We start from the raw sequence: 72,089 nt of genomic DNA on the forward strand, positions 1-72,089 counted from the left end.
ACATTAGACAATGTTTCCACCACTGAGAAAAAGCTATTGAAATAACAAGATCCAGATGTTAGACCACAAAGAAGTTTATCATCCTCAGAAACCCCCAAATTGTGTCTGATGTTCCATACAAAGATTGACTAATTTGCTAATGTGCATTTTCTTGCTATGTGATAGAAAAAAGCACACCTGTCAGGAAACCTGTTTTCCACAAGCATTGGAATGACATCTGTAGCAGCTAAGCATCAGGGAAATCCAGATACCATTAAATTATTTTGAATGTCTTGCTTTTTGTAAAACTTTCTCTGGAAATCATCAAGGTTCACAGAATAAATATGCCTAATTTATTTACTTTTTTACAGCATCTATAGTGAAGGGAAGAAATTGCTGAGGAAGCTTTTTGAATAATAGATTGGTTTACATACTTAAAATTTTCACCTCGGAGTTTAGAATCATAGAATGGCATAGGCTGGAAGGGACTTTAGAGATCATCTAATCCAACTTTTCCCCAATGAGTTTGTATAATCTTTTTCTATTTTTTTTTTTCCACAAATTCAGAACTTAAATGATCTTAAATGACATACGTTTTCCCTATTTTGGAAGAAATACTATAAAACAGTTGAGGTGAACATTCAGAATCAAGGCATAAGAAAATGATGCATGAAGTGAAATACATTTTTAAGTTAACCTAAGATCTGTTCAACTGGTGTTGACAACTTTTCAAAGAGGGAGCGTAGGTCCTGATGATGTAACATAGGTGATAAGATGTTGCAGTCTATCTATATTGGTTTTCTGGGAGTATTGTGCACATACATTGCCCTTGGCCTGAATCCAGAAATATTTTGTCTGAAACTCAAATTTAGGACTAATATATGTAAAAATACATAATATTTTTGAAAGTGATTTACCTCATAACTACTGTAATGAACATGAATTAGTTATGGAGAAGACAAGGAAATGCAGCCATGCATTTTGCATGACTGAATTGAGCCTGGCTAAGAGAAAGAAAACACCGAGTCCTTCGGTTGAGTTATCTACAAAACTCAAGCTCCCTTGCTCACATGAACTGCTTGGCTTTTGTTAGCTAACAGCTTGATGGTGGAGCTCAGATACAGAGAGCAAGGAACAGAGTAAAAGAATTCAAGAATAATATGCGATGAAGCAATAAGAGGCCTGAAGTGTTATAGCTCCTTTTGTAAAGAATACATGTAGGCTCTATGGTGTGATGGATCAGGCAATTTCATATAACAATTTCCTGTTGTTGTGAACATTCACTGTAAAAAACTGAATCAACCTGTAGCTTTTCTTCATCATTTCTTGACCAATCAAAGATCACCCTAACAAAGACATCGAGTCACAAGGAATTCACTGGTGTGAACGCATTACCATTTTGTGCGTAAGAAGTCAACCACCGAGCTATCCACGACCTTCCTGCTTTTTATGGCAATGGCATCCATCTTCAGATTTCCTCCTCAGAGCTAACCTACCACTTCAACGATATTACTGAGATGAATTCTGCTGTTTCCAGAACTCAAACGCAGTACATCTTTACACAGCTGTGGCACATAGTACAAAGATGCCACGAGCACCAGAGGTCTAGCAGAGATACAGGATAAGAGATCAGGGTGAGGACCTGTGGACAGCATCCTTGATACGCTTCACATTCCCTCCAAACAAGATGTGGGAGGTGCTTCACTTCCCGCTTTAAAGTTTGAATATAGCTGAGGTTGTGTTAAAAACTGTAAGACTTCCCCTCACTGACTTAATACTACATTATCAAAGTTTTAGGGGATCTAATTTGTGCAGGAGTCTTTTTTAACATCTTTTAATACTCTGCACAATATAGATCAACAACCAATTAGAAAGCAAAATATCACCAGAAAGAATTCTTACACATTTACACATAATTATAGCAGTGCAATAATAAAGACCTCAGTGACACAAAAACTGACAATTCCCAGATAACTATGAGGAGAGTCAAGACTCCATTGCAAGGTCAAGACAAAGTGGTGTCTTTAATACGCCGCTCCGAACTGCTGTGGCTTCACAGAAGCATGCAATCGCTAGTAAATAATTTGCTTGCTCTACTGGTCTTAAATTAAAGCCTTAACACAATTCTAATGTATTTTTGTGATGTGAGAAAAAGAAGTGTCTTATGTTGGAAGAGAAAAAAAATGGTTTAACAAATTGTCTGAGCCAATACTTTATTTGATAAGATTTATCTTGTTTGTAATATCTTATATAGAAATTAAAAAAAAATAAAGAATAGAAAATGCCTTGAAGTTAAAAAGGGATCTGAATAGAGAGCTGCTTTCTATCTTTGTTAATGATGCTATAGTCAATTACAGTTGCTGGATTATTTGTTTTCATACTACAAACCAATTCTGCTTTGTTGGCTTATGGGTCTGTATTGCTCTTTTTAGAAACTTTTTCAAAAGCATCCTGGCATACAATAAACAGTAGGAGTTTTTAAATGGACACTCCTACAGAAAACCATGAAAAGAAAAACTAATTTGCTACAACTATAGGACTGTTTTCATCTTGGCTTTTTTCCTTTATTCTTAAACCACTGAAAACCATTTGAACATATAGCAGATAAGGTGAGACAAAAGGGGATGAAAATAGAGGTAGATTTGCTATTATAAACTAAAACCCCATAACAATTCTACAATATTCTATAATATATTTTTAAATAAATCAATGCCTATACATTAAATCCCTAACCACGAACGAGCACTATTTCTGAAATTCTTGTGTACAGGAATTCAGATTTATCTGTGCAGTTAGACCCTCCCACTCTTTATGGTATTACTGTTTGCTCCATCAGCCAATGCAGTCACATTCATTCACAATTATCTGATAAAGAACTTATAGGTATATATATAAGATAGTGAAACCTTAGGCTTATTAATTTTCTTCCCTTAGTCTTCAGGATTTTTCTTCTATCAGACATCGTAATGTTCAAGAACACAAAATATGAAAACATGAGAACTGCAGGACAGGCTGAAAGAGTTGGGGCTGTTCAGCCTGGAGAAGAGGAGGCTCTGGGGTGACCTTATAGTGGTCTTCCAGTACCTCAAGGGGGCCTACAAGAAAGATGGGGAGAGGCTGTTCAGGAGGGCCTGTTGTGATAGGACAAGGGGTAATGGTTTTAAAATAGAGGGAGGTAGATTCAGGTTGGATATTAGGAAAAAATTTTTTACCATGAGAGCTGTAGAACACCGGAAGAGGTTGCCCAGAGAGGTGGTGGATGCTCCATCCTTGGAGACGTTCAAGGCCAGGTTGGACGAGGCCCTGAGCAACCTGATGTAGTTGGAGATATCCCTGTTCCTTGCAGGGGGATTGGACTAGATGACCTTTGAAGGTCCCTTCCAGCCCTAACCATTCTATGATTCTATGAATGTAGGAACTTAAGAACATAGCTGCACTGGACCAAAGCAGAGATCCTATCCAGGCCAGGGTTGTGTCTTTGCCAATGGACGAAAAAGGCAGTGTTTGTGGAACAGAGCTGATTACTAGAATACTCGCTCTGTCTCCACAAAGATCTACTGAATTATCTCAAGTTAAGCCCAGGTTATCGTTCGGCTGCTTTGGAAACTCGCAAGACTAGTTCAGTATTAGGGACTCCACACATGGTATTTTGCCCTTGCTGTCGGCACAGGCAGTCCCTCAGGATGGTGTTCCATTCTAGGCATCATGCCCTTGGTCCTTCCACAACATGAACCTCAAACATAACAAAGCACTCTACCACATTATCTATCCCCAGTGCCCATGGTGAAACCACTTCTACTTTATTTGCACTTCTTGATACTTCTTTCTGTAACTAGGAGGCAGACATCAGCCTGGTGGGATGCTTTGGGGAGACATAAGCTCCAGGTTCTCAGCAAAACCTAATGGTGCTCTAGATTCTCCTTCGCTGAGACCCATTGGTAATTACTTAGCTAAAAGGTAGTTTGAAAGTTAGAGATGGACATTCCAAGTTTGCAGTTTTATGACTAATGTTTTGAGACATTTTAGGTTTAAACACTCAGATTTTTTTCTTCCAAGATCTACATCTCTACTTCATTAGTTACTGTAATTGTAGATGTATATTCTACAGTTATAGTACTATAACTAACTGGAGGAACTAACTGCTCAGCATCACCCAAGAAAGATGCACAAAATTTGCTTGCTGCTTTTGTTGTCGCCACAGGAAAAAATAAATTGGTGCAATAATTTCAGTGTGATTAAAAATAATTCACAAAATGTGAATTATTAAAGCGGTGTCTTAGTTATGTGACAGTAAAACCATTACTGAGTACTTTTGCATTCCCAAAATCCTAATTTGAAATTTCTAGATCAGATTCTTAGCTCCTATGTACTAATATTGAGCTTCATAAAGATTCACCATTTTATATCATCCAAGAATTTGGAGAAAGAATCCTTCTTCAAGACAGCATAAGATCTCACAGGATTTTATTTCCTTTTCATTTCTACATGAAAATCCATTATTGATGTGATCATCTGCTGCCTTTAGAGCAATTGTATGAGTAAATAATGATTATCTGTCGATGTCTGCATATTATTAAGATAATGACAATTGCAGTATTCTAGTCAAGGGACAGTAATCCAATTGTATTATATACTTTCTTGGTTAACTATTCTACCTGTTTTTGAAAAACAACTAGTTGAAGCATTAAATTACATGCTGCAAGGCAAAAGGTTAAATATTAGAGAGCAAAGGGATGGATGAATTTCTTTACCTCGGCACTTACAAGCAATGAGTGGAGAGGGGGTAAAAAGCATCTTTCATCCTGTTTTGCTGAAATAAGCACTTGATAGTGCTGTTCATTTCTAACAATCACTTAAAAAAATAAAACAGCATGTTTTTATGATTGAATTAAATATGAAGAATTTATTATGGAAAGAATCTATGTAAGACCCAATCTTATGTCTTTATTCGTATAGTTTATTTTCCTATACTGCAAAAAATGGTATGAAAATAGCACTGCAACTGTATCTCATAACTGATGTGGGAAATAAGCAGTAACAATTTGGTATTTTTAGTGGATGCATTGTATTCCATAGCGTGTTCACTTAATTATAAAACAAAAAAACCCAACACAACATTACAATCTTTAAAAGAGATCCTGATATCTAATATTTCTGAACATCTATTGTTAGCTGACCCTCCTCTGAGCAAGAGGTTGGACTAGAGGACCTCTAGAGATCTCTTTCAATCTGATGATCTTATGATTCAGTAGCTATCAGGAAAAAAATGTTTCTCCTAAGAAACTATATAATATCAAATGAATTTGTGAAAGTGAGCAGGAAAATAGAATAAAATACTAATGGCTAGTTCCTGGACGATGAAGTGACAGAAAGAAAGAGAAATAATATAGCATAATGCATTAGGACTGCAGCGACTTTATAACCATTCAGCTGAGAAATGTTCATTTACAGGTTCCACAGCACTACAATAGATCCACAACTCTGCACTTTAATGACCTTGTGAAAGAGGATGATGATTTCTAAAGGTGTTTAAAATAATGGAAACTGACAACAATTATAAATCATTATGATGATTTATAAATTATATTTTATAATGATTTATTATTATATTATTATTATTTAGGTGTGTTCATGTTTATCTTGAGTTCCAGTACTTAAAAGTTGCCTTAGTTTCCCTGTAGACTCTCAATCAGCTAAACGAACTTAACAGCAACTATTTTAAATTATTCAGATGGTTTAATCTTTCATTACTTTGGAGAATAAACCAGAAATAGAAGGCTTCAACTTATGATCATCCTCTAAATGATACACAACATGAATTAATGCCACTGGCAATAAAGCCTTTTTCTCTACCATGAGCACCTTGAGAGGACGAAGAATCAGTAACTCATCTCATAAAAGAAACATGAAGAAATTAGACTAAAAAATGTTTAGTTAAAAAATAAATCATCATCTGTCCCTGCCAGTACTGTAGATACTTTTTTGCTGAAGTCCACTATCTTCTGCTAAAAATGTACGTTTTGCCCTGTAGACTTCAAGTGCATCAGTCATATCTGTGTGGACCAACTCTGGGCTTTTCCACTGAGAGCGCTGGGCAGCTCTCATCACATGAGCACTTCACATCTGTCAAAGCACCAGGGGCCAAGAGGTCATCCTCAAACACACCCGCAACATGAACAGCAGAATCTTTCACAGAAAAGTCAAAGAATTCAAAAATGTGTTATACCTGATGAGTTCCATAAAAATACATTCTTCAAACTTTTTGCCTGCAGGTGAGAACATCAGAGATGTAGAAACTTCATGATGTTGTTTGGATACTCTGCTGAACATGTTTAGGTGTGAAACCAGTACTGTGACGTGAGATGAAACTAATAAACAGAAAGGCTGCCTGTCTGAAAAGTCGGGACTGTTCTACTTTTGCTCAGTCTTTCAGTATGATTTACATCTAAGAGTATCTATTAAAAACCCTGTTGCTTTCCTCTTTGATCTAAAGGTGTCAAAGAATCACCCCTTATAACATACTGCTTATTATTTCAAAAATCTGAATTTCCTTTGAATGGAAAATCAGATAGAATGACATCTTTTTCTAATGTATGACAAAAATGCTGTATATTAGGAATTAAAGAGATCAAGACAATTGACAGTAAGACTACAAAGGACTGATAAATCAACAGAATGAATGAAATATACAAAAAAAAAAGGAAAAAAAAATACCCAGCATTCTGCTTAAACAAACGTGGCAGACAATACAGCAGAACAGAACAAGCCAAAACACAATAAAAAAGTGACTGCACTATTAAGGAATGAAAACCTTTGTGGGTGTCAATTAATGGACTAGGATCATTGTCCAAAACCAAATCACAATGTTTATTTTACTTGTCAGGACTCTAGAGAACAAAAGAAAAGTGAGCATATCTACAGATGAACAGAATAAGTTCTTGTAGAACTAGATTATGGGACTGAGTGAAGGTTTATTGATGAAACTGAGTGAAGAATGGAACACAAGTACACGGACATCACCATCATTTGCAAATATGCAGTGGAGAGGATACATCATTACGAACAGTGAGAGCTTATAAAGCTTAACAATCAAACATAAGAACACTCATTAGACTAAGTTTTAAACAAAAAGCTTAAACTAGACCTCATAAAATACCATCAAAACCAGCTTTGAATTCTTCTTTGACATCCTTCAATGCCCAACAGGTTTTTCCAAAGCACCTTAAATGACTCAAAAGTTTAAATTTCATTAAGAGTCACTGGAGAAAGCCTGTTTCTAACCCACTAAAATTAGTGCATGTTTGTCACCACCGATGCCACCTAGAAACCAAAATAAGCGCTGACGCTGACATTTAAGTTCTTCACAGTGCCTTGCTTGTATATGCTTACACAGGGGTCAGTACTAAAATGATGACAATCAGGATCTGAATATTGAGGTATTCACACCACTCTCTTCACTCAGTGGAGCAAATCTGGCATATTTTCAGATTATTTAAAAAAACCAAAACAAAACAAAACAAAAAAACAACAACCGAAACCCCAGAAATTCACCTTTCTATATTGAAAACAATTTAGTTTGGAGGGTGGAGGGGGAAGACGAGTAGAAATAGCCCAGTTTAAATATTTTTTTCTCATTCCCAAATTTTTCTATTTGTATGTGCAACTATTCAGATGATCCCACTTGAAAACGTGTCTTCATTTCATTGCCATGGCTGCTTGTCATAAACAGCAGGTATGTCTGTTTTCCACTCATTCCTCTTCTACTCGCTTGCTACACATGCTGGCTGTCCTCCATTGCTGATGAGTCATTTGGAATGTGGCCTAAAATTGAACAACCTTCTTTGAAAATAGCCTCCCCTAAAGCACACTCATGTAAGTAAAAGAAGATACGATTTTCTTTCATTACATCAAGATCTGGATAGTTCACCTACAAACTAACCACCATTCTTTCCCATGGTAAAATAAATAAACCTGGAGATACCATGCGGAACATTCCTAGAATAACTGAAGATTTTTTTCACTTCTGAACATTTGTCAACAAGCAGGATTATTGAACAAAATAAGTTTCCTTGACAAAATGATTTCAGCTTTTGAGAAAATGTATTCTGTCAACAAGACAGAGTAAGGACTTGACAAAATAATATGTCTGAATCACTGAAGTGTTTTGAGCTTTCTTCTCAAGCATAACAATGAGAGGTTGTTTGTGTGTGTGTGCACAAAGTCAAAAGTAACTCTTTTGGCATTATATGTGTTTTCTCCTCAGGTGTCAAAGTCAAAGTCTGGTCACCTCTCTAACGTCTGCATATAATGAGCTATGGCCAGAAACCAACGTCATTTACAGAGACTGACCTCGGGACCCTTAGACAAAGTCCTTTCTAAGCCAAACAATTAGCCAAATAATTAAGCAGCAAAACCAAAGGATAGCAACAGCTACAGTATATAAAAAAATAACCCAAAACAAAGCAGAAATATCTGAACATTACCCAGGATAAGTCTTTAGGCTGAGAAAGTTAGAGTTAAGCCCTTGTCCCAAAAATTGTCTGGAAGTAGTGACGCTCTTGTCTTATCCACAACTGCGTGCTCCATATCAGAAGCCCTACTCCTGCAAAACAGCTGGTAAGCTTTCACATCAGTCATAAAATTTGCACCAAAGCTGAATTGCCTTTTATGAAAATATTTGCTGGAAAAGCTATGGGGGAAGAGGGAGAAAGGGGAAGACTCCAAGCATGGGGTTTCTAGTCTTACAGTCTTTTACTGAATTCAGCTTCTCAGTAAGGGAATTCTGGCAGCAAAAACATCCAGTACAAACTCCTAAATCAAAGCTGAGATTTAAATACTTCAGTCTTGTCTTCACTATCAGATCAATGGTAGATGCTGATAATTTATAGATACCAATATAAAAGTGCACTGATAGAGTTAGCACTGGAGAGAAGCTAATAAAGAGGTCGGGGAAAAAAAGGAAGAACATTATTTACAACATGCTTTTCCTGCACTGGATTGCAGTCAGCATCAACATTTTTCATTGGGATTTGTGCTGCTGGATATACTGTATTTCCTCATGAGTTCCAGTGAAGGGAGGAAAAGAATAAATAAATAAAATCAAAAAGCAGGCATTGCATCTGTCAGCTGTAAACAAGATATCCTCCATTTTCCTACTAGTTTTACAAACAGCTTTCCAGGAATTTACCTTTCATGATTAAATTACCCAAAATAATTTTGATACTTACTGCGGAAGTTCTTCATGTTTATTTGTGGTCTACAAGGACCAACAACGTATTACAAGAGCCTCTCTCTAGACTATCAGTTACTTGTCAAAGGTTATTGATTTTCTCCCCTTCTGCCTTTGTTTTGATGTTAACTATGCATTTCCTATTGGCCACACATAAACCTGCCTTTAGATTTTAAAGTCTGACATTTTTTGGCAAGTTCTGTGCCTACTAATGAAACGGTCAAAAGCAAAATGAAACACGTCTTTCCAGAGATGACCTGGCTGTGGTGCAAGGTCCGTTTATGGGGTCCTCTGTATTCTTCATGTCTTTTGTTCTACTGAAATAACTAGATCAAATAATACAATGACGACAGGAACATATGGCATCAAAATCCAGGTACAGCATGTTTTAACACTGGAGGAACAAAGTCTTCATATTAAGTTTTGCTTTCAGCAATCTTAGCAAAGCCTACTGCTCAATAAAATAAGTACTGGGACACAATTTTCAAAGTCAGGCACTGGCATAAGCTTCTCAACTTTAACAGTTGACTCTATTGAAATTAGAAGTTTCTTTCTGGAGTAAATTCATGATAGAGTTAAAAATTCTCCAGTGCAGCTAGTGCTAAAAAAAGAGTTGATAGCAGTAAAAGAAGGACCAAAAATATTGTAGTATGTTGTAATATTGAGAAATTGATGTAAGATGTGTGAAGCTATATCTTTACAATTGCACATACGATACACTGGGGCAAATTCAATATGTGCAACTTGAATGCTTGGCTATATGAAGTGCTAGTGACTGTGCATTAACTAACCTTGTGGAGTAATTAAACAATGAATGATTCTATATTCTAAATCAATTTGCTTTTTCTTGTTTTCCCTCTTTAGCTGTTTCTCTTACAGGGCGACAATTAAGTGGTGTGGGTGTGCACACGTATGAGTTTAATGGTTTTCAGTGTTACTTGTGAGTATCTCTATGCACAGGGTTATTTTTTTGTTCTGCTTTGTGTTTTCCCTTGTCCTGCTGGGGTAACTGGACCAAAACCAATGCTAAAACAAGAATGTTGCACTAGTGCTCATAGAGGTAAAAAGTTATAGTTGTCATATCATAAAAATAAAATATAAACGGCTTCCTGGAATTACTTCTTTTGCACTGGGCTTTCTTTTAAAAAAATGTTGTAGTAGTTAGGGTGGCTTTGATGACAAGGTGTTCAATAATAACTTGCATTTTCTGTTGAAAGGCTAATAAACTTTTATGTCTCGTGTTTCCATGTTCCCATATGGCATACTCAAAATTCTGCTCATACATCTGGAAGAACAATGATTGCAATGGTCAAAACGCAAGAAAAACACAGCCAAAATAATATAGTCAGCTGGTCTTTTCTGAAGACAACACTTTTTGTCTGATTTCTGCTCTGTAGTTTGAAAAAGATCTTTCAGGCTCAACTCTTAAAACCAAAACCAATTCAGCTTCTCCCCATGAGAAAAAATATTACTCCCAATTAAAAAGAAATGTGAAATAATGAAGATGCTACAAGTTCTTCAAAACCAGAGAGTGCAAACGTATGTAAATATATACATATACACTCACCAACCTACATACAAATTAAATAAGTGTATATATGGAGTATGTGTTTGAGTGTGTACGTACATATCTAGAGATACACACACAGAGCCCCCCTAAAGCAATCATATGTTAGTATCTTTGAAAAAACATATATCAATAGATAAATGTATATCCAGAAAGGTCCTTTTCATGCTTTATAATTCTTCCTTAAGTTCAGCATTCCTGCATCCACTAACTTAAAAGAAAAAAGATCTGATGAATTGCAAATTCAGTAAAAGCATGTTATATACTATTCTTGCATACAGGATGTGACATCTGAACAAAAATTAAAATATTTTTAAGACCGTTTATAACTTTTTACAGAAATATTTTGAATCTTGTTAAATTATTAATGAAATAAATGCCATAGCGAAGCACTAGACTCCCGTGCCAATTTTTTGTGTTTGCAAATTTCCCTTGAGGTCCCGTAAGTGGCACTCAGTAGCCTATGTTCTTAAAGCCTGCAGGATCCTAGAATTTAAGATCAAAAGATCTTTTAAACAACAGCAGGTGCTAGAAGCTTTTAATATATAAAAAGTTGGAGACGTTTAAAAAAAAAAAAAAAACCACAGCAAAAACCTAGCTGCTTTTCACCCTCTCCAGTTATATATCTCATGAATCCCACGAGCAGGTTAATCTTTGACACAGCCCCAAGCTACTTTTATTGTAAGAAGTTAAGCAAAGAACGGTGTACAACCTGCCACATACCAGTCTGGGATGTAGAGTGGTTTGAACTACAGCAAGCTACAGCGCGCATTAGGGTTTCTATTAAAAATAAATAAGGGCTTCTCAACACTTTTCTCCTTAAGAGGGAACAACAAAGGATACAGACACAAAAGTGAATATTAATCTTCCAGTTTAGCTTTGTACTAGGGTACGCCACAGAGCAAAGGGAAATAACAAGAGCTAGTGCAATCAAATAAGTTTATACTGGCACATGGGTGGCTTCTTATCATTCAGATCAAAGGATGCGCCTTCCTGGATCAGACCATCGGTGCGCGTGTGATCCTCCCCAGGAGGCTGACATCACCATATAATATACATCTCACCAATTGTGTGCTTTCACACAGAAGCCCTTTGAAAAGTCCATTCTGATTGACTGAACGCTTCTAGCTATACATTCCACAGACTGAACATATAGCATGGCACTTATGAGTCTCCTTCCATTTGTTTTCCTTTGTAGTCACAGCACGTCCCTTTGTTTCTGAACTACAGGACTAAAATTCTCTCTCACACAGCACCCATTAAAAAAGAGAACAAAAAAGCCCTCTAAATATTATCATTAAAAAAAAATAATAAAATAAAAAAAAATAAAAAAAAACCACAAAAAACAGAGTAATTGGAAATCTGAAGCCACAAAACCAAACCAGCTTAACAGTTATCTACGAAAGTCTTAACAGACACACTCCGGATGAACTGAATTATTTTACAAAAAGCATTCTCTTCCTACCTTCACCCTATAGGGCAGGTGAAACCATGTATTAATAAATACATAAAGTACAATTTCTCCAATACGTTCAACAATGCCTGTGCTAACAGTAACTCTTTAATGTACTTTTTACTTTAGTCTGATGTTTTGTAGCATCTATTGCATGTTTATGCCACACAGAGAGAGGCACCTCACCTTACCCTCACATCTAGTGAGAACGAGTAGGTCCAAGGGAATATTTTTCACTACCTATAAGGAATAAAATAACTGACAGAACAGTAAATAACAAAAATGCTATTCAATAAGAGAGTGTTTCTCTGAGGTGCTACCAACATGCAACTCAAAGCAGAGGGATATAGGACATTCATTGAAAAAAAGAAAAATAGTTACCTGTCCTGGATTACACAAAATCTCTAACGTTATGTTTCCGAAACTTCTACATATAGTAGGCATAAATCCTATTCTTTTATTCCAAGGAGAGGAACACTTGCATGCAAAGATCTTCTCCACAGTTTCAATGTGACATCTAAAGTTACCTGTCACTATTTTGGTAATATCTTTCCTCTAAAAGATAATTATTTTTTTTCCTACAGAAGTTGGGAAAACACGAGCTAAGAAAGAGCACTAAAGTCCTCTGAACTGATACAAATATGAAGAAAACATATTTTATTTCAGCCTTTCTGTTTGACAGCTTTTCTGAGCTGGCCATCCGCATTAGTTCTGCATGCCTGCCAGCTGACAAGTTCTATTTGTTGAGCAGATAATTGTAGCTGTTTTATTTTCCCAGTAACACACTATCATAAAACACGAGAGCGTTCAGCTTACTTTAGATATGTTCTTCAATATACAGAGGGCAGTGAATAATAGTGAAAACTGTTTTGCCTGACAAGCAAAGCATGAATGTGTCACATCAAATACTTCGTCTTGCTCAGTGTTCCTTCAGAACAGATAGCATTTAGCCTTCACATTTTACGAGAAAGACTTGCAAAGATAGCTGTGAATAGGGTGTATTTCAGGTACAACTTTTAAAATTTAAAAGTTTTATTCAAGTTTTGAAAATTTCATTTCATAAGCCTCTAAATCTGTAATAAAATAGATAAACATTATAAACTGCAACGTTTAAATAAAGAAAAGTAATCTGAAAATTCAAAGCATTATATTACATCACAAGCAGGTTATGTGTTTTTGGTGATTAATATTATCCTTTTACAAATCCAACTGTATTTTAGTATCAGCTATTTCAGTATCGATAGCTCTAGGGATTAATTTTAATTACATTCTGTTTAAGTTATATTGCTTATCCCCCTGTCCTGGTTTTGGCTGGGACAGAGTGTTTTGTTTTTTTTTTTTTCCACAGGTTTATTTTTATTGGATAATCAGCTTCCTGAGTCCTCTTACCACACAACAGCATAAACACCAGCGCAGCACAAGGCAGGAACATACAGTTGGCAGCAAATGGGAGGACTGGACCCTGCAAACTAGATTTAGATCAGTTTACATTTCCATTTAGAACAAAATCTGATAAATGATTTCCCATCAGACTGTGAAGTGAGAACTCATTGTTTTAAATCTTTTGAAACTTATTGTAGAAGCATTTACGTTGAAACAGAAAGCTCTCTACGTTTGCAGAGCACTGAAAAAAGTCAGTCTCCTATTTGCTTCTGGTATTGCCTGAAGACCATGATAGATATATGACAGATTCAGGGCAGGAAGGGTGGAGATTCTATTGTTTCAAGGTAGTTCAATTGTGCAATTTAGGATGGTGCGGGGGGATTGGGGGTGGAGAGGGGTTGGATGTGCTGATACAAAACCGAAATTACACGCTAGCACACATGTAGACCGAAACATCAGGATTTTGTTCAACATTGGCAGAGATGCCAAGGGGGCATATTCTAGATATTCAAATATTAGAATTAAAACATTAGATATTCAAATATTAGAATTAAATAAAAATATTTAAAAGATGGAGTTGCAAATGTGCAGGGGCACTAAAAATTACAATGGCTTGTCACTCAGATGTGGAGATCAATAATTATTCAATAACAATTCCATACTCATCGGAATGCAAGTCCTGACCAAAATGCCATATCTCACAATTTCTTAAAATGAAAGAGGGAAAGAGGATCCATTCTCCACTTAATGTGGAGAAAAAAATAAGAGGAACTACAAGAATCAGAATGAACGGCTGTACAGAGATGATTTAGGGCAAGAAAACAACACAATACCTACCTTTGGCTAAACTACATCTCACTAACCTGAGCTACTAAGTCTACCACAATGCTAAAGATGCTGCCTAAAGCAGCACGCTGCAGAAGAAAAGACTTGCTTTACCAGTGTACTCATCTACTTTATACCAGTTCTATTCCAGTACACCTTGAAGAATCAGTGGGTGTGACTCACTGCTGCCTGACTTCAATTTTGCACTAGTGTAATTCTGTTTGCTAAAACAATGCGACAGCACCATTAAAACAGAAATAAGATTCATTATGTATAAGCATTTAGCCTATGATTCCCCTCCTTTCTAAAATCAACAGTAAAATTCATCCATATCCTCTGTCAAATACCATTCCACTCAAACTCAGAATTCAATTAAAAAAAAATCTAAGTCTTTATTTTCTTTTTTTTCTTTGTTAGTCAATCATTTTCACATCAGTGCTATACCTTTATTATCCCATTATTTCATCTCCATTGATTAGCAAAAAGTTCCACTTTAGCTACAAATAATTGTTATCGCTTATTATGCAAAACTTTTAATATATAGTTTAGATTTTATTTTTATTAAAAATCAAGCCTATCATGAGTTATCACATCAAATTCCACATATTATCAGTTTAACACTTAAAGGCTGAACCTTCAAGTGACTGAAATCCACATGCATGCAGCATGCCTGTATATTGGATAGGTCAGAACCTTCTGAAAAAGTGGAAATAGAGTTGCATTCAGTAATGTAACTGAAAAAAAAAAAAAGCCTGTTGAGTACACAGTGGCATACTATGCATACACACCTGTATAAGCATATATGACAACAGAAATCTTTTTATTATCTCTTTTTACTTTTTAATTACTTACTATAACTTTTATTTTTGTCTGTTAAGGCAGAAATTAAACAATTACATTGGCTATTATGGTATTTGGAGTGAGAAACCAAAAGGAAATTAAAAACCTCCCTTAAGGGCAACAAATACAGAGTTAAGATCATGTTGATTCTCTTTCCCTTTCTGTGTCTCTCCTCCCATTCTTTGCAAAGTGGGCTACTCCTAGTGCAGTTAGAAGGTAATAAATTAAGCCACTGAATTTTATAAAACAGTCTTCTTTCCAGGAAAAAAAAAAAAAAAAAAAAGATTTATCTAAGTTCTAGAATGTACCAGGTGAAACAGCTGAAGGCCTGACATATCAGGGAAAAACCCCAAGCATTGATTCAGTCTTTCAAGATCCCTTTTGACTGCTTGAGTTTCCTCCTCCAGCCTGTTTCTTTTTATCCATGAAGTTGGATCTCATTGCATATCTAAACAAGATGATTTCTTTCTCCTTACTGACATTTTTTTGTCAGGTCAATGATATCTTTTATGCTTGATACATCTTCATTTTTTATTATGTAAACAGCATTAATTGAGAGGAAAAAGGACTGAGATTGTGGCGTATCAATGAGATTTTTAAGAACTGTATCTTTAGATTTAGTAGATTAAATGGTATTCTTGATGAGCTAAGACCTTGAATAAGGACCACTACAAGGCAGAAACAGAACAGAAACAGAGATGATGAAAGCCTACAGGGAACTGACAGTTATCAGGAACTTCTATGTAACAAAAATCGTTTCCCTGAGGAAGAGAAACAAGCAAAACTACTTAATTTTTCATCTTATTTTTAATATTTAAAATCAGACTCTCAGCAACTTCTAACGAGGAGGGCTAATACAATGTAAGTACAATATTAACTTGAGACAACAAACTTGGCCAGTTAAATGCTTGGCTCATCATTAGACTATATTTATTCTCTTTACATACAAGAAGCCAAGTATAAAGGAAAAAAATGACCTTTCTAAGTAAGATAGTACACTTTAGCTGCAGAGACATACACAGAATTACAGTGATGGTTTTGTAAACTACTGTGTGTAATTTAATTGACAAAGACTAGCATTTACTGCTTTAAAAATACAGTAATACACATAAGCAATAAAAAGTACTTCTACAATTAGAACTATCGTCATACTGCAGCAAAAACGAACTTACAAACTAGACCATGACACAACTGGAGAGGGACTCTGCCCAACTTTGACAACAGTAGAGACAGAAAAGGACTTTCATGTCCCTCTTCCACAGCTGTGCAAAAGGCCAATGTTGTTACAAGCACCAGGCTACCCAAGGGGATGAGCTAAACAGGAGCTGCAATCACGCTTTTAGCTCTACCCATTTTCAGAGACCAGAGGAAAGGCTATGAAGCTATTTTCCAGACTTTTGCTATGAATACGACTGCACTAGATGTTCCTGGTCTTTTCCAGCATAAGAGAAAGCAAGCAGAGATACGCAGACACAGAGATGGGCAACAGTTTGTGCAACGTATTTCACTCACTTCAGCAAACGCAAGAAACTCAGCTCCCATTGAAAGGACAAGACTGTACTAGAAGAACTGTAAAACTTTTAAGACTAACTTATTAAAAAGATTAAGACAGCCATAGAAGAAATAAATCTACTAGTACACATGCAAAAAAAAAAGACACAATTACATTATTAAGTATCAGTAATTATTACCCAGAAGCAGCCTTTTTAAAGTTAAAATTTCAATCGAAATTCTCTTTCTTCTTTGGCTGTCAGCTTGGAAATATATTTAAAATTTCTTTGCGTTTATCTGGTGCTTGAAGGGCTGAAAATATAAATATTTGTTGTAAAGATGATGCATATTAATAGATATTTAACTTAAACCAACAAACACCAGAATGCTAGGCCAGCTTTGATTTAAAGCAATACCATAAATAATCATCAGGACAGAAAATGAGGGTCATGCATTTTCCTAGTAGTGTGACTAAAACTTTAAGAGAAAAATACTGTGTTGCAATTTAAGGGCACTTCACAGTATACTTACGCTTTCTTTAGACTCACAAGTTAAAATCCCAATTTGTCCAGAAAAAGTCTCTTGCAAACCAAATATCAAACACAAACACAGGAGGAAGAGCAGAATTCCCTTTTTTTACTGTATGAATTGAGAATGGAGCCTGTGGTTTAGGGATGTCTTGCATGCATGATGCTTTCACAGGTTAATATGAAATCTATGGTGCTTAGAATACTCATGTTTCCTATATACAAAAGTACCACAATACTGCTATAAACTTAGTTTTGTCTTATTTTTTTATATTCTTTTAGCCTCCACACAGAGTGTAATTGCTGTCATATAGAAATTCTGACATATTTCTGTTTTGCACACTCTCCCAAGTTTTCAGGAATACAGTCAGCAGGTATAAACAGGGTTAGTTTTTGTTCATGTTACCTGTCACACATTTCAATAGAAAGCTGACAAAGATTTTTCCTTCAGACCTTTCTTAGGCACTCGAACACATGGCAGAGTTTAGTATTTTAAGCTCCCTAAAAGATTTTTGCTTACTATATGAGTTAATTTAGTATGTTGGACACATCAAATCCATAAGCAAAGCAACACCTGTATGAAGAGGAAGTTAACAGCATAGTCAATGAAAAACAGCATTTTTGAAACTCTGATTAGTTCCAATTTACTTTGTAAATTATAAATCTATTTAATTCTAATTTACTCTGCAAATTACACAAAGAGTCAATATGCACTAGTTTTGTGCCTTCTGTCTCTGGTGGTTAAATATGGACATTGCCATTCCTCACTTGCCTATATATACTGGAGAAAGGAAAAAAATGCTTCCAGTGACACAGTCGAGACATGGAAACTGCAGCATTTCCTATATGTTGATTTTGTTGACATTTAAATATATTTCTATTTTTAATTCATATTCCTCTTCTACACTTTGAGATCATTTCGCCAACACTTCCTAGGAATTTATGATAAGTAAAGAATAGAAATGAAAAATGTTTAATATTGAGTTTATAGATTAGAAACATTTCAATTATTTTTTTTAATAAAACATTTTAATTACAATTTACCGAAATTCTAACAGGTTCTTTTCCTGCAACAAATTTTAATCTTTTTTTTTTTAATTATTGCCTAAAAAACCACCCCAAAACTGTTTTTCTCTAGCTCAACTTTGTAAATCAAACATCTTGGTGCACTGCTGACAGTAATAAATAGTTACTAGCTTAGTCTAAACATATGGTGAATTTACTACAACAGAAAAAGCAAAATTGTGAAAACAAGTGATTATTCTGACAATGGTGAAAAAGTGTTATTCTTTTGACTCTTGTTGATTTAAGCAAGACCTTTTAGTTTCTTCCCATTTAAGTAAAAATTTCACTGTAATTGTTTGCTTTGGAATTCAAAGGAATTCCAAAAATTCAGAACACAAAATAGGAAATAAATATTTTATTTCCTTTCTCCATTTTGTGCAATGTAATGTACAATTCACCATCAGAAATGAAAAAAAAAAAAAAATGGCACTGACCTAATCTGTTTTTTTAAGGAAAAGAACAAGACAACTCACATGGGACTTGGTGGCATTCCTCAGGTTTGTAACTGAAATATTGTTATGAACTATCACCTTTGGGTTTTTTTAAGGGGAAGAATCAAAGATGAGCTATGTCATAAGCTGACAAGACTGACTGAAGGAATTATTCCTTTCTATTTTATTAAGGTATATGTATACCTTGAGCACAGTCATGCACAATACCAAGCACCCTCAACATCTGCTATAAGGAATCCTACCACTGAAAGCAACAGGAGCAGAAAGCACTCTTGACTGCCTGAAGTGCTTCATTTTTCACAATAACTGAGCCCCAAAACATACTGCCTTGGTGAGACGGGGGTTTCAAGCAAATGGAATACCCAACGTGGCAACACATACTGCACCGAAAATTTTCTATGAAATCTCAAAGATCAAAACAAAGGAACCTTGCTGAAATGCTACTAAACCAGGCCTAGTCTACTGTACCACAAATGGAAATTACAACCTTCAGAAAATTGTATTTTCAAAAAACAGAATGGAAACAATTTTCATACAATGATTTTTTTCTTTTTTTTTTTTTTTTGATATTAAGAAAAATTTTGGCAGCATAATTTTTAAGCAGATTTGTAGGCTTTACATAATATTTTATCTCACCCTACTAATAAAGTCTTATAAGTTAGGCAGCAAAAAAGTCAACCCAAATCATTACCAAAGTGTGAAAATGATTCCTTATAGTTTTGAGTATTCCTAGTTTAGATTGAGAAGGACTTTTGACAGAACTACGGTCTTCTCCAGTGAAAGATTATTATACAGTCCTGTGTCTGAAATCTCTCAAGAGCCAAAAAAAAGATGCAGGTTCAATAAAGAGGAGAAAAATGACCTTAAAGGTCTAAATGTCTTGCCCTCCAAATAATAATAATAATAATAATAATAATAACAACAACAACAACAACAACAACAAAAAAAGCCACCACACTTGAATTCTGTACTATATACAGATAACATAGGAGAAAGTGGCTTTCCCACCCTTGGGGAATGTGTATTCATATTCACAGCCCTAAACATGGAAAATATCCACTCGTATTTATGTAGTTTCTATAAGAGACTTTCTATAAGTGTACCAAAATGGAGATAAGTTGTTGCAAAGAACATGGGATCTCTGTTTTCTTTCTCTTAGGCTGCACTTTGTCACCGACTTCTGGAATCAAGGGAAACATTAGCACCATGTCGCAGGGCATGTACAAAGCAAGCCAGTCTGAGAGCCCAGAAGTGGGTCATCTGCTGTCGGCTGTGAAAAGTGCTGCATGCTACAGAAAGGAAGGTAAGCAAACCACTGGTAAAATACTTCCTTCAGTTTAAAGCAGCTGACAAATTTGCCTCATGGAAAAAACTCCTTACTGGATTCTTACCAAAAGTAACATATCATGTGGTTCAGCTCTGTACAAGATGCCACATTAGGATTAACTTAAAATTGAGATCAATATTTGTAACAGATTTTTTTCCTTTTTTTTTTGTTAATTCTCATCAGCTGGTTCTTCTGTATGATCCCATCTGGAAGGTTTGTGAGATACAAGAACAGTTTTGCAGTAAATTTCCCCAAATCACATACATTAAGGGCTGGGCTGAAAAGATTTTCCATCTTTCAGTATTCTTCTTTGTTTCACATTTTCCCTCCTACTGGGGATGGCCTTAAGATGCACTGAATCATATCTCACAACAAACTAAACCACAAGTAGTAGACAGTAAAGCAGAGATTAAAAACCTTGGGATATTTCCAAATGCTTGGTCTCAATCAGACAGAATACAGAGCTTGAAACAAGAGCGAGTTGATCAACACTATTCTGACAGAACATTTTATTGCAAAACGCTGTCTCAATTAAAAGTCAAAAATGTCCTTGCAACATCTTGATTCTTCAAATGCCCACTATTATTAAAAGGAGGTTTTCCAAGGAATGCCTGTCCTAATTCAAAGCAACTAGATTTTACCCCAAACTACAAATACTCAGTAGAGGCATAGCAAAGGTATACTGGCCCAGGCTGACGATGCTAGAAGTCCTGCAAATTCTCCCAGTGATTAAAAGCATCACTGATTTTCTTTGTCTCTTTGATTTTCCTAATACTTTTTTCTTTGCATTTAAAAAAAAACAAAACAAAACACATTACTATGCTGTACTAGGGAAAAAAGAAAAGTGATACATTAGTATTCCAGTAAGCCAACTGTAAATAAAAATCTTGCATTTTTATTCATGCACCATCTCTCAATGGGGAAAAAAAAAAAAAAAAGAAAATTGTGCACTGATCCCTTATGGCTTTTATATAAACTACATATATGTATATGTAACCAAATGCACATAGTTAGCAACACTTTCAGCAAGCCACAAGACCGAGTTAAGCAACAGACATGGAATGTGAACAACCCAAGCCTTTCTATTTGTCTTGTGTCATGGAGTAGAATGAGAAAAAGAACTTAAAGTCCTTAAAAGAAGTCATTTTACATTGCGTTTTGGGGTAATTCTGTGCTAACAAAGCAGAACGTGTTCAATAGCTTGGATGTCCTAACACATTCAATTCATTTTGCATACTTTACTGCTGAAACAAAAATTACAAGTTTTTGTTTGCACTGTATCAGTTTAAAGCATCTGTTAAGCACTTTCAAATTAATTACACTGTACATGGATCTTTTTTTCAGGCATAATTATTAACCCTTGAAAAGCCTTCTAATAATCAATAAATACTTAATTAAGCTCTCTCTGCAATGCCCTCTAGTATTTCAGTAGACACACTTTTCAAAAGTCGCTCCAACATGTATGGCTATGTCAACTTCTTGTTATTAGAAATCCATACTTGGTTTTCCAGACTGCATCACCCATGTTTATGGCTTCCCTTCACCAACTGATTGGGTCATTCCAGTGAAGATCTGCAGGTTCAAGAGACATTATCTACATTCTACTCCCTAGCAATGTGCTAGGAACCAAGAAGTTACCAGATCCAGCACAACAGCCGGTGGGATGAGCAGCTTTAGCCGTGACAATCAGTGCTCTTGCATAGGACAGAGGAACAGCTAACGCCGAGGTGGTTCTCATACCATGGGCATGTGCCTTTGTGTGCCCTCACTTGTATTTTAAAACAAAATTTCTTTGCCTTTAACGACAAAATCCAGGGATTACAGTAAATGCAAGTCTTCTATCCTTAATCTTTTAAGTCAACTATTATGTTATTCAGAAGACACTTTCAATGGAATTCAAACCAACCTTTAAATACAGTAATCTCTGGCTGTAAACAGATCCATTAGCTTCTTTGTTTGATTCTGTCTATTGTTAAGATTAAACAGAAAATGCAATTTTCCGCTACACAAGACAAGGTATGGACTCCCATGAGAAAATGAGGGAGAAGACAATGGCACCTTCTCTGAGTAAACTTGATGTAGTTTGGCTTTTTTACTTTTACATAAAGTCATATTATTTTATCATTAAATATTGTCTGTAGTTAAAACTCTTAATTTTTTGAGAAACAAAATGGCTTTTAATATGATTTATTTTAAACTATTTATTTAAAACTCTCACAGTTCATTTCACTGCAACACAGATTGAGATTTCTCAAAGGCTAGGTAGGAGGGTGCTGTTCCACCAAGCTTCCTGGTCCAGACTGGGAAATGCTAATGCGACAGTCTGTGCACAAGAAGTATCTTTTGCTAACTAATGTTCAACACATGCTCTTTGTCCTGCAGCAGAATAATGAAGACCAGAGTAAGGAATAAACCCACGATGGTGACACAACATACAGCAGGCAAACACTTCATCAGCTACGTAACACAGCTCTCAATTCTCATGATTTGTTGGTTTTTGTGGTCCAGACAGATGTTTAACAAGACAGTCATGGCTCAAGACTTTCCACCTCGTACTAGCTTAATCAAAGAGAGTGTACTTCATCCAAGTATTATATTGTATAATATATAGTGTATGTAAATTATGCACAACTATAATAACATATATTAGTGTAACTATCCACTGATAAATAACAAATTAGCTGGAAATTACATGCATGAGAAGAGGACTGTTTCCTTATGACAAACACCATTCAACTGAGGATGAAATGCAGCAGCGATGTGAGGGAGTCCAATTTTATCTGTGACCAGGTAATGTCATCTCCCTCTCCACACTGAATAAAAAAAATCTTCAAAGTGGCTACACTTTCTCGCCTGATGTCCTTGGCTGTCCCGCACGCCTCATCTCAGAAAATGGCAGGGCAGCAGAGAGCACTGGATGCAACTCAAGTCTCTGTGCCAGTAAGAGAAAAGTCTGCAGCAAAAGCAGGAGAGTAGAAACACTATTGACTGGATGCTTTCAATGACCATATGTCCTCAGCACCCTGCACAGGAGCTGCCATCGATTACTGGAGCCCGAAGGCTGGAACAGCTTTGTGACCTGATTATTAATTTCATGATCCTCATGCACCCCACTCACATCAAACCACTCTGTAGGAGGGAAGTCAAGTTCTACTTGCATGCACCTTCCTCCCAACACACTGCATATTTCAGAAATGCAACGACTTCCACAGGTAGACCAGGAAGCGTTGCAAGTTTCTCTTATTCACACATTAAAGTACAGCTAATGCAAACTATTTTGCATTCAGAGAGGATGGTATCTAGACTGACATGGTGCTCTCGCTCTGCATGAGTGTGTACAGTATTTTCTACCTTTACAGACACTGAAATGAGGAGTAGACCTCATCACCTTCCACTTGAAGAGTTAACTGGTATTTTTATCATTAGTACTTTTGACATGTGAAAATGCAGGCTGCTTATCAAAACTGGTATTTATTGAAAGGTTACAAAAGTCTCATCAAAACACATTTGATGAGTTAATTGTCACAGTGTTTTGTAAGAATGGCATCAGAAGTGGCTTTTCTGAAGATCATAAGAATCACTAAAACACATGTAATTAAATGAACTCAATAGTTATTACTATACTTGTTCTTCTCTATTAATTAGCCAGTGGAGTCCAGATTTTCACCACTAGAAATTAGTGTAAGAGAGAAAAAAAACGAAAGCGCAATTTATTAACAGCAGCGAATGAAATCAGCCACAGTCCTACCTCATTAGAAGTGGGGATATGTAGGATGACACTTTAATGAGAAACAGCAATAGATCACCTTACAGAAGGCCTTAGTAGCCACGCACAGCCTGATGTCTGAAGGAAAGCACACTACACTACAGTTTTACCAGCATGTTGTTTTCTTATTGTGTATTACTGAGGAGACCAAAGCAGCTGTTATTGAAACACAGGAAGAATTTCTGTAATGGAGCTCAAGTCACTTGGAAAATCCTCTCATAACTCTTTTTTCCTCTCTGAAAAATTTCCCAAGGGCTCAAAAAGCCCTGCACATCAAAAGCTTCTCCTAGCTTGCAGACCAGGAATGTCAGGGCTGCACACTCCCAAACCCAAGAGCCTGGTCCAGGCTCCTTGTTATGCTCCATTCACATGGCACGTGTCACTCAGTTTGAATAGCAGCACAGCCATGTCGGGTTTTCCTTCTTACTTTATCCCCAGTTTATTTCTGAGTGACTCCGGGAAAGCCCTTCTGGTGACAATCCTATCGCCATTTACTTCAAATATCTCTTACCTTCTGTTGCTGAGGTACTACATGACAACTCCATCCAAATATAATGTTATTGAACTTGGCATTGCGGTTAAACACACAGACAAAAAAAATCATTTAGCCAAATTAATGTGTTCTCTTTTTGCAGATAATAGTGGCAAACTATACTAAAGAGTATCCTACTTAATCTCTACAGAGCTTGATCATTTATTTTAAAATTTTAATATCGAAGTCAATATCCAACTCTAAGGACACCATTTTTAGAGCTGAAGTAGCCACAGAATCTAAGTCATTTGTATAAATCACCAAATTATACTCTTCTATACTCACATAATGCTTTACATTTTCAAGAGTAAAATTCATTGTAGAGTCCTATATGTTCAGTTATTGGTATAATTTTATTAAGAGGAATAAACCAATCAAAATAGATAGCACGTTTAATTTCATCTGTCAGACTGTGATCAGAATTCAGAGAGTAAAATTATTTATAATGGCTTTCCAACTATATCTTTTACTTCATACTTTTAATTCGCAAGCTTCACACTGAAATTTTCTGCCAGACATCTACTGATTAGTGTTGTTTTGATAATTTGTACATGCTACAAATTTTCCGTAAAAGTGATATTCGCAATAACTTACTCACCATCTCTCTCTTCGTAGAGAACTTCTACACACTAGTCTCCAGAAAGAGTTTGTTTGCAGGTTAAGATTTATCTTCACAAATAACAGCTTCCTCTGAACCTGTGAGGGGAAAAAAAAAAAAAAAAAAGATATATCGATGTTCTTGCCAAAATATATCTTGGAATTACTTCCTTGGTAAAATTAGATTTAACCATATTAAACTTTATACCAAGACCCACTCTCTCTGTACTGCTATATTTATTCTAAAAACAACAACCACCCCACAACACACTGTGGTAAAATGCAAGAGCAGTGCCTTTCATTTCATTTTAATCTGAAACCTATTCTTATTGAAGATGCCTATAAAATTTAATTTGCCAACTATAACTTATATCTACAAATTTTAAAGCAGTCTAAAGAATTTTACAACAGATATAGAATTTTCTATTAAACTGCATGGGTTTTTAAAGTTTTATAGATTCCTATTCAAACTCTAGAGTAGACTATTACAAAAATGTTAAAGGGGTTTTACATAAACAGTGAGATTATAGAAATTAAATTTCAGTATGTTTTTGATTCTTCATAGACTGTCTCTTGCATATCATTTGAACATGTGCTAGTCCCTTCCAACATAAATAATGATCACATTGGAAAAAAAAGATAAAACATCTATGGCAAACACTTTGTAGCACAGATTCCATTTTATTTATTTATTTTGTAGCTATGATGACAATCAAGGTCAGTTGGGGCAAATGCTGGCTATATGGTTATATAAGTAGCTGAATTGCTGTTACAATAGAAAAGAGTTTGTTACTACAAAATCATAGTCAATGCAACTAAGCTTATAACTGGGATGACTTATGCTGTTATAATAGCTGAAATGAAAGAAAATTACTGTAGCACATTTGCAACACAAAAGCACACTTTTAACTGAACAAAACACTAATGATGACATTTTTCAGACAGTAATTTAGTGGGCTCTTTCATTGCAGTTATGTTACTGACAATCATTTTTTAAAATAAGGTAATATTTGAGGAATAAGCACACAGCTACACTTTCCGCACAGAGCAGAAGGAACAAAAACACAGTGCAACTTCCAGAACACTGGCACCAGGGTCATGTAAGCACATGTCACTATTATTATCACTTTTTTTTTTTTTTTTGGCTGGAACAGCATTAATCCTTGCTAAGGCACTAAAGATTATCAGACAATTTTGCTGACCATTGCTATTGCTTCTAAAGTGCAAGTATCTCCTTTAAAAATATTTAATCAGTGTTAAGTTCTTTTTCTTCAACCTATTTCTATTGAGAAAATCAGAAGGTTGCAGTATATCTATTCTAATCCTAGTCATTTTAACAAACATCTGTCCTGCATGATTTTTGTAGTGTAACAGCTGGCCACATGCAGTTACTTTTTCGAATGTCCAGTAGAAATGAAAGCATTGACTCTTCAAGATGCATGTTCGAGTACTGTAAAATCCTACAAAGAACAAACATTCCTGAAATAAATCATGGTATAAATTCCACAAGGAGGAAGATGAATGTACTTCTACTCAAAAAACCAACACAGTAACCACCCCCACCCTCCCCAAACTCAGTGATAGCTTAGTACAGCTGGTGAGAATCTTCATGTTACCTGCTTTTTCAGGTAAAAGAACAGTCCCTTGAAAGACAATCTACTGAAGTAAATAATGAATGAAGATTTTTATTTTATTTTAAACACATCTGTCAGACATGAGACACATACGTCATGTGTACGTGTCATGTATATGCACCGACATATACTAACTGAGATATAACACATTTAAACACCTATCTGCATATGTGCATGTTAATATGTATATGTAGTTAGACATGTGTATTAGGGTGAGTTCTAAGGGTGATTCCAGAATGTTGTAGATATAGGTGTTTAAACTAATATTGTCAAGCCTGATGAGCCTTAGAATTAACCCAATACAACTGGTTTTTATATTGTAGAAAATAGCTGCTGGCTAACAATATCACAGAATTTTAAAAAGAAAGACATTTCTTTCTTGCTATAAAATACTACCAAAATCTTATTTTGCAGCTTACAAAAAGCCTTTGTTTCAGTGTTCTTTGCTGCACTCACGGCCCCCATCTTTACCTAACTGAATCTTTTTTTCTCCTTCCATCCAAGAAAGGCAGTGCCTTTATTTCCTCTCAACATCTGGCAATTTTTCCAATATACCTGTTCACTAGTTAGGCTACGTGGTGTTGTACTAAACCAGTTGACTGGATGAACAGAGCTACTATTCATGCCCCTGAGAAAAGAAAAAAGATAGTTTTTCTAAAATTCAGTTTCTGGTTGATTGCAGATCAAAATCAATTGCAGAGGTGTTGGCTTCCTCACAAAAGAAGTGAAGAAAAAGGACAACATCTTTTTGGGGTTCACAGAAAGAACAGAGGTGAAAGAGGTTTAGGTGAAAGTGATACCATAGAGAAAGGAAAACCTAAATCTCATTAAGACCAGCTACCATCATTTAGGGAACAAAAAAAAGATGACAAGTATCCTAATACTTTTTAATTTAGGGTGAGCATTAGTCATACTTAAAGCTTTTTGAAGCTAGTAGAAGAGTCTAGAAAGTTAGCCTGTTTGAACATCTAAGCTTGCACCAGTTGACTGCAGGAACTTCAGCCATTAGAATTACATAAAACGTGGTCAAACATGATGGAAATGTGGGATGTGGCCATTATGCAATGCCATTCAGCCATGCCCAGACAAGACAACTTCCTCTCATCCTCAAATATCTCTTCACCTTCAAAGGTGGTATCAGGATCTCACATCCAAAACCCTACAAAGTAAGCAAAACATTAGGAGAGGGTATCTTTTGGTCACTAATGTTACAATAGGAACTAGCAAGATACAGAGAGGATATGACTTAGCATGTTGGGTTTTTTTGTAGAATGAAACAGGTACGTCTATTAACTTCTGATCAAATCATTCAAGGAAAAGACAAATGAAGGATAAGGCAAAAGATATATTACGTAGGATACCTTGTATAATTTTCAGAAAAAAAATATTCACATATTTCAAAAATATCTGTAACTAGCAAAACTAAAGCTCACTTTCACAACAAATGAGATGAAGAAAGCTTAAAAATGCAATTTTGCACTTTTTTAGCACTAAACAAGTTATTTGGAAGGTATATCAACTTCTAAGCCTGTGGACCTGAATATGCTTGATGATACAGGGACACTGCATACCTGAATAATACAGAAGGAAATTTTATCTTGGGTATTTCAAAACTAGCTAGAGGCCAATTAATGGGTCTGTTGACCTTCAACATACACTGTCCAACCAATATTGAAAAAAAAAAAAAAAAGCCTCTAGTGAATGGTATGTGGGAGACATAGCTTTAATATTGTTGAACAAGTAATTTGTCACTAGAGGTCTAAGTCCATTCTAAATTTTTTTTCTTTTTTTCCCCACACCCACAACATACTCCCAGAATAGCTAAGACCTTCTCTGTGATTTGAACCTCAGTCATTCATTTATAGTTCATAGGCTTCTTTCATTGTTTTACCAAGATGTTGTAAAACACAAGGTGAAGGTTACTGAAAGCGTGCAAAAGCACTTGGATGGGAAATCTGGGTGCTTGGCATTTTTTCGAGAAACAAAGACTGAAAGGCAGTCAGGGTATGCTACTTAAAATTACCATAAATTACAAATTTAATAATAAGTTATCATGTAGCAACATATTTGTTTTTGTTTATAAGAAAATCTTTTCTGAAGGAACCAGAATTATACTGAGATGCATCCAATTGTACCACTGGAGAATAACAGATCTCCCCCTCACTACATACAAAGGCATTTGGCACATAATTATCATGCCATTTCCATATAATTGTCACTGCAGAAGCAGCACACAACCCAATAGGTGTTCATTTGTTTTTGACTGCATTGTCAATAGTAGGAAAAATACATCACAAATTGTCCAAATGTTCTTACAGAGAGTGACGGCAGGACGAATGTTTAGAAGAGGTATAAAAATGACAGGATCTCTTTCAAAAGAGAAACAGCAAGGCTCAGTTCTTAATTATTTTATGTAGCAAGCTGTTAAGATTGTTACAGGGGGAGTAGGGCGTAAATAAAACCTTCAATTTTTAAGCCAACACAGTATTGGCTATATATCTATAGAAAACAATCTAGCATTTCATTTGAGACTAATGCCAACTGAAAAACGTAAAGAGAAGAAATCAACAAAATAAGAACAAAAATCTTCCTACCTTTGGGTTAGGGGCTCACATATCGCAAAAAACTCAAGAGTATCCAAAAATCCATGGCTGCTGTCATACATCTGCTCAGCTAAAACGTGAAGTGAGTCAGCAATTTCAACCTAGCATGTACTTATCTAGTATCCCCATCACAACTGGCACTAATTAACCTTGCAAAGAAGTGGAAGATATTAATTCAAGTGGAGTGCCATGCTAAAACAACTCTGCTGCTTCTCTGTTAGCATAGTTACAGCCTTAATTGCCTCTGTAAGCCCTAATTGGGTGTACAGATTGAATATTCCAGGGAGAAACACCAACTTCCCTTTCCATTCAGAAGCACTACCCTCAGCAAGACTTAGAAGCAGATTAGTATATACATTTGTTCTACTCATGATGAATATGCTTTCTCAATACTGAAAAGCCTTTTTTTCCCCTAAGAGTATCATTCATTAGAAGCACTACATCCAACTTGGAGGTTTCTCATGTCTTCCAAAAGAATAACTGGCCATTGGGTTGTGATGTCTTTTTATAAGCAGTGCATTAATCTGGGAATGGGGCTGGGAGTGAAGGGAATACACTTTCTAATATACCTTTCCTTCCGTCTTGGGATGGAGCACCCAAAAAGCAAAAATCTCACCATTATCAGAATTGAGTCCCTCACCCTTTCCTTCCAAAGGCACAAGCTTTGTTGCATCTACAATATCTTCCATCCCAAGAGATTTTTCTCATCTTTCAAGAGCTACCAGAAAGAACGTGAACAAATCTCCAGACTCATCTCCACGCTCGGAAAAGGTAACACGGTCCCCGTTTCTCCCCTACTGCTCACATTAAAGCCAAAGGTAAGTTTGATGTTGCGCCTCAAAATGCTGAACAGCATAAATTACCTGCCAAGCTTTTTCCATTCGGGGTGTACGTGTCCAGGATTTGGCAGCAGCCAGAGGCTGCAGGGTGGTCTCTGTAAGGACAGGGGGGCTGCCCCAAGACGGACTCCAACAGCTCCGCTGCAGCGCACAGCTGAGCCCAGCAGCAGAGCTGGTGCTCTGGGGAAAAGGTGGGTTAGCTTTTGTCTTTGTTTCTTGCCATCTGTTTTTAATTGGCAATAAATTGCATCAATTTTCTGAGAGTTGAGTCTGTTTTGCCCATGACAGTCAGTGGTGAGTGATCTCCGAGTCTTTGTCTTAACCCTTCAGCTTTTTCATCTTCTCCTTTTCTGCCCCTTGTAGTGATAGATCAAGGGGCAATGGCTTTAAACTGAGACAGGGGAGATTTAGATTAGATCTAAGGAAGAAATTTTTTGCAATGAAGGTAGTGAGGCACTGGAACAGGTTGCCCAGAGATAGTTGTGGATGCCCCATCCATGGAGGTGTTCAGTGTCAGGTTGGATAAGGCTTTGAGCAATATGATCTAGTGGAAAGTGTCCCTGCCCATGGCAGGGGGGTTGGAATCAGATGGTCTTTGAGGTCCCTTCCAACCCAAACCAGTCTATGATTCTATGATTCTCCCTCTGTCCTGTTGAGGAGAGGAAGTGAGAGAGTGGCTGGATGGGTGCCTAGCAGCCAGCCATGGACAAGCCACCACAGAAAGACAGTAAAACTTTTATAAATAAAAAGAATACTGTGTTGTTTCATGGCGTCTTCTAGAGCAATAGAAATTCACGTTTCATCTGCTATTTTTCAGTCAAGCAAATACCGCTTGCAGTTACACATTCCTCTTGTCAACTACCCTCTCTTCTCCTCCACTGTCTGATGAGGATGCTCCTGCCAGAAAAGCCTTTAGGCTGAATTATGGGAGAGAGATTTTTCTGATTCCTACTTTGCTGATTTTTTTCTCTTTTCTTCCTTCTTTTTGTTTTTTCTTCCAATTTTTGGAAAGACAACCTCTCTCAGACTCCTCCTCCTTTTTTTTTTTTTAAACCACCTACCTTCTGATTGTCCCTTTCGTCCAATCCATTTCATTCACACCTTCTAAACCCAACTTTTACAGGAATAAAAGCCTAAAAATCAACCTGAACTTACAAGTTAGACTTGCTTTGAGCAGATTATTAGACTAGCTAACGTCCAGAGGTCTCTTCTCAATCTGAATTGTCCTCTGATTCTATGATATACATATGTACATACTTATGCAGCCCTTCTTTTTGACTAGAGCACGTATTCTACCTCACACTGCATATTAAGTGTAAGTTCATGGCATCCCAATTTCCACGGGTCCAGAGAATGACCTTGAATTGTTAACATTAGTCTCTGTTGCCGATTCCCAAGCAAGATGCTCTTATTCAGGAGGACTACCAGAATCAGTCATGGCCTTTGCTCCTGCATGGATTTACAGCATTTGCAAGTATAACTTGTGCAGCATTGAGATAGACAGAGTAAACAAGGCTATAACGAAGGAGCAATACCAATGAGTTCTGGTTATCAATGTCAAGCTTCAAAAGAGACATTTCACTGCTGAAAAGATGAAAATCTGAACAACCGGGACTAAACAGTTTCTCATTAGAACAGGAAAAGGTTCAAAGATGTGAAAACTTAGTTACAATGGATATACTTTTTGCTCTTTGTTTTCGTGCAGTAAGTTTCTTAAGACAGTTGAAAACTAATTGCTTACTAACATGCACAAGCAATGTGTGGCAGGTTTGAGTATTCATTAAGATTTACACAAAACCTAGGGAGAAAAACCATTGTGCTTTCAGGCCACAGCGTGATGGCTAGAGTCTGCCACAATGATAAAAGCTTCTAACCTTGCTGCCAGTTGATGTCTTGCTTGAAGTGGCTTTGGAGTCAAATCCAGTGGAAACCAGTAAGATTAAGTCTAGCATGCACAGTTCATTCCCTCCCACAGAAAACACCATCGACAGAGTTTAATAACTTGCTTCTAACTGTTTAATTGTGATGTCTCCGATAATAATTATTGATTATGTCAAAAAAATTACATTTTGTATAAGACTACTGAACAACATACACAGTAGCTGAGTGCCAGCTGATGTTTTGCCAATTTGATTTATTAAGAGTTCTGTATACACAAGTGGCAGCTCATGTGCTGGCTGCCTTCCTGCTATGCCTGTTCTACCCTGGTCCCTCCCCTTCAATGCTCATCAGCGAGCAGTGCGTAACAAGGAGATAATTATACATCGCTATTATTTGTGTCAAGAGACTTTATGTAAATATTTTTAATACATGCAGTTACTTCTCTCTGGCTACAGGTTGCATTTGAAGGCAGAAGTTCGAACAGACGCTTTCTTACGCTTTGTTGTTCAATATTAACTTTTTTCAGAGCATGTTTAAAATGATACTAAAAAACGTGCAATAAACTGGTTTTCATATTTTATCTTTTAGGTAGCTTAAACCATATAGGAAAATTTCCTTTGTAGGCAGCAAAGTAATGAAGATACAATAGCTAAAGGATCTTTTAATACTGAGCACCTGAAAATGAATTAAGACATAACATTTTTGAAAGCCAAAATTTGCTCAACTATTCTATTACTTAAAACAAGGTATACGTGAACTATTATTTTTTTTATTTTGTAAATATACACATGAAAATTACCTTAGTTTCTCATTCTTCATTCAAATAACCTCACAAATTCTGAAAATAATGCCAAATTCTCTCAAAGTTAGTCCTATGAAAAACTGTCAGAAAATTAGCATGTACTATTTGAAAATATGGATAAATTCACAATAAGCTTAGCTGGCATAATGTTCATCTGGAGAAGCAGCAATTAACCTAAAAAAAAAAAACTAAACAAGACACTAAAGAGTCAGACTATTACCAGAGAAATTTGTTTCCTTTCTTCCTCATTTAAATGTTAAAAATAAGCAAGGAAGCAAATTAGATTCCAACACATTGCTTTTAAAATTATGATAAAATGTAGTAACTGAAAAAATATCTCAGAATAATGCATTCTAATTTGTGTCTACCAAGAACAACAAAGTCCCTTGGAAGCAGACCTTTATATAAAGTCATTAGACTCTTGCTATTTCAATGGGAAAGGGTTTTAATGAACCAATGGCAGCTCGCTGATAGCAATTAGGTGAGATGAAAATAAACCATGCACACTCTTTAAAAGAGAAATGGTGCTCCTGATAACAGAGACTTAATCATTGCGTTACCTAATCAGCTGCCTGTCTGGAATTTAGTTCACTGCAGGCTGAAATTTAGTATTAAACGTCCATCAATAACACTGTGCAAATAAAAATTAAGTAAGCAAACTGATTTAATGTCAAACTAATGAGATTGGAAACTTAAGGAATTATATTTTAGCCTTTATCAAATAAAGTGCTTAGAGGTGAGGGGGCTTCCCTGAATTTACTGGAGTAGGAGATTTCAGTGGTTAATGAAAGGATCAAGACTAAATGTCAAACTAAATAATGTCATAAAATCTTTATTTCTGATGCCTGCCAATTCAGAGTCACTGCTTTCATACACCCTGTTGTAAGTAACAGGTTCATTGGCCAAATTTTAACTTTCAGCAATAGCAAAACCTCATTGATCAATGCTCAGACACTCATCTGAAATCTCAGTATACAAAAAAGCTTAGTGCAACACTCACAAAACAATTACACAACGGTCTCAAGAAAATCAAATTCCTAAATTCACAGTTACCAACAGGTTCTTATGGAAGCTTTAAGGACTATTTTGAAAAGCTTGAGATACAAAAGCATACAAATATATTAGTGACTGCAGATACCTATCGATGTTCTGTCCGTGGTGGGACATGAATTAAATTACTTAAATGATGGCTACACATGAGTTCTCCTGTCTGCCTGCTTGACTGTAACTTTTCCCTAAATGTTTCCCTTAATGGGGATCTGCACCTCAGCAAAGTCCAGGCAAAACACAGAAATTTACAATCATGTTAGGAATTGGACATGTTTAACTTAACTAATTTTCTTTGTTTGTAAAGCAACACAGATCCTTGGTATTTTTGGCTGTTTATTAAATTCAGAAAATCAGTAACTTTTGGAGATTTGACCATCCTTCCAAACACTCAGAAGAGAATTTCTGTAATAGGGACCTGCTTGTCATCTTTTGATTCTCCATTAATAAATAAATAAATAAATAAAATGGCATCCAATCAAAAATCATAAACAGTATGATGTGACTTAGCTCTAAGCCAACACACTACCCAAGTAGAAAACATACAACTAGCAAAACTGAAAATTTCAGTTGTTCAGTGACCACTGTGCTATGGGACACTGCCATAATGGTGGCACATACATGTCATATGTACGTAAACGTGTATATACGTATGTTTGTGTGTATAAACACACACACGTTATCTTTAACCTAATCAAATTGTTGTGAAGGCACATGAGTTTAATTTTATGGGCCTAAAGAGTCCTAAGATAGTGGATTTAATGTTGAAATCTATGCCACAATGTCTTTGTTGCACATGTTACACAAGCTATCTAGATAAAAGCCAGGTCAGGCATGTTCACGTGCTGAAACGCAGGTATATCCCAAAACCAAACAAGTGCCCTCCAAATGTTTTCACAAGTCTTTGGATCAAATGCAAAGAGAATCTATAGTGAACCATTAGAAGTAAGGCTACAGGAGTGAGAATTCTCTCTTTAATGAGGTGAAGAGCTCATTCCCATCTAGAAGACCAGTACAAGGTCCCTCCATCAGTCAAATCTCAGTGGGAATTCCAGGAGTTATGTGATGCTCAGCTCTCAGGCTAAGGTCGACCTCACCAATGATGAGTGATTCCACACTGGTTACTGCTGGATAATACATTAAAGGCAAAAATGGGCAAACACTTGCACATAAACCACCTTATCATTTTACACTACTACAGCTACAACTCTGTTTCTTAATATTTTTTCAGGCCTTCTCATTTACACTTCAGATTTCTTCTAACCAAAGGAAAAACACGGGACATTTTTAAGGATTAACCCTGGATAAGATGGCCTTTAGAAATAAACATTTTCAAGATGATCAGTACAGAGGAAGATGATGAAGAAGAAAGGCAAGAAAAATGTAACTTTCAGATCACCTTTAAAAATGCACAAGAAGTTCAAAAGGATAAAAAAAAGATATTAAAAAATGCTGGGTTTTCACCCTCTCATGTTTCAGCAAGGAATTCTAAATATCATCATGGGAGAAATCAATTTGCAGCAGCTGTGGACAGCCTTAAGGGCTTGAACAGCTTAATTGGAGAAATGTTTTAAAAGTTAAAAGGCTAGAATCATGTCAAGTACATGAAGCAAAAACTCACAGATGCTTCCAAATGCATTCATTATACAGTATTACAAAGGACAGCATCAATGTAAGAAAAAATTTTCAAGAAGGATCATTAAAATCTAGTTTTATTGATGAATTTTAATCAAATACTAAAAATATTACTATAAACATTCATATTATATTTTAATCCATTCTAAGAAGTTGTATTAGTAATTTTTAAGAATTATCCTTTAATAATTATTTAATGTACAGAAGCTAAATTTTCAGGTACTTAGAAACATAACAGCCACTTAATTAAAGTCAGGATTGAAATTTAACAGTTCACTTAAACTACTTATCTCCTAATTTAGTTTCCTTCTTTATGTTGAATTTAGTGTTCGTGCAGGGAGACAATCTGACTTTCATGAAAGTTGAAGCCCAAATGCATAGAATATGAACGGGCAGAGAACCTCTGGCTTTTACCTTCAGAGCTAGAATGCAAACTTATCTTTTGCCTTAATTGCACATAGAAATAAGGGTGTCTCTAAAAGCACCTGTTTACTGAGTAACTCAGACCTTCAGGATGAAAATAGCAAAGGAGGAAAATAACGCCCAGATAAAAAGCAGCAATTCTACTGTTCACTATTACCTCCCTTCGTTGAACACGTGCATTTTAGCTTTCCCATCATCATTCCTCAGCACTGCTGCTCAGGAAAGGGACAACAACATTCATTATAAGCCCATCACTCCCAAGACAGACAGGTTCTTCAGCTACTGCTCTCTCCAGTGAACTATGATCTGGAATATGGATAAATTAATAGTTCAAAGAAAACGCTACTGTCTGGAACTACTGTAAGCATACTAGAGGTCTGGAAGATCTCCGTGTCTGGGCTCATACTCACACTGTAGCTCAAATCACTTCAATGTACTACCCCAGATTTGCAATGGAGTTAAGTTGCAGGAAAAAACAAAACAAAACAAAAACAAACTCAAAAGATCCTTGTTTACTCTTCCGTAGTGTCAATTTTCTATGCACCATAGAAAAAACGACAGTTGAGCAATGACAACATAGGTCAGTATATTTGCATCAATATTAGTCATATATTTTCTGAATAAACACTGTTATTTGTCACATGAAAAGGTAAAAAAAAAATAGATTTTAATGATGATTAGATTTATACAGTATTTGTAGGCAGTTTGATTGGAAACATTATCAAGGAGCTCAGTTCGAAGTGGTGTAAATTGTGATATCCTCATTGGTCTGTTTACGGTTTCTCAATCTAGTGCCAAACACTCTGGTATTACACAGGAACATGCTTTCAGTAGTGACTTCGGTATCGCTTTCTGTGCTATACTGCTGTGTGTCGAGTCATCCTTGAGGCATTCTTCTGCTGGAGTTAGTCTGGAACGCTGCACCACTGAGGCTCCTTCCCCAACTTCAACATGTGACAGAGGAAAGCCATGCAAATCCTGCTACTTTCTAGGAGCTCTCCTCATTTCCAAGAATTATTGTCATCTGTTTTTGTATAAAAATCAGCATATGATGCTGATACAAACCCAATGCAAAAGGACCAATCCCAGTCACTGTAATATAGAGACTGTATCTTTTTAACTAGTAAGATCAATAAATGTCTTACCTAAGGAAAACTTCAATTCAGGAGCCCATTTCTACTCAGGAAATATATATTTAATCAAGATTTACCTATTTGGCTAAATTCTGTTTCCCCCTTGTAGCAAGCCATATTTAAGGTTGATCTCTTTTATCATCTCCCAATCCATTTGCCTGCCAACTTATTTAGTCTCTATCAAAGGCTAGTAATCAAAAGCCTTTGTTGTTCTTTTATGTTGTACAATCAATATCTCTGAAGCTATCTCTTATAAAAATTATGAACAGTAGTGAAGCTATGACATACAAGTCCTCCACAATAAGAAACTAGAGTTAAAAGACGAATTTGTGTTCTAATTGAACTAATTATTGGGAAAGGAGATTGCAGGAAGTCCAAAATATTGATCTAATTCTCTGTAGAATGCCTTCTGGTAAAGAGGACATGAAAAGAGTCCTCACTCATGTCAGTAATTATGTTGGAGAATACAGAGCTGAACGTTAGGTAAATGTCCAAGAGTCTGCTTGTTTAAAGAAATATCTAATTAACAAGTAAGAAAAAAAAGAGTCCTGTTGTGTAGAGCTTCCTGAAGTCCTAGCCTTTGTCGGAGACACAACGTCAGCTGAAACAGTGGAGCCTGTCTTCTGTTCTAGGACACATAGGTGGAACTCAGTCATCGGTTACATCTTTATACCTACAGTTAACATGAGGCTGAAAAGATGTAGAGTGGGAATCAGGTGGTGCAGAGCAGCACCACTCCATTATTTTAGAACAGCTGAGGATATCACTTTAAATCCTTATTAATAGATAAATAGGCTACGTACGATGGACTTCAGTCTCTGCTGTGCTACTCCAAGTTTCTGTCCCTGAAATTTCTTTTAAGTAATTATTTTACCAGAATGACATGACTAAGGTATCTCCATCATAGCAATGAGACCAGTGTTTCCATGCGGTGTGTGTACAGTACATCCTGTTACAGTCTCTCCATGGCCAGTTCCAGTATGTCCAAAAGCACGTTCACAGTCAGAAATAGCCCTGAAAGCTCTTTACCTCAAAGAACACTTTTTCTCTTTTCACATCTCATTCTAAGGAACCTTAAGCATCTGTAGCTCTAGGGGTTTTTCTACATTTAGCTTTCTCCTTGCTAAGAGACGCCACAAAATATAATATATGCAACCTCAGATCTACAAGATGTATTTGCTTTTTTGTTTTCTGTTCATAAAATCAGGAAAAAAATGCCTTCTGCCTTTTGCTTTAAAGAATAAAACTGCAAACAAATGGTTATGCTTGCAATATCCATCTTCCTGTATTCAGACTATTAATTGGAGTGTATAGTCTTGTCATTCTTATTTAGTTTTGACTAAGTTTGTACTTTTTATTGCTTCCTTAGGCAGTAATCCCTTTGTATAATTTTTCTGGGGGCAGTCCCAAATTTGCAGCCTCTGCTGTTGCAGTCATTTGTGGGTGCTGCTTGATTCCCACCAAAGCAGAAAGTAGCTGTGCTGCACGCACCCTGGCCAGTCCAACAAGGACAGCTTTCTGCTGCCAACTGGGGCAGGAAACACATGTGCAGCAGCAGCACTTCCAGAACCGATCGCTTTAATTTACTGCTGCTGTTTTGTTTACGTACCTTCAAATTTGTTTTATCGTTTTCATTTTCTGCTTCTAATAGACACAGGAGGAGAATGAGTCAAAAAAGTCATATCAAAACAACTTTTCAGGTTTTTTTGTAGGTAGATGGGATACTCTGATGTGGGAGTCCATTATTCTTCCATTTAGGCATTACAATATCCTTTAACTTACTCCCATTTTCCCTGCCTAATTTGCCATCTCTTAGATGCCAAGAACATGTAGAAATCTCTGAGGGGCGTTTCTCTCATCAGTAGAAAAGGAACATTGGAATAATGACTTTCAGGCACTGGTGGCGAGCATTGTATTCTCAGAAGCATAAAATCAGAAATGGAAAAAACTCATAATAGGTCACCTAATGTATCTTTCTGCACAAACTGAGTTCTGCATAGTTGAAATATCCTCAATTGAGTTAAAAAGTTGCCTGCTTGGGATTCCATACACAGATTTCTTTCCAGTGCTACAGTCATACGCTCTTCCCCATGTCCCCTTTCAATCTCAAGAAGGAGTCAAAATTCAGAATGTAGAAGGAATAAAGGATGAGAAGTTCAGAGAGTCATTACAATAAAACCACCAACTTGGCCTGACATAACCCAGAGTTTTGGGCTGGGTATTAGCAGGAAAAATTATTACACTGGCATAATATTTCTGTGGCAATAATTACTTTCTAAATGTACTGGAATAAATTTAATCTTGATGAAATTCCATCTGATGTCAATGCAGTGACTACCGCCTAATACACCTCTCTAATTCTCATACCAGGAGGATAAGATCTTGAAATTCCTGAATAATGAACTTTCTTACGCAGTTAGATGACTACCAATATCTAAAGATACACTTTAGCAGTTCCTCTCAGAAAAAATAATGATCTGTTTGCAAAAGCTAATGGGTCTATATTTCCACTTTGCTTAGTTCTGCAACTTTCCAGTTACACTACTGCCTTATTTGTGCTACTGTCATAAGTAGGAACTTAAAACATTAGATGGCCTCTGAACTGGACATCTGTTTAACCAAGTTACACTATTCAACCAGTTTCACCAGCAGATGTTGTGACAGAATATCTACCCATATCCATATGGTCTTAGCAAACATCTCTAGACCATGGATGACTGAAAGGTATTAATACTGTCAAGAGTTTTAGGCCACAATCTCATGCTACCACTGGAATAGCTCTTGTTTCTTAATGTGCCTTGAGGATGAAGGAACGAGCTGAGGGTGAAGGCACTAAAAGGCTTATCTTTCATTCAATAGCTGTTCAGGGGATGTGGAGAAAACAGACACCTCACATGTTCAGCTGAGTAGCAAGCAGTCGCAGATGGATGAGAAGCTGACCTTCTAAAGCATCATTCAGCATTCAGCAGAGCTGAATTAGCACAAAGATATAAATAACCAGCTCTTAGTATTGCAGCAGAAGCAGCAATTCTGTCATAGTGTAAGACAAAACAATCAGATTTTATTATTTGTATGTAATCCCAGTTGCTATGGGGTAGGCAGGAGTGAAGAGAGACAAATAAATTATAACCTTTTTGCAAAAGTAAAATCAAAGCAGTTTTCTGGAAGGTTTTAAAGCAATAAGAGTTCTTCCCAAATGGGGGCTTCTTGTATTCATTTTGACAGCAAGAGAACTTTTTTCCAGATCATATAAAAGCAAAAAAGAAAAAGTTTCTGTCACAGCTTAAGCTGGTAGTTTTCTCCTAGAAATGTGTTTACAGTTTTAGTCTCAACAGGGAGGCATGTTTTGCATGTAAATAGCAGGTGGTTATGGAGAGTTACTTTGACAGCTAATGTCTTGAGCTGCCTTGACATCTGTGGTCTAATAGAGTGGCTCTGTAGTAAGTGAAGTTCCTGATGAAAGGCAACCAAATTAAACAGAGTTTTTCATCTCGGTTTCTAGCCGGCTATACTGTGACCATTCAAGGGGGAATGAAGAAATTATTAAAAAGAGATTGCACTCTGGCTCCAGTGGCAACTGACATAAATGAACTTGAAAAGACAAATAAGACGACACTAATTTTAAAGCCACAGTGGTTCTTCTCGGTCGGCATCACTGGAAATTGCATTGCTGAAAGCAGAGGTGGTCTGACTCTCGCCCAGAAAACAAGCAACATCGTGCTGTGGCAGAGTGACAATGTCAAATACATCCCAAAGAGAGGCAATTGAAGTCTTTGTCTTATTTATTGGTCTATGTAGAGAATTAATAGCTACATTGTTCATAATGTCTCCTGGCTCCTGTGCTCAGGCCTAATTCACATTTTCTTTCTATTTCCTAAATTATAATCTGAAAATTACATTGCTGATCTCAGGAAGGCACATGATTCTCAATAGTAATGTCTCTGTGCCAAAGAACTGAGGAGGCCATCATTTTTTCCACACTGTAGTCATGGACTTTTCCAGATTATGGCCTTTCCTATGCATCTTCTCCTTGAAAAACCTATGACTTAAGAATCCTACAAAGATGCAAATGTATTCAAGAAGTGTTAGAAGGCTCCCTAATCTACAAGGGTCTATAAAACTAAAGACAATTTACAATTAACTCATCCATGAAGGCATTCACTTATGTTTTTTTCATATGCAGATTAAGAAAAGGAGTTTTCAGGCATTGCAATGATTCACAGTTTTTCTAGTCCTGACTGGATCTTTGCGTTTAACTCTGTGGCTTCATCATAAAAACAAATCTCTCTTCAACAGCACTTGGGGTAGGTTTCCTTCTAGAGCTGCCCAAGGCACATTTTAAGAACAAAATATTCTTCTAAAAAGTATAGCTTTTTGGCAAGTATGGGATTTTTTTCTTCCTCTCAAAAAAAATTATTACCAAAATATGCTGCTATCTGATTTTGTGGTAATGTTTCATAACAGAAAACCAGGTGTATAATCATCAAACTTTTTCCTCAGTTTTAGGAATTCTGGACATTACCTCCCATACAACTGTGAAACGAAAGGGAGTTCCTGGAGCAGCTGCTGTGTTGCAGCACACTGCTCACATTTCCAGGGCACCTCTCTCCAGATAGCTTGTGAAAGCCCAAAGTGCGAATGTGACCATCTCCTCATAGATTTGCACATTTCCATGCCATCAGACCCTGCAGTGGTGTGAAACAGTCTTTGCAAGAGAAAGAAGTATGTCACTGCTAATCAGTTTTCTCTAAGAAACATCCCAGTTGAATGGGACCAAAGGTGAAAGCTGCATTTGAGACATGTACGATACATCAGTCCGCCAAGCCATAAGCAGAATGACAGGCCTAAACATTCCTTAATTATTGTGATTCTACTTTGCCTTCATATTGGCTGTTGGCAAGTGCACTCTATTTTGCCCTAGAGTTCTGCTTCAGAGAAAAACTGTGTTTGTCCTGCCCCTGCTGCTGTCAGAAGGATGCCACCATAAGCATGGTGGTCTTGCAGGGATCTATCTTGACAGGTAATCTATTACATGATGCATCCTGAGCCGATGTCTGCCTCTTACCTCAAAACATAGGTAGAACTAGAAATCAGAAAAACATAACGCTGGGTCTTTTTTTTCACTGTACAAATCTGTTTGCATCAGTTGTGTTACGTCAGAAGCATTAAAAAGCTATGTACATGTAAAGCTTAGGATCTGCAGGGAAAGGAAAAGAAACTCTGATTAGATAAGACTCCGCAGAAAATTAAAATACTGAAGCTCCATAGCCAAATCCTGAAAATCAAGTATTGACAAGAAGATAGTCCATAATAATCTCTTAAGTGTTTCCGATCTGCCAATTATGTGCCAAGAATAGTAAGAGCCCACATTTCACTGGAGGTAAAATTACCATGCAAGTGACATTTCCTCCTCGTGCATCTCATGACAAGACTTTGACTTAGAAGTCACGAACAATCCTAAGAGTTTGTTAAATCCCTGCCGTTTCCTTTTCACTCTGCAGCCTTGACACAACAGCATCAGAAATGACACAACTATAAATCCATTGCTCAGCACAACCAGGTAGCCATGAATTGTCCAAAGAGCAAGAATGCACAACGGAGTGTTTGAACACAGGGAAACAAATGTGCTTGAAAACACATTCCAACAAGTTTCTACTCTACTGAGAAACACAGAGGTGGCAGGAAAGTTGCATTTGGGAACACATATAAAGATGATTCAGCCCATGTGGTTGCACAGGCACCATTTCTGGGGCCTCATTTCAGTATTGCAATGCTCTTTCTCCAAAGGTAGCTCCTGCCTGGATTCAGATCCTACTGTGCACTAACACTACCGCCTTCTACGGACTCTATGACCCTTCTCACACATCTGGTAATTGGACATGTCCTATCCAAATTCCTCCTCCAGAAAATCATATGAACCCAGCTGTAATGATAGATTCCAGATCCCATCCTTCCTGAACTGAAACAACAGATCTCTATTCATTCTATTCATTCTGTACGAGCAGATGGCCTTAGCTCTCTTTTTTTTTTTTTTTCCTCCTCTCAGCAGATCTAGAAAATCTAATCCTTAATAGATCATTGTGATAATACTTTCATATGCTTTGGTCAAAAACTCAGCTCTAATCTTACATAACTCCTCATGTAATGAACGGTACAGGATGCACATACACAATCATGGCTTTCCAAGCCACAGTGCAAGTTATATTTTACCAGTAAAACTAGTATGCCAGCAACAGAAAGCTGCCAACTTTATCTCACTCTATCTCGAAACAAATTAAAACAAAAAACAAAAAACAAAAAACACAAACAAATTAAAAAACCCCACCAAAACTAAGGAAAAATATTTCTACACAGTACACTAAACTTACATCTCAAATCAAAACTAAAATATTACTATTTATTGTAAATATTATGATTACTCAGAAATACAGGCCATACAGAGCAGTATCCTGCCAAAAGCCTATCACAGTCACCTAAATTCATTTAATATTAAAACCCACTAACTGCTGTAGGATACAATGTTCAATAAGAATTTGTAACTTACTGTATTCTTACAATTTTAAATGAAACTTTTCATTAATGATGAAACAAAAGAATATAATAGAGCTACAAAAGAATTATTTCAGATCATAATAATTTGTGAAAAAATATATGTATGTCAGGTGTATAATATACACCTGCATGCGTAGGCATGATTTATTTATTACAGGTTAGCCACCTGTCTCTCAATGCAAGTTATCTGTTTAATGAAGGAACAAAGAATAGTAGCAGAGAGCAGGAAATAAAACAGAAACTATTTACTACATAAGAAGTTAATAGCTGATGGTAACAACTTCGCGTGTCTAATCCAGTGTTAAACTATACTTCCACTTTATTAACCAATATTTGTCTTTCTTTGTGCAAAACATGCCCAACAAAAACAAATAAAACCAAAAAGTGAATGGTGCAAAGAGCGACATAAAACACTGAATGAGCAGACCAATACCAGTATACAATTTTGCAGGGCAAATCAGGACCCGGGCAGCAGCAACTGTGCTTTGACACAGACGATAATGTTCCAACAAAGTAATGATGTGCTTATGCTAAAATCATTTTAGAATTCTATTTATTTTTTAAAATGCTGTGGAGAAGATATGATATTGAAAGTATAATGATTTCTTCTTCTAGACTACCACTGCAAATATTTCCCAGTAAAACACTGATTTTAAATCACTGCCATCTAGCAGCAAATCACTTGGGAAACTGAGTAGACTGAATTCAGTTCAGCTCTGAGGGAATGAAAAATCTGTAGCAGAAAAAAAATAAGTTCCAATGTTGGACATCTTATTAGACAGGTTGAGGATTAATGAGGCTAGAAACTAACGGCACTTTTGTTCCTAGAAATGGTCTTTGTCTGATTACAGGTCAGACAGATTGACAAAATCGTATGCAAAAATTACATAGGTATTGTCCTTGATGTTTCTGCTTCTTGCAGAGAGGACTTCTGTGCTCAAGTGTAGCAGTCAATAATATTCATATGCAGCTAAAATTAATCTTAAAGAGGTGTGACATTTTATCCTTCATCACTTCAGTTTCTTAAGATTAACGAAGCACATTTCCAAACCTGATGATGTATTTACTCTTTACATCAATGTGCCACATCACTAATAAAGACTGCAAGTATTTATTGCTATTACTATACACTCTTGTTATAAAACCAAAAAACAGTTGACTGAAATAGTTGGTTAACTTAAGATGTTACCAACCTTTGAAGTTTTCACATCTTAGGCCTCTGGGGTTTTTGTTTGTTGTTTTATTTTTCTTAACAAAAGGTCAGGAGAATATAATGTAGTTTTAATCACCTCAATGTCAACAATCAACACTCAACTAAAATGTAGCATCTGTTGCCTACCACCAGTATGTGGCATGTGTTCATCATATGCAGTGTACAAGATGAAGAATTTAGTATATGTCTTTTTTTTTTTTCTGCAATACATCCTAGGTATTATTATTCTCTCTCTTGCCAACAGCCAAATGAAACACTGAACAGAAGACAGGAATGAGTAACTGAACTGAGCCCAGCCTGCAGCTTTTCACTTGGCATGCTTTGCTCTTTCTTGATATTCCTTATGAAATTAATCCATCTCATTAACATATCGTGTTTAATTAGTATTGACGATGATTCTCTGAAGTCCATTTTAAAATTAGAAGTTTCTACGATGTACCTCCACATTTGACCATGTGATCCATATTTTTTCCTTTATACTCCATTTATTAAACCTTGATATACAGTCTATCAACTAGTCCAGACACTTTTACATAACTGGACACTTTTTAGACAATTTCCAATCCCCAAATTTTTCATTATTTATTCAGAGTTTTACATCAGTTACCTGATATTTTCATCACTACTGCTCTATCCTGAAGAAAAAAAATAAAAAGTACCAATTTAACCCTGCCGATGCTTTGTAACTACCTACAGAATCTCGGATTTACCACATTCAGCTTTCTTTCACATCCCAGGCATTAGGATGCACAGTGCTGCTCCTTATGTGTCAGACGAACGAAAACAAGAGCGCTAACTACCATCAACATACTATAACTTAATCAACGTCTCCTTCCCCGCACCTTCAACTGCTCCATGTGTAAACTATGAAACTTAGTGGAGTCCCACTCATGAAAGCTTTGTGAGGCAGAAGGAAGAAATTTTTTACATTGAGGGCGGTGAGGCACTGAAACAGGTTGTCCAGAGAAGTTGTAGATGCCCCATCCCTGGAAGTGTTCAAGGCCAGGTTGGATGAGGCTTTGGGCAACCTGGTGTAGTGGAGGATTTCTCTGCCCATGGCAGGGGGGTTGGAACTAGATGATCTTTGAGGTCCCTTCCAACCCAAACCATTCTATGATTCCCTCTTGGATCTCGTCTGATGCGATCCAATAAATTAAGCTCTGCTTTGCATATTGGGTTATGATGCCATCAAGCATCAATACAAGAGTAACATCACCTATAAAGCAGGCTGCAAAGCCAAACAAATTGCCACAAGACAACAGAATTCTCTCTCTTTTTTTTTTTTTTTTAAACAAAAACCATTACCATTTCGTAATTGTGGTTTAATTGATGCAGAAATTGCTCCACGGGGACTTTGTGACACTGAAAGAACGTTGTTAACAAAACCTGACTGAAGCTGCTGCCCCACGAGGCTTGCAGAGAGGAGATCTTTAGCTGTGCTGGTAGTAACCTTCTGTACAGATTGAAGCAGGATCCCTTTTATTCTTTCATTATTACATGTGTGTGCAGCAATTGCCCAGTAGGACTCACAGTCCCAACTGGGGGCTTCTACTACTCCGAGATAAATAAAATATGTGATTAATAATACACACTAGAGCAATATAAGTACTTCATAAGAAAATGGAAAATACACTCCTAGAAAATAAGCACGGACTTTACAACAATTCTACTTAGTGTTCAGTTTTTCTTCTCACTTATAAACAGCAGCAACAGGACAAAACATGGCAATATTAATTGTAAAGCAGCTTAATAATTTTATAAAGGGAGCTGCACTCCTGCTGTACATCACAGCATAATGAATTCCTTTTGAAACGGGAGAAGGAAAGAATAATCCCAGAAGCTCTAACAGATAAGATGAAATGCCATCCTAATGCATCTGCATCTTGTTCCCGCCATAATAAGTAGCTATTTTTGTTTAGCAAATTGAATGCTGCATTGTTCCAAATAACCGGAATGAGTGTGACGGGGAAGAATCTGCTTACATGGGAATAATTTTTATGTAATTATTAATGAGGTTGTTTATTGTTCACATTGTCTGTGCAGCCTATAAATGCCTATATTGAACATTCAGCAGATCTTAGACAAACCATTAGTCTAATTTGAATAGTGAGAAGGGATCAAAGAGACCAGAATATAGCTTCAGTAGCTTTTTGAATTTTACTTTAATTCAGCAGAGTCCAACTTACAAATCTCAGGTGATCTGACAGACTGCAAGTCTCTTACACTGATGTATCTCTATCTGACTTCATAAATCCTTCATATGCTTCTGCCCAAAAGTTTAAGACGTATACCTTAGTGACTGCCTTTGGATGAGCGTTATTTATGGCTGTCAGTATTCGAAAAATGGGTTTAGTATGCAAAAAGAGACTCTCTGGCAAGACAGCTGAACTGTGAATTAGTTACAGATTCCTCCAAACTCTAACTGATTATAATTTTTAAATGCAATGTGGCTATAGGTATGATATTTGAGGTCTTATGATTCTTCTACAGTGCTAAGCAACTGAAAGATGACTTGAAGATGGGTGCGTTTTTTCTGTAAATGCCCATTACTTTCTCCACAAAGCGTTTCGTGGTTAGAAATGTAATTATTAAGTCCATATATCAACTGCTTTCAATACCATATTCTCCACAAAAATAGCTACTGATCATATGACTAAATTAACATTCTTAACAGTAGAAACATCACTTCAGCAGTAGTGGGATGCAAAAAAAAGCAATTGCGGGATGTTTATGTGGGGGAGAGAAGCAGCACTATGTAGCTGCTAAAGAAAGCACAGGAGTGCATGCATGGGCCACCAGATGAAGACATAGGTGAAGATTAGGAATCTTACAAGGGTCCTAAGATTTTAACAATATGCTGGCAGACAGAATGTCTATGGATGCCATCTCAGAGCTCAAAGAACCAGTAAGCTCAAGAGAAACATGAAAGACACCAGAGTTCAAAGCATGGCTGAAAATAGAGGGATTTCAGAAGCAACACCAGTTGTAAGTGCTCCCCTTCCACCTATTTTGCAGGGGTTTTATTAGTTTTGTTTTAACCCACGTGAGTTTGCTGATCCAATTCACAACACGACTGCACAAACAGTTGTGTTAGTATGACTGAGGGAGCACTACACCGCAGCATGGCACAGCAACAAATGGCTCGGAATGCGATGGCAACTCATGCTGACGCTGTGAGATCATCAAATGAGGGCTTCTCTTCCACCTCAAGGAAAGTGCAGCATTGTTTTCATTGCCTCTGACAAGTGTTTGACCCAGAACAAAGGGAAGCTGCAGCTACATCTGCAACTGAAAAGTAATCTGAATTTAAATTCCACCATAAGGACAGAAAACAAAGTTAGGAAATAATATTGCCAAGCCATAATACTTCAAGAGAAGTAAAACAACTTGGATTATTTACAAGGGCGTGTAGTGATAGGACAAGGGGAAATGGATTAAAACTGAAAGAGGGGAGATTTAGATTGGATATAAGGAAGAAATTTTTCACTCAGAGGGTGGTGAGGCACTGGCACAGGTTGCCCAGAGAAACTGTGGCTGCCCCATCCCTGGTAGTGTTCAAGGCCAGGTTGGATGAGGCTTTGGGCAACCTGGTGTAGTGGAGGGTGTCCCTGTCCATGGCAGGGGAGTTGGAACTAGATGATCTTTGAGGTCCCTTCCAACTCAAACCATTCTATGATTCTATGAATAAAGCTTTAACATGTTAGAAAAATGGAATTGTCCTTCTGATAGCAAAAATGCAAATGCTTCTGTAACTAGCGGAACATGAAGAGCTCCTTGCCTATTATTTGACTATCACAGAAACTGGATGCAGCACTCGAAGAAGGTGTCATAGTAGAATCATTTCTTGCTGGTCCTCAAAAGGAAACTCAATGCATTATCAAATGCACTTCCAGCCAAGGCTCACCAGCAGAAAACCTGCTTTAGAGATCTGCCATATCTTATGTATAGACGCAAGATTCCTGTAGATTTTAGTGGAAAAGGTATAGGCCAAATTTAAGAGATAACAGCATCTGCACAGCTGTACAAGTATTTCTAATATCTATGAAAAGGCAGATTCAGCTGCACCTATACACTTAGCTCAGTTACACGAGGACCTACTGAAGTCATAACACCGCTTGAAATATCAAGAATGTTCAAATTCCTAACTATAAATCTCAGTATAATTTGCACACTGATTTACAAAAAGGTAACAGAAGCATGGCGTGTAACAAACCCTTTAACTGTGAGAACATCTGCAGCGAAGCACGTAAGAAATAATACCAAAAAGTAGAATTAATTTCTCTCTCTTCTCATATTCTGTTTTTTAAACACAGTAACTTCAGGCCCCATTAGAAACTTATTTCTCTTCCCTCAAATTAGCTGCTCATTGCAGGCAAATTTCTTAGACCCAATCTGAAAGTTTTCACAACTTCTGTGCCTGATGATTTTTGTTAAAACATGTTGTAGTTCCAAGCCCTAAGCAAGAGTTTTCTGATCCTACACTTCTACTATTCCAGGATGGGTTTCCATGGTTTGTACAACCTTCTTTTTAAACTGAGGCTTTCCCTGAAAGTTTAAATGAGCTTAGACTTCTGCTAAAGACAGTATCACTATTGCACTCATACAAGAGCAGGTGTCTGCAGAGACAAAACCCAGCCTTTTCCAAATGAGCTGGCACTGGAGCACACTATTTTAGTCAACTGGAATACACTATTTTAGAATTCTTCAATTAGAACAGCAAAGCACTGAAAACCCATGACAACAGACTTCCTTCCCTCTCTGCCTCACAGTAGTCATAATTTTCCAAATTTTGCTCCAAGCAGCCAGCTCCAAGTTCAGTTCTCGAGCAAACAGTGCCAGTTCAGCGGCCCTGTACTGTGTTCCACCAACCCAGAGTCTGGCCAGGATACTGGGAGCTCAGAGTAAGCTGCAAAATCCACATAGACGTGGGCTAAATTACCTGGCTTATGCTCTCATGGTCAAGATTCCTCATGGCACCAAAAGCGTTCCCAGTCCATGCTAAGCTGCATTTACTTCTGCAGCTAGCAAAGTCTAACTTGATTGAAAGAGAGGGACCACAGAGAGCAATTAAGTAGCAAAAGACAGAGGTTAAAAGTCTGGAATTTGGTCAACAAGATTTCATATTTATGATGCACAAGTGGATCTTCATATTTTGCTCATTTATTAGTTCGCTCATTAATTTTCACCTCATTTACAATATTTTAATAACCAACATGAAAGAGACTAATGGTTTATATTATGATAAAAGTATCAAAAATAATATGCATCTGTTTTTAATGTTTAATTTCCATGATTTCAAAGGCATAAACTTTGTTAAAATCAGCCAAGAATTCACTGGGTATTTTAACCATCTCGGTTTTAATTGCAATCAGTTATTAAGTGATAGAATTATCTTCATATTTTCCTCACTGTCTAGGAAAAAATAACCCCTACATTACTGCATAAACCAAAACAATTTCAGTTTAGACCTCAAACAATAGATAATTTAATGTTTTAAATTCTTTCAAGAGAAACAAACCACCAACAAATCATATATTTTTCACCTTTAAATTGATTTTCAATATTGTTCTGCTATATTTGCTCTCTCCACATGGTTCTTCTGTTTCCCTTTTCTATTGCACTTCTTTTTCTGACATGTAATTTCCTACTTGCTTTTATTCCACTTATTCTACTATTTTTTTTCCATTATTTTTTCTATTATTTCATCTTCCTTTCTGTTTGTCAATTTTATGCAGGTTTTTTTTAGTGTGGCTTAGTGTTTTGACATGCCTTTATTGTTGCATTTATTTTTATTTACTTTTTTGCTTTCATTGTTCTATAGATGAGACACTATGCCAAGTCAAATCCCTTTTCAAATTTTCTTTGAATAAAAGATGAGCTGCTCTGGAATCATTCCAGACGTAGCTGCCAAAATGAACTGGTCCAGCACAGCTTTCTTTGGATTATATTCCACGATCATTTCACTACCACTCTAGCCATAAGAGGAATACAAGAACTTTCACCATGAATCTTTTTTTTTTGTCATTTTTGGTACCTTTGATTATCTCAGTCTATTCTATTTTGTTCTCAAAACTAAGTGGAAAAAAAGGCTTTTTTTGTGCCTACTTTTAACAAATACCTACTGATGGAGACCTTCGAAAAACAGCACTTGTGTGAACAGTAAAACTGAGGAAGACTGAATTCTTGTAGCTCTTGTCTGTTGGGGTTCTCCTGCATTTACTGCTTTGGGTGTTTTGGGGCATTGACTTTTTTTTATTTGCTCACTGGTTTTTGGGTTTTTTTATTTGTAGCTCTTTTGCTTCCAGCTTGTACAACTTGAATATTTTCATATTTCTGCCATTATCTCAAACTTGCCAATGTCTCAAAACACTCTCGACATTCATACATACACTGTTATTTTCATTTCAGATGAGCAGAATGGATTTTGTAATTATAAACAGAGCAATCTTTCCGATAACGTTAAAAATACATGTAGTTGGATCAAAACAATCTTTATTTCTTATAGAAAAAGTCAAATCTGCACCTAAACACTTTGTTTAATAGTTATAAATTACCTGTGAAATGTTACAGCACACATGAATGAAAATACATTACTTAAATGCTTACTATTGTATCTACACAAAATCTGGATGTATTTACTGCCTGTATACAGAAAAATTGCAGAATTCCTTTAATGCACCCTCTTTCATCACTGTGCCTAACTGGTGGGCATAGAAATCTCTAACAAGATGTTTCTTTACCACGAAGCAGAGCCTGCTGTAGATGTCTGAACTGGCATGGACCCAACATAGTAGCACCGACCCAAGTGTGAAGCACCAAACACATCTATTTGTGTATTTTATATGGCTTATCTGTGCACATGGAGAGAGTCTAACACTTCTAAGAAGCTATTCAACTGATTTCCACTTCCACAGAAAGTACGACACACGCACAAGCACCAGAATTACTTGATGTGCACAGAACCACCACGTTCGCACGCTACAGACCATTTATAGCTATTTTGTCCCAGACGTTCCAGACTAAAATGGGTCAGTTGTACACACACAAGTCTGATTTGTGTTCACAATCTTAACATCTTCTGATACAAAACAGGTATATGGACAAGTATTGCTGAAAGATTTTGCGGACACTTGAACATCAAACCCTACGTACCCTCAGAAGCATAGCTCAGAAATAAAGAAATATCTGAGCTATTTTTGAGGTGTTCTCTTATCAAGGTGAAAAAATCCCCTCAATAATGCCACAGTAGCATTCCACTTGGATTCTTAAGCATGTATCACTGCAGGTATGGGCACTGCCTTGTTCAGATGTAGTTCAGTTATTTCGACGTGGCACCACACTGACACAGCTTTACATCCTTACGTCATGGAACACTCAAAGAATGATTTCCAAACGGTGCAATGCAACCTAATTACATTTTCTTTTGCTGTGCTTTCACTACAGAGACAATAATTTTCTTCTTTTGAGTTACTATTTCCACTGCGGAGGTATCAATTTACATCAGCTCTATGTTGTGCTATGTCACGTTGTACAGACTTCTAATGCTATCAGTGAACTCTACGCCCATCAACAAGACAAGTGCTCTTGGACGAATTGTACAGTTAAGGATCAAGCCAGTGGTTGCTCTAAACCTCAAGTGATAACTGGCTTTTAAAGACAAAAACAAAATTAAAGCATTTGAATCCTACACTAGTTCATAGGTACCTCTGCTATGCTGTGCTTTAACACCTCTGAAAGCCACAATGAAAATTAATTGGTAACACACCATCATTAATGCCTCCAGGTGTGAGAAACAGTACTAGCATAATGTCATTCCCAAGGTACTTCAGGAGAATAACACCACAGCTAGTAGTCAGCAGAGCCAAATCTCCACAGTACTTAAAAACACTTCTTATTTAGATGTGGCAAACGGCTTCTTGGAAAGGAAAACACCAACTGTACTAGCAGCTTGTACCTGAATGTTTCTGAATCTATTCAGCCCACCTATAATGAATAAAAATGTCAATCAATATATTTGTACGTTATTTTTTGAAAAGCAAAACAAAGAAAAAAATTGAATGCAAGACAGTATTATGCTTCTGAATGCAATGAACAAAGAACATCTATATGCAGAAGATGCATCATGCATCAACACATCACACTGACAGATAGGAATTTGCACACACGATTCAATGTGATATAGAAATGAGTAGGCACATTCAAATATGTATGCAGAAAGTAAAACAAATGCAGTAAAGCAGAAACAAAAAGTCTCTGCATTTGACTCTCAATACTAAACCAAAACAAGGCATATGTCTATGTGACTTGAGGAAAAACACCTGGTAGCTTGCTTTTAGTCTGTTCTCACCACTTCTACCTTCTTCTCCAATGAAACTCTCAGTCTCCCAAGTCACCAAATCCTGTACTATCCTGCTCTAATCCTGGAAAATGTCTTCCTTTGGAAAAAGTACTTTTTGTATTTTTTTTTTAAATAATGAATAAATGAGTTCATCATCTCTAAGAAATATGGAAGAAAGAAAACTAGTTTGCAAAGGAAAGCCATATATAACACAACAGAGTACTGTTGTAATTAATTGCTGCATTTAAAACTGAGAAATTGAATATTATATTCTTGGTTAAGTTTTTATCTAAAGGAACTTCTAAATTTTCTCATTCATTTTTAAAAAAGTGCACTAAAGCTTTAATACCAGAAATGTACATTCCAATACCCCTATGTACAGAATCGTATATGTATTTTAGATGCCAGATTCAATGCAACAAAACACGACAGATGCTGCCCCATTAGACAGACAACACAGGAGGAGCAGGAGGGACAAAACTCATTTGTTTCCTTCATTTTTATTTTTTTTTCCACGGGAAGAACCAATTTTCAGAATGCAAATGGATTCTGTCTTCTGGGCTTCCACATCCCAGATGCCTTTTCTTTCTTTGGATAGTTTTTTTTTGGCTTTCAGCTACATGCAAGGAAGAAACTCTCATTCTTTCACATCTTTCACTTTTTCATTCTTCCCATCTGACCTCTACCCAGCAAGTAGTTACAGGTAAGGCAGGTTAGCAGACAAAGTTTAGAAGTATAAAGATTATACTCCCCTAAGCCCATACTTCAACATATTGTTCATCTGTACTGTTTCCTAGATCACAAACAAATGCATCGTGATAGGTTTTTGGTTGCCACCAGACTTCAGCCATTAGAAATACTAATTAAAAAGAAATATGCTACAGGTTAAATGTAGTAATTTAACATGTTTCTTTGTAAAAGCCAAGTATTTGAAGGATAGGTCGAGCACTTTTTTACTTACTGAATTTGACTTATGGGACTATCACCTCCTGTGATATTACTGGAGAAAGAACATATAAAATGGTCTAACAGATTTATATGAATTTTTGTAGTGGCTCTGGCCATTATTGACATTTTTCAATTATCATTGACCTTTATGTTCTAGGACAAATACTATTCCCTGGAGTAGCCACTTAGAAGAAAATCTAATGTGCTGTTCCTGAACATGTCATTTTTATGCTACTTTAAAAAAGAAATGCTGCTTAACCAGCTAATTGCAGAAATTGTATGTCATCTAATGATAGCTCTTCTCTCTAGGAAACCTACAGTAAATTAGCACTGCAAATGGGATGGGGCAATTCCACTGTTTTCTGGTAGACTGTAAATGATAGATGTTCCTGGCATCTAGAAACATTTTTACTTTGTTTCCCAAAAGCCATAAACTCATTAGCATCTCATCATATTCTTGAATGCAAAACCCCACAGCATGCACCGGACATCTGGGAAAAGCTGTAAAAGCAGATTAATCACTGCCTTTTTGTGATTTGGTGGAAACACAAAAAGGATCTTTTTACTCCTGGCAACTATATTTTTGTTCTATTCTTCTTAATCTTTAATCCCTTCCTCTATTCAAAGTAATGCTAACAAGATGCCTAATTTCTCATGCAGGACACTTTCCATGAAGAAGTGAATTCATCAATAGATGTTGCAAAACTGAGTTGGAGGGTTTTCCCTTTGCCACTGCTGCATCTACTGTGATTTTTTCCTAGACACGACCAGTCAGATAAGGGACTTCTTTGGACATAACTAGCTAGGGACCATGTAATTTTTCTTCAAGGAACACCCTGTGTCTTTGTCATTGAACACAGGGAACTCGCTTGCCTGCCATAACCAGAGTCGAGTTCCTACATGGGCATTTATCTGCCACCTTCCATTGCAAATGACACAAGTATGAGAGGATTTGATTAATGAACAGTAAAAGGCAGAGCCAATGCTGAGGTGTTAAGACAGAATAACAGTTAATAAAACTGTCTCTTTAAATACGCTTTCTAGTCTGTTACATGATATACCTGCTAGCAGTAACAGTGACTTTTCAAATGACACCATCAGTTATCAATGAAAAAATGTTAGAAATGGCAGGCGGGAAGAAACTTTACCTACTAGATGCTGTCCACTGAGCTTTGAGTCCATTCCATGTGCACGAAGAGTTTCTTTTCAGAGAACCATATTCTCTATTCCATTTCTGAGACTGTATGTCAAAAGTTTACATCACACGTTTATGTCCTTCATCTAAATACAGAATGTTCACTGTCAAATCATGCTTTAGATGGAATTAAGAAATCATGAACTGGCTTCTATTATGAAAAATCACAATACTTTAAAATGTTAATGATGGAAACTGGGCATAAGAAGCAAAACCTAGGTTGCAATTTCTTTCAAAGCCTACACTATATTTTAAAGCATGTCAGACAATACTTGCAAATATATCTTTACAGCGTGTTTATCCAATTGTGGACACCACCCACCCAAACACACTCTGAAGCTCTGGGCTATGCCAAGTCAGCCTTCTGGGATAGGTTTAAGAAGAGAATTCAGAAAACGGTACCAGTTTGTATACATAACTGGGACCACAGTGGAGTCACATATAGTGGAATCGTATAGATACTCACTTTTTGAGGAGCAAAGGTCTGAAATCTTTAAACTTGATTAAAATTCCCTAAGAAACATCAAACAAGACAGAGTACCAAATATTATTTATCTAGTTCTTGATTCCAAATGGTAATTACATAATTATTAAAATACAAGGAAGGTCTGGTGGATGAATAAGAATATGAAATTGTCTGTGGTTTGGGAAGAAACAATAGACAGCCAATAGCCCTATCTAATTTATGCTAAATAAAATTTTACCAAACCATTGTTTCCTTACAGTCAAAACAGTTCACAAAAGCATCTCTTGCAGAAAGAAAAGACCCTTTCATTTTTTGACGTGTTTATCTTTAAGTTTTCAGCTTTAAATTCAGGAGACTTTAATTAAGTATCTCGAATTAGACCGAGCAGAACTTATAGCCCAGTTCCTCCCACACACCACTCCTCCACATTAATCACCAGTCTCTTTCAGCATACGCTTATCTTCCCCTAAAGCCAGCTTTCTGAAGGTGTTCTGCTGCTGCAACTTAAGCTGTACAGCCAGAGCAATGTAGAAGCAAACCTTTAAACCTCAGAAGTTGACACTGTTGAGGATCATCCCGGTATCATCTGCTTTAGTTTCAAGAATTATCACAGTATTATCTGCACTAGCTTTAGTCTCTAAAATACTGGGGGGGGGGGGGGAAGCTAAGAAGAATCTTTGATGCTTGGGACTTCTATGTACATAAGAGAGAAGCTTCCTTTTGTTTTGAAAAGAAAAGTAAAAAGACTTCTCAGATGTACTAAGTCTTCTTTTCCACTATGGAAAGAGGAAGCAGAAGACATCTTCCCTCTCCTGAAAACCTGCTTGTTGGTTAACACTGGACAGACATTCATTCATTTCCCTAAACGGTGATCTGTTTCCAGTTTCCACTGATTAAATAACAGCAGTGCTCATTTGCCAGGTTTCTTAAATAAAGTGGAATGTTCTTGGCCTCTTTTTACTGCGGTGAAACAAACGCTACACTTCCAATACACTGCTGAAACCCCCCTGCTATCAGACCTCCCATTTCTGCCCCCATAATTTAAATTAGTTTTGCAATTTCAGGTGATGTAGGAGTCTTCTATGCAAGTACCAATTACAAAGCAAGAAAATGAAGTCAGGTCCACACCTGATGTACATCAAGCTACACTGATTTACATCAGATGAGCATCTGATCTCAAAACATGTTAGATCCCAAACCTCTGTTTACGTGTTATAGAAAAATTAACAGAAATCTCTGTTTAGTCGATATGGTTATGCCTAGCAGACACTTTGAAAATAAAAGCAACAAGGTTTTAATCAGATCATTTCAAAGAAAAAAGGCCAGCGTTCAAAGATATTTTCACCCAGTTTCACCCGCGCCTCTCATTTCATACGTGCAAATAAAAATACAAAATCAACAAATGAACACACAACATCATCTAATTTTTAAATTACTTAAGAGCAATTTCATATCATAAAATAATTTTCAGAGAAATCCTGATGAATAATTACTGTCATATTTCCACAATGCCATTCAAATCAATAATATTACTGGAACTAGAAGCCAACGTACTGCCCTCCAGTCACGCTAAATGCAAGTTGTTTTCCAAACTGCTAAAGTCAGAAAAACAAAGTTATTCCTTTATTAAAGAGCCTGTTTTTACTAAATAGTGAATATAACAGCACCTGATTCTCATGTGTGTCTTTTTGAAGTAGAGAACTCTGATCCTCCAACAAAGTAAGGGAGGCAGACACTGTAATCATCAATTACACCGTCAGAGAGAGCAAATTACAGATTAGCAACCAAACCCAAATAAACTGAGGAAAACTGACACAAAAAAGGAAACTGCTCCCTTCACTTGCTTCCCCCGCTGCAGAGATAAAACAGGAATTGATCTTTCATAATTTAAATCAAAAGTAGGAAGAAGAGAAAAGCATGACATTCTGGGAACATTCTCCTTTGACTTGGATTATGCAAAGGATTTTACTCCACATAAAATAGAGGTCACTCCTTATACGGTGGTAATATTTAAAACGTGTTCAACACTTCATGAGCAGAGAGAAAAAGATGGTTCAGGTAAGAAGATTTAACTAAAATATAAATTGATGATAAAATCAGAGAAAATAAATATAGGATATGCTTGCAGAGGGAAATGCTCTGTTGCCTTTACATCATATATTTTTTTCATCCCATAGGCAGCCCCATTTAACTTCAAAAAATTAGGTATTGCTCAGATTGAATAAATGATCTCAAGTGATCAGTCTCATCATTAGGCCATGTTTTACCTGCTTTCATATTTAGAACATAGCTCTTGGAAACAAAGGTATTAGAATCAATGAAAGTAGAGGGAATTTCTGTAGACTTTGTTTCAAGGTAGTAACACTAAGCACGTCAGAAGGAGGATGCTGGACTGCAGATGCACCACAACATAGCTTTGGATATAAAATTCCAGTATTACTGAAGCCTGAAACATAAAAGTAGTCCTTCCCCCAGCACAAATCATGCCAGTCTTTTTCCATACAGAGCATAGTACAAGTATTAGATTATATGTAACAGCCATTATTTATGCTACATCTTGAATTAATTATTCTTGAACTCTTGGCAGGGGCAGCAGAACTTATATCATGCACTAAACCTGTCCAAATGGCAAGTAACACCGGAGTGTTGCAATGTGCTTCTCCTTTGCCTATCTCTGTAAATCAGTAAAAGCTGACGAATCTGCGTGACGGCATTTCAGAAATACAGAAATACATACAAGGTAGTTTAAAGTAACAAGCTCTTAGGCAGAAAATATTACTAAGCCCACACTTCACTCGAACATGGATTCTTTTGGTGAGAAACTGTGCTGTTTGCAAGCAGCTTGACTCATTGCATGCGAAAAACGGAGTGGCACTTGCTATCTGCCTGAGTGAGCTGCTTGTAAACAAAGCATGATGTGTACAGGAGATGTTCCTGTCACTGCTTGAGCTCTGTCTACCTTCTTGGGTTTTTTTGAAACCTGGAAGAAGGCGGAAAATCAGGACTTAGACTTGAATGTTGAGTCCCATAGGCCCAGAAAGCTCATGTTCTGTCCTGAACTAAAGCTTCAAGACATATCAAGATGAGATGCTGGACAGAATAAGGCCTTTTAAAGAGTTCAAGGAGCCTTAGGGGGCCACATGCTCATAGATCCTGACCAGCTCTGTTGCACAGATCAGACTCAGTAATGTTTACAATACCGGTTTGCAACCCTGCCAACGTGAAACTCATGGGGAAAGAAACCCATTCCTTTTGCCAGACAAATGCCAAAGGCATGAAACACACGTATCCACAACGCTCATCCCTGGTACACAGTCAGCTTCCCCAGCATCATTTATCATCCTGCCTGGAGAAGCTTATAAAGCTCAGTCCTCAGGGTAAAATATTTTCTTAATGGGCCACGAGTTTCGCCAGACTCGTGCTGTTACCTTGTATTTTCCTTGGCATTATGTCAAAGAAAGGTTTTTGAGGCTTATGTTAAGAAATGATGTTTAAGATGATGCTAGGCCAGGCCCTAAGCTGTTCTTAATCCTTCATATGTCTGTCGACTCCCAGAGAGCGATGCTAATTCATACCAGCTGAGCAGCTGTCCTACTCGAATAATGTTTTATCCCTTAATCTGATAAAGGAGTTCTTCATCTAAAGCCATGTGGAGTCAGGCATGTGGCTGCAGGAAAAGGAAAGGTTCGATCCAAGACCAGGAAATGAACCTTTTTTCTTCACTCCGTACCATCAGACCGCTCTCCCAGTTTACACCGGCTGCCGTTACTGAGCTCCCTGGGATCATTTCAGTCTGACAACACAAAGAAAATCAGCACTTATTTCAGCATCAGAGTAACACATTGAACAGGTATTTGTCAGTTAATTTAAAATAATTGACGTCACGCATAATATCAAGAATCCCAGGCCCTGTGGAGCTCCAAAGTCTGTATCCAAAAGGAAGTCTCATGGTCATCCAGATCAACTCATCAGGAGAGGGACAGACCCACACACACGTACAAGGCAGCATAACACATTCCATAATCACTGATAATTCCGCAACCTAGCTGAGACAATTGGCTCACTCGTATGGTGAAGGTCCTATTCTAGATGCCTGTGATAAATAAGATGAAAAAAAAAAGAAAAAAAGAAATAACTAAATTTAAATTTCAAAGGTTTGAAACATTTACTGGAAGTCATGGGATTGAAAAACCTTTAATCCTTCTTTTCTAGGCTAAACATGAAGAAATTCTTGTCATGAGCCCCGTTGTGTTACGGGGTGAAGTCAGTGGAAGGTTCTAATTGACTTCAGCTGTGGAATACATAAGAGATGACGAAGACACTCAAATGCTACAAAGAAAACTGATGAATTCTGTTTTACAGACCGCATAACAAAAAGGCTTTGTGAAAAATCATCTTGCATCACTCTATAAAAAAAGAGACAAGCTCAGAAAATATTCCTTCTCTTGGTAGCAGCTGAATTCTTGTACCAGTAAGAAAATGGAACAGAAGCCATCTTCTTTCTGATAAATTAAATCTGTTTGAACTTGGGCACAAGTTGCTTCATCTCTATCAGTCCACAGAAGCCAAACCTACTTCTGCAGGGCGGTTGAGAATGGAGGGGTTTAAGAACTGCATGACAGCCACTACACATGACACTCAATTCCATTTTATTAATTAGCTACCAATTAGAAGGTTCCAGGCTTTATGCAGCGGAAGCTCACTGGACCATGCACAGCTGTACAGAGGGGAACAACCACACAAACACATAGATCTATTGTTTTTTCTCCTCTCTTGGCTCTTTGGTAGAAATAGTTGGCTTAGGAATGTAAAGTTACATTATAAACCTTATTTTCCTGGCTGCAAAACCACATCATTTTACTACAATTAAAAGAAATAACAAAGATATCACATAAGTCTTGTCTTTTTGTGATTAAGCTTGCCAGACAGGACTTGAAATGAAGGTGCATAGCTCCATATACAGAAATATATAATATGTAGACATATATACAGAAATAATGGAAAGGAGTAGTCTACACTTCAAGAATTGCAACAGCTAGGACAGGGAAAACCCAGGCTTTCCGTATGACTTACACTGAATATACTGGTTAAAGTGGTGCTGTAGCTTATGATGTATAATAACATTTATTATTATGCCTTTTGACTATCTGCTATTATATTTAAAACATTTCAAATTAAATAAATATTTCTTTTTAAAATTGCAAAATATTTTTTCCTGACTATTTTGTGGTTTTATTTTCTCTCTCATAAACTTAAGGTCCCTTATATTAATAACATCTATCTAGAAAAATGATAGAACTTTTTGACACATTCCTTGTAATTGAATGTAAGACAGTTTCTCAAAAAAAAGCCCTTCAGATTTTCACAAAGAAACACCAGATTACAAATGTTTCTTATGTGGCAATGCTTTCTGCCTATAGAAAAAATGAAATACCAGCTCCCAAAAGACATATCTTTACTTTTGATAACTGCAATCATTTAGGCTTAAAGTAGCTGACCAGAGATTTTCCTTGTGTACGTGTACATTGCTGCCGTTGTTTTTAAGCACTCAAACCCACAGATGATTTGAGCCAATATTGACCTTTAAATATCAGTTATACCACTCTGAGATAAATGAGTGTTGCTACTTGAGAGCTGTGAGGCACACAGCAACCTGGGGAACGAGTGGCTGAGTTGGTAGCACAATCAGTAGTAGCTCTGATTAATGAATAAATACAGGTGGGACAAATTAGAAATAATTGATGGTTTTTTTTAAAAAAAAATCTCAGTCTACAAAAAGCAGAGGGGACAAAAAGTGACATTTTTAGCCTCTTCTCCATTAGCAGGAACCACTGAACAGCAGGCTAAGCTTGTCTAGTATTCAGTGCAGCACTAAAGCCATAATGAAGGTGATGAAGAGGATTTTTACTGCTATTTTCTCTATTGCATTCTGTCATGAATATTTTAGCTTTGGACATGGACCAGGCTTTCTTGTTGCCTTTGTCAGCCTTCTCCTAACCCTTCTGAGACTGGCTCCCACTCACGTGGGCAGCCTGAAAAACAATTGGAGCACCTGGAAGAACTGGGAATCAAAAGCAGTTCCCACTCAGTGCTTGTGGTGGTCTTCATGCCACAGACCTACAGGCTGTGCTCCTTCAGCACGCATCTTGGGAACATTCAAATTCAATCAGCCATAGATTATTTCAAGCTTATTCAAAGTATATGAGGTCTTTGATTTTCAACATGACTCTCTTCTGTACTTCTATTGTCCACACACTCTAATTTCATTACTCCCTGCATCTGAATTATCTTTCCGGAAAAATTGCTGAGGCATTTTATTTAGGCTCTTATATCTAATAAAGACACAATGAAACTAAAATGGAATTTATTTTAAATGTGAGAAGAGGTATTTGTTTTATATTCTACAAAATTAAGCACTGAAATTGTTTCCACTACTAGAATCCAGCAACATGGATTCTGGATGGTGGCTGAAGGTGGGCTGGAGCACCTTTCCTATGAGGACAGGCTGAAAGAGTTGGGGCTGTTCAGCCTGGAGAAGAGGAGGCTCCAGGGTGACCTTATAGCGGTCTTCCAGTACCTCAAGGGGGCCTACAAGAAAGATGGGGAGAGGCTGTTCAGGAGGACCATTTGTGATAGGACAAGGGGTAATGGTTTTAAAATAGAGGGAGGTAGATTCAGGTTGGATATTAGGAAAAAATTTTTTACCATGAGAGTTGTAGAACACTGGAACAGGTTGCCCAGAGAGGTGGTGAGTGCTCCATCCCTGGAGACGTTCAAGGCCAGGTTGGACGAGGCCCTGAGCAACCTAATCTAGTTGGAGATGTCCCTCTTCCTTGCAGGGGGGTTGGACTAGATGACCTTTGAAGGTCCCTTCCAGCCCTAACCATTCTATGATTCTATGAACATTGAAAAACACAGCACAGCACAACAACCAAAACAAGTCTGATGTTTCAATAGTAAGAAGTTTTCCAAGATTTTTTTTTCCCTAATAAAATGTTTGTAAATTAAGTAGATGTTTATACAGAATATCATCAATCAGCAATATATTTGAGGAAGAAATTTACTTTCTTGGTAATCGGTCCCATTATTATTCACTTAACTTCTCGCAGTTTTCTTTAAAGTTTCTAGTACTGGTTACTTCTACATGGAATACTAGATTAGGCTGACTCCTCAGCTGATTTGGCACAGAAATTAATTTATACTTTGTATCTGTATATTGCAGTGAAATATGGTAAAGTACAAAGGTGATCATTAGAATGCAAATAGAAAATAAAATCCACACACACCCCCCCAGAAAAAAAAAAAACACCACCAAAAAAAAACCCCAACAAAATACTAAAAGTTAATTGTATTTGTGAGTTGGAAGTATTATATGTAAAGCACTCCTACTGCATTCACACTTTAGTTTTAATATAGTTTAAGGTCAAATCATCTTCAATGTGATGTGACATGTGGATAACATGCAAATTCTCTAATGTAATGTTACAAGAATACATATAAATATTTCAGAACTAAGTGGAAAGACAAACACAGCTCATCTTGTCTAAACACACATTCTCTTTTCCCTGCACCATCCTCAGTAGTTAAAGACTATGATCTACTGTAGACATTTCCAAGCATATAAATCTTGCAGTAGTTGCTAATGATTCTCTGGCAACGACAGAAAAAATCAGAAATCTAGCTTTTAAAAAAAATCCTGCAAATGAAATACAAATTTTGTTTTCTTAAGAATCAATAAAGTGTTTCAGATATATGCCTGGAAGAAATAATAGCCCAGTATGGAAGCAATAGTGGAAATGTTTTATTACTTATACAGCACTAATTACTGCTGTTGAAATGGACATCTATAACAGGTCATGTACCTTAGTTCATATATCAAAACTATTCAAATAAATCCTTCCTCTACCACTTATATCCTACTCTTCAGGACCACGTACAAAAGCAGAGTGTATACTGATGGCTGTGATACAAGTGATTTGTCACAGTTTTCACAATCATTAAAAAGCAAATATTTACACATGGAAGTATTTTAAATTCCATGGAAATCACTAAATGATATATGCATATTTCTTAATAGCTACACCAGAGAGGAAACAGAAGCTACGGACCAATAATGGGCTTCACACTGCAGGTATTGCAAAATGCTCTCAGCCCACAACATGTAGCAGGATGGAAAAACAATAATAATCTCCTCTAGGTATGAGTATGCACCACTGATAGCCTTTGGATTTCTATTTTCCTTCACAATTTTCAGGTAGATGAGGATAGTGCATGGAACCGAGTAGGCAGAAGAACATTATGTTAATATCACAGACTACTTGCACATGTTTGCCAGGCAAATGCATTAGCTGTGAAAACACAATAAACAGTATTTAGCAGATTTCCTAATACTAGATTTACTGGTAGATAATCTTAATTTAGTAGATTTACTAATCGTAGTATACGGTACCATTATGAATTTAGGGTGCTGCGTATCTCTTGACACAAGTCTCAATCTAAGCAGGAGGGAACTCTGTAAGTATCTGGCAAAAAACTAATGGTTATGTGAGGAGGAGAAGATCAACTCTTACACCCTCTTCCCAACTTTTCTTCTATTTCTGCAAGAACTAATACGACTGTCACCTTCTTGTAAGAAAAGAACAGGATCTGTTAGCTGCAGCTGAGTAACACTCCAAAGATGATTATTTCTCCTTTATGTTTCAAAACAGAGGTTCACTTTTTAACTATATGTGACAGAAGAGTGATGGGTTATCAAAACCTTCTACATAAGATGAAGAAGATGCTGAACGGATACTAACAGGTAAGAGATAAGTAACTACATTTGAGGTTTCAAGTCAGATTATCTAGATAATTCAGTTATTTCAGGTGTAACTAACGTGCATTACAGATGTAAGACTGCAATTACTTTCCAGTGAACCTCTATTATTTGTGTTTTATGAATACAGATACTTGAATGCTGAAATTCATGTCGTGATTGGCAAAAGTAAGTTCACATAAATAAATACATGGTCAAGCAATTTCCAGTTAGAAGAGTAACAGACATGTCATAGGTATAGGAATATGCCCGAAACCAGAGCAAGACTGTCAACCAAAAAGGCAGTATCTTTTCTAGAACAGCCTTCCAAGATGAATAGTGGAAGAAAAACCGTAATGATCTAAAAGAAAGATTTTGGAGTCTGTGAAAAAAATTACATGCTTAAAGTGTTTGCAATACGTAAGACTGAACTTGATGGCCAGAAAATTGCAGTAAGCTTTATCACACATGTTAATCTCGTCATTCAAAAAGTAATAAACCTAAGAAAAATTAGACACAAATGATAAACTATTTACTCAAAATTATATATTTGTGCTTCCCCCTCAAAATCATATTTGCTATAAATATGTATCAGGTATTTGGCAGAAGACAGCTGCAGAGAATGTTCTTCAAAACATCAAATTATACTGAAATGAAAATAATCTGTTTTCTTTGTTACTTGGAATCCAAACAAATCTCCTAACTCCATGATCATTTTATTCCCACCAGTAGTCTGAAAAACTAACAATCAAAACATAAGATCCTCATCCAAACAGGCAAAGGATCTACCTAGACTCGACTAGTTATCAGTATTTGAAAATCTGGTAGATGTGTCTACTAGCAAAATAAAGGCAGTAGCTAGACATCTGTATCGAAGAGATGAAATAGCTTCATATAGTTTAAAATGATCACTCAATCTGTTTCTAAGAGTTAATTGTGCTGATTTTGGGTTAATTTAAAACAGTGAGATCTAAACCGCTCCCATAGATTCTGTAACCACTATCTGTCAGATAGTTGAGCAAATCACCAGATACATCTTTCTGATCTTTTATAGTTTCTTTCCCTTTCCTGCCTGCATTTCATTTTTTCAGCTCTTCTATTGCCCTTCAGTTTTTCTAGTTTTATTATGTTCATCATAGCTATAAATAAATAAACAAAGCACAATACTCACTGATTGCTATTTTATATGCTAAAATTCTAAGATACAGTATTTCAGAGACAGAAAAAAAAAGTCTAATCTCCAGGATAGTACTCGTTCTATTTCTAGAGTAACCACTAAAAGCAAAAATTACATTACAATAACAAAAGCCATATTTTTTCCAATAATAGTGAAGAAAGAAATATTCAAACCCTTCCTAATAAAAAGTTTTCTGAAACTCCTTTAGTCTTCTATTATGTTGCTGAAGCAAATTTTTACAAATTCTTTGAGAAATATTTGTATTTCTAGAGGAAGTACACAGACAAGAAAAAAACAACAACAACAAAAAAAACCCACACTGGTTCACCTTCATCTTTGAACACAAAAGATGTCAAAAGTTTCTTGACGTGTTCACCTCTTCTTTTCTCTAACTATAGAAGAAAATTACTGTTGCTCTCTCGGGCCTCTCAGTCTTTTGGTCAACAGTGGATCTCCTGAAGAAAAGGTAGCTGCAGTTTTAAAACATTCATCAGATTTCCTGATTAATAAGCCTGGCTATTTTTAACTGAAGTGGTCGTCGCTGCTCAGTTTCTCAAGCTTGACATCCAAGTCTTGCCCAACTATTACCTTAACAGGTTTGGATCCTCTCCCAAGGGAAAATATATATCTGCACGGCTCCCAGTGTGGCAATGTACATACCGTTTGACACTCATTCTCTAAATATATCTATAGTAGCAGGATCGGAAAATCATTTTTTGACCGTAACCAACTGAGAAAAAAAACCCACTATGAAACCATGTAAAACATGCTTCAAAAGAGATCAACAATACACACTTCAAAGCTCAAGGAGAGCTGAGAGTGGATGAGTTCTCATGGGGACCTCTAAGTAACTGCAATCCTTCCTGCAATCCCTCCCTTTTCCATGGGGCAGTCATTCTTGGATACACTGCTGGAAAGCTTAAGAAACTCTGGAACAACCCAAACAATAAGATGTTGATAGTATTTTCAGTTCCAACCATGGATGACATCTGGAAGGCAACTGATAAAAGGCTGTATACAGTGGGATTCTACCTCTAGAAGAAGCAATCACTAGTAGGTCAAAAATATCACTTGAAGATTATGAAGTCTTCTTAAGATTATAACGTGCAAAAGCCTTGAAAGCAGACTCTGATTCCAGGTTTGTGCTTCAGCAAACCTCTAAACTGTGCTGAGACAAAACCAAGACATTTTGGAAAAAAGCATGACTTAAATACTAGGTTTTTTTTCCGTTTTCTGTTTTGTCCATTACAAACGTATATTCAGACCTTTCAGGGCCTTGTCTCTGGACTTCCTGGCTTTTAAAAAAAAGACTCTACTCATAACATCTCAGAAGTTCACTTGGATTCAGATCAAAATGAAAAAAATTCAGCAAGTCTGAGAGTAAAAACAAACTCAAAAAACTAATAGCCTCTTTGCAGCAGTATTAAAAATGGATTTCCTTGGCCTCTGATAGTGTTGTTTTGATATGTCACACGCTGTAACATCAGTCATGTTCTGTTATGTTAATATGTTGTGATGAATCACAGTAATGCCACAGCAGCCAAGAAATGTCAAACACCAGTACCTTGACACTAAGTGAGAAACAGGCCTTATGTATACTTAAGCCTTTTGACTCACCATCTTATATTCCACAAAAACGCACAATCCAAGTTCCATGCCCTTAGTGGAAGTAGAAAATGAAGTATTTTTTCCCTTCAGATGGATTTTGATTTAAGTAAAATATTTGTTGACGTTGAAATGCTGGAAGGTTTCGTCTTCTGAGACTACCATGTCTCCATTTTAAAACCAGGCGTATTAATTTATTCAGCCTGTTGTCACAAAAAAGCTAGTCATTGAAGTCTGTAAGAAGGAATGATGGAAAGTCACTGAGAAAACACAAGCATATTTTGTTTCCACAATGTAACACGGAAATTTTGCTACCTCCAATGAGGTAACAAAACAGTAAAAGTGTGGAATTCTCTCTTCTATTTGTCCTACTGGATTATCAGCAACAGCTAAACCAGAAAGAAATGATTTGAAATAACATACTCAAATTTAGGTGACAAAAGTATTTATAATTTTTACATCAAGTCAGGTCACTGATCCAGCTTTAACTTCTTTTCAAATATCTACCAAAAAAAAAAAAAACCACACCACCAAATCCACAAACAAACAAATGGTGGGGTTTTTTTTAAAAAAAAAGTAGTCTGGCAAAGTAGACATACTTGTGATTAAATTCAGTGACTACTGTTATCTTTCAATACCTGGCAAATCTGCTAAACACAATGGTTCCTGATATTACAACAATCCTGTGTGCTGTACTGACACCACTTCTAATTCAAATATCCATAAGAAAAGTCTGTCAGCAAGTCTTCATTTGATCAGTTTATCAGATGATTTACATCTGTAGTCAAACTACCTCTTCATTTTCCTTTAAAGAATGAATACATTCATCTATATTTTTATTGCTTCGTCTGGTAGACCTGAAGCACAATTTCCTTAACCCAATTTAAGTGTGCAGCCATATAGATGTGATGTCTTCCAGCAAGCCGACCAATAAGGCATCCACGGCAAAGACGGCGCGATAGCAACTTCATGGACTTTGAATTATTCCACTGCAAGTGTTAACCTCACACTGCATTTACATTTGGAAAGTTAGTCCTCTTGAACTCACTCCAGGCATTATACAGACTCAAAGGGCTAGATTTAATAAGAACAACTTGGTTGGAGTAGCTTGAATTTATACAAGTACAAAGGGAAGTCGTTAGAGATGCAGTTCACATAAAAGCCATGCATTTATTCATTTCGATTCTGCTCCTCTTTCTACTTTGGCAGAAGAACATGAGGAGAAGAAAAAAAGAAGATCAAAAGCTATGGAAGTTTTGCAAGAAGCCAAGTTAGTTCATAAGACCATAGAACAAAGTGATGTTATTTCTTAAGTTGATGTGGCCTTAAGTGTCTCAAATACGCCTCGAGCTTGCCGGAGGCGAACAACTACTGCAGACCATCCTACTTCTCGTCCACTTTTTGTTCATTCATTAGGAGAAGTTTTCCGTGTCGTGTCTTACCTACCTCAGTCTTTCCCCTGCTCTGAAAACACTTTAGTTACTTTGAGAGTACATCTGCAAAATGTGCTCTCACAGACACACTCACTCACGTCATTCACATGTATGCGCACGTACCCGTGGACATGGACCTTTTTCGTACAAAAAGGGTTTTTGTTTAATTTTTCCTTAAAAACAGTGGTGTTGTGATATCCTTTGCCTGTAGGTTTGCTGTGCTTAAACAGAATTACCAGCTGTCACTAAATTCATGTGCTGTTCATAAATCTAACTGAATTTTTTGGACAGCTGTTCATCTGGGCATAAACACATTCATTCTAATAGCTACATTAACTCTACAAGTTTATTTGTTTGGTTGTGGTTTTTTAACATTCACTCACTATAATTACTTCTGACATTTCTCCCATCAAATAAGTTTTTTGTGTGTCGAGAGTTTTCTTACTTTCATTTGTTTTAAGCCAATCAACTACGTTTTTTTTTTCATAGCAGATGCTTTAACATGATCGACAGTCTGTCATAAACAGATGGACTTGGTCTAAATTCATCCTCAAAAAACCATCCCATCACGAATGAAGAGCTGGTCTCCTGGGAGTATCAGTCACTCTCTGCACACCTTCCCCAACACAGTCAGCACAACTCCTGGGCAAATTTCAAACAAGCAACGACAGGTGAGTCAATAATAAAGGGAAACAGTAGCAGTATTCTACCCAAAATACAGCAGCTTGCTTATCTTCAGGCATAACCTATCCATATTATGCCACACTGATAGGACGACAGATACAGCATGGAGATAGAAATAGGATAATATAGAAGGGAGAGAGTAGGTGGAGATTGGGTTTGGATCACAACTGCTGTACTCAGAGAATAATTCAGTAAACGATCACGGAGCCAGTGAGCCTTGTTTCTGTCTCACATAGCTATAAACCCAAAGCCAGCAAGAAAAGGTAATCTATATTTAGCACAGAAGACATTCTTCTCAGTGTTGAGAGGAATGGGGCAAATTTCAATTCTATTGACTCACAAGCACTTGAGTCATCTTCTGAAGCAGATTGCCTTTCACTTCATCCTGAAGGCCACTATTTTTCAATGTTCACCAGACCAAGAATGACTATCTGCTATTATCATTACCAGACAGAATAATTAACTACTGGCCACAGTATAGTTAAACAACTGGTTATTTGTATTGTCTGAATATTCACTAATTTTTGATTCCTTGAGATTCCAGTAACTTGACCATAAAGCACCCATGTACTTGTTCATTTATTTGAATTTATGGGTGCACCGAGCATCTATGAATCTGATCTGATGTACTTCAATATAAGCATTCGAAATAAATTCCTGTGTATTAAAGTGTGGTTAACTTCTATGTGACAATTTATCAACTTCTATAAAACGTTAAGTAGAAAAAATTATCATTATTAATGATTATGTCAGACTGCAGCAGAATGGTTAGAAACTCCTGGTTTGGTACATCTTCCACTTAAACTAGATTGAACAGACAAAAGGATGAAGTGGGAAAAATTCAGAACACAAACAAAATTTTTGTATGAAGCTTGGCTCACATTTCTGTGTACTTGTTTCAATTCCATTACAGAAGCATGCCTAGGCTAAAGAAAAATTAAAGTGAAGAAGTAGAAAGAGGACAGTGAAAGGGATAAGAGAAAGGAAGAAGTGAATTATAGACAAGGACAAAAGACTGGAAGCAGAAAGTGCTATGAGATGAAGGTGGCAGAAAAAAAAACTGAGACGTAACAGATTATTCATCACTTCTATTGCCTTTTGGTGACATGTGTCAAGCACAGAGAGATGCAGACAGCATCTGGTAGATCAAACTGTATTTGTTGGCCCTCAGTATACAGCCTTCCTAATAAGAAACAGCATACAAAGTTTTACACAATCATCAAGAATTTTGGAATTCTAACAGAATTCATCCACTAAATATGTTTCCCTCCTTCCCTGAAGATACCAGTAACCTGTCTAAAAACTCGTAGCATACTAATCTGTTTGTCAATGTTGGCGCTCTATTTCTTAAGATGCTCTTTCTAAAATTAATAATGTTCCATTAGATTGTGTGAACTAACCACAGTCGAACTAAAAGGCTCAATTATTTAATACATATTTGTGATTTGATCCAGATACAAACACTAGTCATGCTAGGGGTAGAGGTCTTGCAGCGATGGTCATTTTGCATACTTGACCTCTTTGGTACTTAGAAACAAGAAATGATAGATGAATGACTACTGTAACCTAAAACAATATGAAAGATCATGTTCTCTTCATATCTCATTATAAGGGAAAATAGAATAATGTAATGTTTATACACCAAAATTCAGACATGTGATCAATCAACCTGCCACTGGATGTCACTGTTCTTCGAGAGCTGAAAACATTTTAGGGGAGAAAAAGAAGGAAAAAAAGAATGAGAAATCCCACCTGTCTTTTACAGACTTAGGATGCAGAAGATTCAAAACTCCTAAATTAAAAAGAATTTTTCACATTCTTCCTTCTAGCTTCACTTCCAGAAAGGTTCTGATTAGTAGGTGGATATCTGAACAGAGCTCTGCAAATTGCTTGCATAAAGCCAACCAACCAACTGTACTGTAAAAGCATTCCTCAGGTATTTCAGACATTATCTGAACGAGATTGCACCGAAAAGAGCAAGTGGATTTTCCATTATTCCAATGCATTTACTATGTTCTGATGGACTGCAGTGATAAGGAAAGGAGGCACAAATCATTTTGGATTTTACATTTCATTTAATTACATACACGTTGCAGTATTTTGAGGCTTTCTGTGCAATCTGTAAGCTGCCATCAGCACAATGAAGCTGCTTCTATCGGTTGCACCACCATAACCAATTTTTCTAGGAAAGATGTATCTTCTTTGCAGCTGGAAATCATAGCAGAATTTTTGGTCAAAGATTGCTAGGGCTTGAATCAAGATCCACTAACATCATAATCAAGGCCTTTTTTTTCTGATTTGCCAGAGTGAAATGGTTTAAAGCAGGTAGAAATTTTTCCATATAAGATCTCTTGTTAATACAGAGATGAAGTGAATGTACTGCGTCATGGCAGAATGAATTCCACAGCAGTTCAGGACTGCCTGCCATTGTACTTATGCTTTGTTTTACTCTCCAGGAAGCAAAGCAATACAGAATCTCCTGCTTTACTGGTGAGGGATCTGGCAGCCATCTGCACAGTTCCAGAACAGAGCATGACTCATACATAAGAGAGATACATAATTCATGAGATGTTCCAGGGTTCCTTCCATTCTCTTGTGTACGAGGTGAAAAACTATGTCAGCAAGGGGGGCTCCCCAGTAAATTGAGTTCTGTG

This window comes from Tauraco erythrolophus, chromosome 13, assembly GCF_009769465.1.
Source record: "Tauraco erythrolophus isolate bTauEry1 chromosome 13, bTauEry1.pri, whole genome shotgun sequence".
Lineage (NCBI taxonomy): Eukaryota > Metazoa > Chordata > Aves > Musophagiformes > Musophagidae > Tauraco > Tauraco erythrolophus.